Here is a 69,523-nt window from a genome sequence, read left to right on the forward strand (position 1 = left end):
ATGAAGCTTTCTCTTTTTCACGCTCTTCCCCCCCAGTAAGTGGGCTGGGGGTAGCCAAGAAGCTGGGACAGCTGACCCAAAATGACCAGAGGGATATTGCATACCATAGGATGTCGTGCTCATCAATAAATCTCAAGGCAAGGAGAAAGAAAAGAGGACATTTGTGGTCATGGTGTTTGTCTCCCCATGGCACTGATACCTGTGATGAAGCCCTGCTTTCCTGGAAATGGCAAAACCCCTGCCTGCCCATGGAAAGAAGGGAATGAATTCTTCATCTTGCTTTGCTTGCACACACAGCTTTTGCTTCACACCTTGAGCTGTCTCAGTTTTGACCCATGAGTTTTACTGATTTGTCACTTCTGATTCTCTCCCCCATCCAGCTGGAGGTGCAAGGGGGAAGTGAGAAACGGATTCTGCGTGTTTAGCTCTTGGCCAGGCTCAAACCATAAACTAATTCCTTCCACCGTGACCTCCTTTCTGGGCTCTCCTCTGACCTACACACAGCTCTCACCTACACTCTTGCCTGTCCAATCAAAGAGCTCAGGTATCTGAGCTGCCCTGACATCAAACAAGAGATCCCCTCCTCCTCATCTTCCCTGTTGGTCTCTCCTAAAGACCCTGCACCTCCCCCCACCACCAAAGCCGTGGGAGCTGTCCTTCCCCACCTCAGCCCTTCTTCCACTCCTGTCACAGCTCTGTGGTGGCACACGGGGCTCCTGCTCTCTGTGCCCCGGGCTGTGGGGCCCATTTGGGCTGCAGCACCTCAGACGTGGCACCAGGGCCAAGGGCGGCCTTGTCACATGGAAACGTGGTGGCAAGAGATGGGACGCCGTGTGTGGAAAGGCTTTGCTTGCCAGCAGAGGCACGCTGGAGGGGATGGCAGGTGGCAACGTGCTGATGGCTGAGGTTCTCACCACGAGAGCAAGAGCTGCAGTGCCCGAGGGCAGAGAGAAAGAGGCCTGGGCTGTGCAGCGCTGGCAGGAGAGGGGTTGGCTGTGCCAGGGCACTCTGCAGCACGGTGGGGCCTGTGCCAGAGGTGAAGGCCATCTCCAAGAAGGACCAGCTGATGCTGCTGGAATGTCCCTGGGGGAGGACAGCCTGTGATCCAGCCACACAGCGGACATCCTGCTGGGGCCAAGCAAGGAGACACAGCTCTGCAGAGCAGGATCTTGGGGTCCTGGAGGACAAGCTGAGCCTAAAGCCAACAGTGCACCCTCGTGGCAAAGGCCAAAAGCTCCTGGGCTGCATTAGGAAAGGTGTTGCTGGCAGGTGGAGGGAGGTGACCCTTCCCCTCGGCTCAGCACTGGTGAGGACACACCTGGAGTGCTGTGTCCAGTGCTGGGCTGCCCAGGGCAGGGAAGCTGTTGACCTACTAAAGCACGTCCAGCAAAGGGCCACAGAGCTGGTTTAAGGGACTGGAGCAGCTTTTGTAGGTGTTAAGGCTGAGAGATATGGGACTGTTCAGTCTGGAGAAGGAAGCTTGGAGGGATTGTATTAATGTGTAGGAATACCTGATGGGAGGGCATGAAGACCAGGGAGGCAAACTTTTCTCAGGAGTTCCCAATGACAAGACAGGGGGTGATGGACACACACTTAAACACATGAAATTACATCTGAAGCCAAGAAACACTTTTTGACTGTGAGGGTGGTCAACCACTGGAACAAGTTTCCCAGTGAGTTTGTGGAGTCTCCATCCACCCACCTAGGCCATGGTCCTGAGCAACCTGCTCCAGCTGCCCTTGCCTCAGCTGGGGGTTGGACTAAATGATTTCCAGACGTCCCTTCAAACCACAAATTTCCTGTGAGAACAAGTGAGAAAATTAAGACAGAAAGAACTGAACCAGAAATAGCCTTGAGCACAAATACAGTGGGATCCCATGGAGAAGACTCACACTGGAAGCAGGGAGAAGTGTGAGGAAGCAGGAGTGGCAGAGATGAACTGTTATGTACTGACGGATGCAAAGCTGTGGGATTTGGTGTGTAATGAGTGTCAGTAGGAAACTGGATCCCTTTTTTATTAATAATGAGAGGGGATTTGGGTATCACTGAGCCCCAGAAGAGGACAGAGTTTACCATGCAGCAAAGGTCCCTGTTCGGAGCTGGGCTGTAGGACCAGAGATGGAAATGGCTGGTGTATGGGACTGATGTGGGACAACTCTCCTGGGGCAGCTTCCCTGAAGTGTCCAGCGACCAAGGCAGAGACTGGGCCCCTCTCTTCTGTATCATTGCTGCCTGCTTCCTTCAGCACAAGGCCTGGCTCTGCCCTGGGAGCACCCTCTGGCTGCCCCCACCCTAAGCACATACCACTTAGCTCTACACTGATATTTTCCTCTCCTGGGCTCTTTCCAGTCCACCTCAGGCCCTCCCCAGTTCTCCCCAACTCTCCTGAGCTTTTCCCTGCCCTGTCCAGGCAATCAACCCAGTCTGGGCTGGCCCCATAAAATTGTCCACTGCAGGGTGCTGCAGAGCTCTGGGCACTCCCCCCACAGCCCCAGCCCCTCTGAAGTGCACAAAAGATTCTAGGAGACAGACAGGGTGGTTGAGGGACCCCCTCTAGGTCCGGGGTGAGCCAAGGCATGAGGAGATGGAGGCCAGCATCTCCCTGTGTCTGCTGCTCGTCTCCCCAACAGATCCTTATAGCCCACTGCCAGCAGCCCCTCTAGGCCAGCCCTTCTCCACAGCACAAGAATCCAAGCCCATACACTGCTCCGTGAGCCCATGGAGAACCCAAGCACAGCAGCACGGCCTCAGGGCGGGTATTTCTTCAGCCTGTCCCCAATTGCAGCTTTGGAAGAAGACCTCCAACCTTCAGACACGAGCACTGAGGAAATGCCCTTTTATTACAGAGATACAGCACAGCAGACCAGCTGTACCGTCGTGCCAAACACAAGTCCAAAGGCCTCTGGGTCAGATAGGCTGGGATCCTGCTTTTGGAGAAGTGGAGTGGCTTCAGACATTCCTGAGGAAAAAGAGTTCTCCTGGGTGAAATGTCCAAAGCCCAGGAGGTTGCTGAGAGAATGGGAAATCGCTTGTGATGAGCCATGGGCAACTCATTGCTGCTGAGAGACAAGTGATTGAAAATGTTTCTTCAGCGTGTCCTTGAGCTCCTGGTTCCTCATGCTGTAGATGAGGGGATTCACTGCTGGAGGCAACACCGAGTACAGAAATGACACGACAGCATCCAGGGTTGGGGAGGAGATAGAGGGAGGCTTCATGTAGGCAAACATGCCAGTGCTGATGAACAGGGAGACGACGGCCAGGTGAGGGAGGCAGGTGGAAAAGGCTTTGTGGCGTCCCTGCTCAGAGGGGATCCTCAGCACGGCCCTGAAGATCTGCACGTAGGACACAACAATGAACAGAAAACACCCAAATGCTAAACAGGCACTGACCACAAGAAGCCCAGCCTCCTTGAGGAAGCCCGAGTGTGAGCAGGAGAGCTTGAGGATCTGGGGGATTTCACAGAAGAACTGGTCCAGAGCATTGCCTTGGCAGAGGGGCAGTGAAAATGTATTGGCCGTGTGCAGCAGAGCATTGAGAAACCCACTGCCCCAGGCAGCTGCTGCCATGTGGACACAAGCTCTGCTGCCCAGGAGGGTCCCGTAGTGCAGGGGTTTGCAGATGGCAACGTAGCGGTCGTAGGCCATGACTGTGAGAAGAAAATACTCTGCCGGTATAAAAAAGAGAAATAGAAAAAACTGGGCAAAACATCCTGCGTAGGAGATGGCCCTGGTGTCCCACAGGGAATTGGCCATGGCTTTGGGGAGAGTGGTGGAGAGGGAGCCCAGATCAAGGAGGGAGAGGTTGAGGAGGAAGAAGTACATGGGTGTGTGGAGGTGGGGGTCACAGGCTACAGCGGTGATGATGAGTCCGTTGCCCAGGAGGGCAGCCAGGTAGATGCCCAGGAAGAGCCCAAAGGTCAAGAGCTGCAGCTCCCTTGTGTCTGCAAATGTCAGGAGGAGAAACTGGGTGATGGAGCTACTGTTGGACATTTGCTGCTGTCAGGTGTGGGGGACTGTTCTAGGAGGGAAAAAGAATAAATTAGGGGAGACTTTCTAAAACATGAAAGCCAGTTCCCATACCCCCTCACCCCTCTACACACACACACACACACATTTCTAGAAGCTCTTCCTTCAGCTCTGTGGCTGGAGCTCTCGTTGGTGTCTCATGAGGAGCAGGACCTGTGCCTGCTGGCAGCCAAGGCGTCAGCCCTGCTCTGCAGCAGGGGGTTCACGGGAACAGAGGGGGCAGAGACCAGTCCTGGGCTTCGACTTTGTCAGCAGAAACCACTCCTAATGCAAAAGGGCTGGTCAGCACCTGCACTCCCCATGCCAAGGAACCAGGAGGGCAGAAGGCAGTCAGAGAGGTTTGGGGGGGGGGGGTTACAGCTCTCCCATTTCCCCTGGCAATTTTCTTGGATGCCAGAAACCCTCAGCACTCCTGCTGCACTGGAAGGGAACGGCAGAGCCCTGTGAGGCAGGAGGATTGCCTGTGCTTAGTGCAGAGGGAGGGGAGCTGGTCTGTCCCTCCGCCTTGTGCCCAGCTGCCCTGGGCTTGCACCTTTCTCAGGTGCAGGAGGATCACAATCCCATGTTACCCTGAAAAGCAACTCGACCCTGCTGGGAGCAGAGGGATCCAGTGCACACCACTCAATGTCCCACCCTTTCTCAAGGTCCCAGCACCCCACTTCTATCCAAGGACACTCTTGCCTCATTTCACCAACTCAACAGTATTTCCACAGCTCTGAAGTCTTTCCGTTCTCCACATGGCATTCAGATAAAACGGAGGTTCTACTCGACAGTTTTGCATCCTGGAGGGCAGCTCAAAGCTGGCAAGGACACCTCAAGGAGACAACCAAGTGCCCTAGAGACGGCATCTCAAAAAGGAAGAGTCAGCTCCTACTCAGGCTCCACGGACTGCATGGACCAGACCCTAGGAGGTGACAGGACAGCTGGGACACTCGTTCCCACGGACACACCTGCATGGGAGCACACCCAAGGTCAGTGTGTGACTCTGCAGATGAAGCTCCCATCCCCACAGAGACTGACAGCAAGAACAAGAGGACAACGCAAATAAGAGAGAGAAGGGAAAATGCAGGGAGGGTCCAGCTGAGAGAGGCCAGGGCAGAGGCAGCCGCGCACTCAGGGCAGCATCCCCCTGCCCCAGCTGGGCACGCCACCTCCCAGACCCCTACATGGCCGGGCAGCTGCTCTCAGCCCCTGTGCTCTGCAGAGGGCCCTGGGCACGGGGCTGGAGAGCTGCAGCACGGCTCTGCTGGAGCTCTGGCTGCAGAGGAGCTGCTTCATGGCTTGGACCCCCGGAGCCCTGAGGGCAGAGGCTTTGGTGGGTGGGAGGGGAGGCAAGGGGGCTGGCTGAGAGGAAGGGCTCTGCATGGGAGGGGAGGATCAGGAGGTTTTTGAATTCTCCCTCCCACAACATTCCTGGTTTTAGTTTCCTCTCATTCCCAGATCATATCCCTGCTGCCTGGAGAGTTTTCTTCTGCGAGGTGTTTCCCTGCCCCTTGTCTTTTCCCTGCCAGCACTCACACATCCCATCCCAACCGCTGTGCACTCATCCCAGCCCTACACACGCACAACTGCTTGTAGGGGACTTGTTAGGGACATCTTCCTGTTTGCAGGTGGAAAAGGGCAGGTCAGACCAACACTGCTGGGTCCAGCAAAGGTGATGCTGGTGCTGTCCGTAGGCAGAGGAGTGGCTGGAGGCACTTTCGGAGGCTGCTGTCAGATCTACTGGGGACTCTCGCTTACAGCTCAGCAGGCTGAGTGACTTGTTCAAGCACGAGAGCTCCTTTGCCTTTTCTCCCCCCAAATCCCCAACAGTAAGAAACTGAGAACACAGACTCAGGAGAGCCCCTTACCTTTGTAGTGATCCCTACCTTGCCCTTGAAAAGTGCCCTCAGAAATGTCCTGGGGAGGTTGAGGAGCTGTGAGGAGATCTGAGCCACACAGCACCCTCGTGAAACCAGAAGGACCCTCTCCTGCCACCACCTGCTGCTTCCACCCACAGCTTCTCCCTGCGCTGCTGTTGGGAGCTCCCTGGGCAGGCTGAGTGCTGACCCTGGCAGGAGACAAAGTCCCTGGAATGGCACAGAGTCTGCTGGGATGCAGGGACCCTGCTCAGAACGAGAGCCCTGGGCACCCCTGGCTGCACACCCGGCTTCCCACTCTGCAGCCAACATGCCCTGTCCCTCTGACAGTGCAGCAGGGAAGCTGCAGGCTGTGGGGTGGGCCAGCTTCAGGAGATCGTTCCAGGCACTTGCACCGTCCTTCAGCCACAGACTTACCATGTCAAGGGCTCTGAAGATGTTTCTCCAAGCGAGCTCTCCTTTCTCCTCCCACCCCACACTGCCTTTAACCTCTCTCTGCCTGGCTCCTCTCCCCTCCCTGCCTGCAGGCAGCACCCCCAGCCCTGCTCCTGGGCAGAGCTGTCTCTCTGCAGCGCTGCCCGCTTGCCAGCAGCTCCCTCCACCCCAGGAGCCCAGCCCAGCTCAGCAGCAGGGGAGCAGCCCAAGGCAGCCCTTTCTCTGCCCCCTCTGGGCTCCCTCCAGCTGTCCCTGGGGCTCCAGGAGAACCTGCTCTCAAACAGGCTGAAGTCATCCTGAGGTTTTTCTTTCTCAGCTGGAGAGAGAAAAGATTTCAGAGACAAAGTTACACCTAAAAAATCACCTTTTTTTGTCTCATTATCAGACAGGACACCCAGGCAGTGACAGGCAGGGACCTCCTTTACCCCTGCTGAGGGAAGAGATTCAGCTGAATCAATGGAGACATCTCACCCTGCAGTTCTATTCCTGGCATTCGAAGGAGACTCAGTTCCCTCCCATGCCTGCCACAGACCCACAGGAGGTGGGATTCCTCTGGCCTCTCTTCAGCTCTGCATAAAATAAGCACCTGCATATGAGAAGTCTTTTCTCAGCTCCCCTGGGAATTCATGGAGGTGAAAGACAAGAGGGAGGTGTTCAGATGCAAAACCCTGGCCACATCTGAGTTGCCAGAGGTGATGTAAGAGGCACACAGGTAACTGCAGGCTCTAATGGAGAAGTTTATAGAGACAGGGCAACATCTCAAGGATCATTTATGAGCACAGGACAGCACAGGACCTACAGGAAAGCAATTCCCATTAGGGCAGGTCTGTCACAGAGGCCCCAGACAGCATCGATGAGAGCTTGACTTGGTGCCCGTGTGCCATTGACTGATACGATCGATGAGTCCTCAGATGCCAGGAGAGCGGCAAAGACTGTCCCTTCTCTGCCCACCAGCGTCAGGCATTGCATGAGCACAAAGCAGATCACACAGGGATCTTTACCGGCTCCTTGAGGATAAAATCCATGCAAAGACCAAGAATTTTAACCGTGTGCCTGGATACTGTGTCTTCCAGGACAGCGTCCTCCAAGCACAGGAAGGGTCCATATCATAACCCAACTGGAACTCAAAGAGGAATTCAAGGGCACCAAGATGAATTTTTGGTCCTTCAGAAACTGTTAAAGAAGAAAAAGCGATAATATAGGGCCACTGCTGAATTTAGTGAGAGCAGGTGTGGATAGATCTGAGATGGTCTGTGACCCCTTTGCCTCAGTTTCTACCAGCAAGGTCTCCAAGGCCTTTGAGCTTTGAGGCAGCCTTTGAAGGAGAGCAACATGGGATGGATGGGGGTCAAGGCAGGGGTTACTTGAGCAAACTGTACTCTTCCCAGTCCATGCGACTGGAGGGGCTGCATCCAAGATAGCTGAACCAGGAGGCACTGGTTCATCACTATGCCACTAAGAACAGCACTCAGAGTCGGTGAGGTATCTTTAAAACCCTATTGATTAGCACTGACATTATAAGGAGAGAATCATGCAGATAATCGTAGGTCCCTTTAACTGATGGGAACCCCAGGGCATGTGGCACTGAACGGGCCTTCGACCTGAATGCAGCAAACCATGCAGACCCCATCCATAGAGGACAGGCCCCAGTTTTGGTCATTCCAGCTGCTATAGGATTTTCTTACGAGGAAACAACTCTATTGATCATCTCTACAGTCAAATGAAAATGATTTTTGCGTGAGAACTATTTGGTGCTGTGTTAGGTAGAGGCAAGGCCACGCAGGAGGTGTAATGTCCGGTAGAGAGTGGGAGCTGCCTCCAGGCTCTTGTGTGACCACATGCTGCTGAGGTTGTCCTGCTCCCAAGGGATCTGGGCAGCACAGCGCGGGTTTGAAGGCCACGCTGTACGTGCAGCACAGCGCAGCACAGCACTAACTGCCCGAGGTACAATGGTGTTCTGGTCAGGATCAGTGCCCAGGTTTCCCTCTGAGAAGTCTGTGTTCCCCTACGGTGACACAGCTGAGGGGCTGTGGCCCAAATACTCATGGCCAGGAGGAGCCCCCATGGCTTGTCACAGCCCTGTGACATTTCTGCACTAAACAAGGCGTGGTGGGACAGCTTGCTGAGCACTGGTGCTGCGCTGGAAGGATACAGGCTGTGCCAGAGGCAGTGGCAAGGAGGATGAGGGTGGGGGCATGCCCCCAGTGTGAAGGAGCAGCTCAGATACATGAAGCTCCTCAACAAGATGGGCAACAGGTTGCGTTAACTTGTGTGAGTGAGGGTTAGAGGAGAAGACAGTGAGGGTGACACTGTCTTGGCAGTTATGAACTACTTGATGAGGGCGGGTAGGCAGAAAAGGTCTGGGAGTGTCCAGGTTGATGAGCAGGTTCCTGTTGGGAACGGGAAGGGCCCTGGCAGCCCCTGGCCATACAAAGCCACCCAGTGCCAACAGTGTGGAGGCTGCTGGGATGACTTCTGAGCAGAGATGCTACAAGGGCCACCAAGGGGAATGCTCCCCTGGACCTGGTCGTGGCAAACAAGGAAGAGCTGCTCAGGGACGCTATAATCCGTGTCAGCCTTGGCTGTTGTGACCAGGAAATAGGGGGGTCCCAGGCAGGAGAGGGGCGCGAGGAAGGCCAGCAGCAGAACACAGACCTGGGACTGCAGAGGAGAAGACTTTGATGTCCTCAGGAGACTGACACAAGTGGGGCCATGGGAAGCAGCTCTGAAGGGTGAAGATGCCCAGGCAACCTGCTAGGCCTTACAGGACAGCCTCCTCCAAGCAGGACGAGGAATCGGCCGGTGAGCAGACTGGACCTGACAGAAGATGCCAACTGGAACCTGGGAGCAGGGAGCAGCTTCATTCAAAATGGGAAAAGGATGGCTGGGTAGTGATAACTACAGAGGAACAGGTAGTTGAAGCTAAGTCTCTACCCAAAGAAACGTCAGCCCAGCCGGAGGAAATAAGAGCTCTGCTGAGAGCCCCAGAGCCAGGGAAAGATAAAAGGGTAACGATCCGGATAGACTTCAAGTGTGCTTTTGGAGTTCCACACGCCCATGGAGTTATTTGGAAGGAAAGAGGACTTTCAGCTGCAGAAGGAAAACATATTATACCTGGAGATGTTGTTTTGAGATTGTTAGATGCTGTGCCCTCACCAACTGCAGTAGCTATTATGCACTGCAGAGGACATCGGAAAGGGAATACTGCCCAAGAACTGGGAAATAAATTGGCAGCCCGAGGGGCAAAGGAGGCTGCAGAACCAAGCGAAGTATTAAATTAAATTCCTGAAAGAACTTTGCCACTACCAGAACAGGTAAAGGATGACGACAAGGATCCAAAATTAAGAAAAGACTTAGACACACAAACAGAACAACAAGGTTGCGTTAAAACTAAAGAGGGAGAATAGTAGTTCCCTTTCATATTCTATGACATTTGGTAAAGTCAGAACATGGTCAATCTCCTTGGGGAGCAGAGGCACTCTACACCTTTTTATCTCGACAATTTGTGGCCAGAACACGTTACAGAAATCAAGTCATTTACCGAGAGGTGTGAGCTCTGTTTAAGACATAACCCAAAGAGAGAGACTAGAGTTAAATTTGGGAACACAGGAAAAGGGAATGTACCAGGCTGAGGGTGGCAAATAGATTTTTCAGAACTCCCTAGAAAAGGAGGGTCCAGATACCTCTTAGTACCAACTGACACCTTTTCAGGATGGCCTGAAGCCTTTCCATGGAGAACTAATAAGGGCAGGGAAGTAACTAAGAACTTCCTAAGAGAAATTATTCCAAGATTGAGGGTACCTGAGACAATGTCCTTGGATCGAGGACCTCGTTTGGTATGTCAAGTAGTTCAACAGGCTAGTAAATATTCGGGAATAATGTGGGAACTCCACACGGCATCCCGACCCCAAGCTAGTGGACAGGTAGAAAAGATGAATCGCCTCATTAAGACACAATGAAGTAAAATCTACCAAGCAAACTTTCTAAGGTGGGACCAAGCTTTACTTTTAACAATAATAAGACGAAGAACAAAACCCAGAACCAAATAAAAGGTTAGCCCTTTTGAAATAATGTATGGTAGGTCATTTCCCACTCACTCTAAAGGTGAGAATATTCAACGAATAGGAGAGGATCAGATTAATCAGTATGTCATATCTTTGGGATTGGTATTGAAAGGTATTAATAAATTGGTGCTATCTAGTCATCCCGCAGGACTGGATGCGCCTGTTCACTCCTACAAACCAGGAGGGTGGGTGTACGTCAAGAGCATTTCCGGATCTGCCTTGGATGAGAAGTGGGTGGGACCATTTCAAGCGCTGCTAACTGCCTACACTGCTGTGAAGGTCCAGGAACTCACCGCGTGGATCCGCTTCTCCAGAGTTAAGAAAGCACCAACACTGTGAAGACCTGATGTCACTGGGCCAACTTCCGTGAGACTGTTGAAGAGATGAAGTTAACAGCTCTATGTGTCATTTTAGGGTGGGGAATGGAAAGAGTTGCCTTTTCCCCCGGTTGGCCCTTAACAGGAGGAGGTTATTTGAGTTGCCTGCGTGGATCGTGTGGATGGGTGAATGTGACCACAATTCAGAAAGGAGATGATTTTATGTGCCCAGCAAATCAGAACAGTAAGATTCTAAATATTACCCTAAGGGGTAATTGTTCAAGCTGGAGGCCAGCTCCTACCAACAGGAGCGTAACTGAATGGCAGAGGAGGGTCTTTCTTTCCTGTCCAAGGCTAGTCGAGACAAATATCCCAATTCTTAGTGAAGGAGCCATATCTTGCTGTAATATAATGGGCATATCAACCGATTTAACACAATGTCAATCAAGAAATGAAGCAATTAATGCTGCTCTGTCCCGTACCTGATCAACAAGGGAGTTAGAGACGTTATTTTGTATGAATGCTACTCCTATAGGAAACAGGAGTTGGTGGGGAGATATGCTTACCATGCTCAATCCTAGACCCAAAGTTAATAAGGATCAGCTAGTTAGAATCTCACCTACCTGTGCGGAAATGGCACCAAATCAGCAGAAACCTGTGTTATACTTCAACACTTCTCTCCCAGCTACCCCTCCCTGTAGGATAAAGCACACCTGGTAGGAGACATTATTCGGAGGAGCTGGGACCGTTATGGGGATTCTAAATGCTGTGGATTTGGAAACTCTGCAAAATAAAGTAGGAAGAGCAGGGTTCGATGTTTCTCAATCTGGACGACTTCGGGCAGAATAGTTACCAACCACTTTTAAATCGTAGATCCGGTCCCTAAATTGTGATCACAGGTTCTTACATTTATTTGAGGTGAGCATTCTGAACCAATTGGAAACCTCCAAAACCCGAACTCAATTCATGGGCTGGATGGTTTGTACTTTACAGACTATTTGGGGAATTACTCAAAAGGACCAGGTACAGGCAGGCTTAATGAGGAATAATGAATTCCGGTGGAGACAATGATTGAAACAGTGGATCAGTCCGCAGCATTGGGTGAAGTCCTATCCAATGGAGTGCAGGAAAAATGATGTATTTTAACATCCCTCAGAAAGATCTCCTGTGCAAGTTTCTGACATTACCAACTGTTCTGTGGGTCTGGGAAGAACGAATATCCGTTACCTGAAACGAAAGGTAAATACATAGGGACAGATAATCGAACATATGATTTGGACCAATGTCAAGATACCTTAAATGGGAAAGGATGTGGCCAACAGTCTCAGCTTTATGAGCTCTGCCTACGGGAAGAGTCTATCAATAACTGCAAATGGACAGTATTATCCCCTGAAGTATTTGAAATGTCGGTGGAAGTCAATGCGAGGTATGTTTGCTTCGTAACAAATAACAGAGCAGTAGTAGAGAAATCTGGTCTAGATACTGCATTTGTAGGGTGCCTGAGAAATCTCACTCATTTAAACTGGCATGGGCAAATGTGTACCTTAGGCCCATACCGAGCAGCAAACTAGTATGTCTTGGCGTTCTGAAAGCTTGAACCTAAGTCATACGAGCCTCTTCAGAAAAATAAAATAAGGTTTTAAAGGAATCTGTGGAATTAGAGGAACATTGGAGATGAAGAAAGAAGACCATGGATGAGGCCATGGTAGAGACAATAATCACCAAGGACAAATTAGTAAAACGATAAAGCCAGAGAGTAGGTGATACAGCTCATAATTAGTGGGACATTGTCTCAGGTTATTCACCTTCTGCCCAGAAAATTTTGGGGTTTATGATGCACCCCATCCTGATGCTGATCGCAGTAGTGACGCTAATGACCTTCTTTAGAATCATAGAACAGTTTTGGTAGGAAGAGACCTTCAAGATCATCAAGTCCAACCTTTGTCCTAGCTCTGCCAACAGCACTAACCCACATCCCTAAGTACAACATCTACCCATCTTTTCAACACCTCCAGGGATGGTGACTCCATCCCCTCCCTGGGCTGGCTGTTCCAATGCCTGACAACCCTTTCAGTAAAGAAATTCTTCCTAATCTCCAGCCTGAACCTCCCCTGGTGCAGCTTAAGGCCATTTCCCCTTGTTCCATCGCTTGTTACTAGGCAGAACAGACCGACCCCTGCCTCGCTACCAATTTAATTGTTATATGTGGTGTAAGCTTAGAACTCTTACTCGCAGAATATGGGCCTTAGCCCAAGTAATGAAGTATGAGAATTTAGAAGATCTGTAAAAGAGTTTGCAGAGATTAAATAAAAGGGGTTGAATGAGAGGGCTAAGATTTCCTTGTATTTACCATGTTAAGCCTGGCTGTTTTAAACTACGTAGTGTAGCCTTTGAGAAACAGTTGATCTTATACCCTCTGTCTGTAGTTTACACTGTTTGTTAGAGAATAATATTTTTACAAGTTAAGATATGGGGAACTTGATCATGTGTTTGTGTCAAGGAAAAACAGTTTGTGTGGCCTTTGGTGTCTGGAAGATACAGACCTATCGACGTGTGTAAATAACAAGAACTTGGAAAAACACCCAAGTACAGTACGAGACCAGGAGACACAAAAATATGTTGAAAGGACAACTTAAGCATGTGCACCGGTTGGGGTTAAAGAAGGACAACGTGAGGAAGACTACAGAAGACCACCAGAGGGAGAAGAGTCCTCTACCATAATTAACTGTGCAGGTTCCAAAAAATTAGCATATAGTAATGGATTCTAGGAAAATCCTGATTATTGTAATTACTTTTGAGAGATGTAATGAATAGGCACGAGTTAAACTGTGCTTAAGCTGCTTTGTGAGACCACTTGTGGCAGAGCGATCCCCAGTACTGACCAGTGCTGCAACAAAGAACGCTGCTTCATGACACCTGTTGTTACTGAGCGGTCATCTCGGAATGCTCACCCGGCTGCAGATGTCCTCCCACCTCGGTGAGGAGCGTTAGAAAGCAGGGGGGTTTGGAAGCTCCGAATTTGGTTTCAGCATAACGATTCGTTCCCATAGATAAGCAATGGCAACAGCCCGGCTTCTTTGCAGAAGGAAAAGCAGCCCTGCAGTTCCTTAAGCCCCAGGGCTCTGCATCAAGCACCAACGCAGCAGCAGATCCAACCAAAACCAAAAATAGCACAAGACGTTTTTCACATCCATCAGCAATTACTTCTAAAAAAAGATTTCGGTTCACTCTTCTAAAACCTGAAGCCACCTAAAGGACGTGGCCTCAAGAGGTCAGGGCAGACATGACACAGCTCTACCTGCTGCATCTCCTCCCCCAGACACGGAGCAGCAGATGAAGCCCTCTCCAGCCTGTCCCACCCAGCGCCCCAGGAAAGGGCTGTCAGGCCTCTTCATAAGGCTCTGCAAAGGCACTGGCCTCCAGGACCCCCGTGCTTTTCCCCAGCCTGTCCCAATGGTATCAAACAGCTATAAAAATTCATTGTATGTATAAAAATCAATTGTATATATTCTGTTAAGATACCCTGTAGAGTCCCAAGCTACCTAGACCAGAGGTGTTCATTAACCGATGGTCTGTTCATGGTTAAGGGCAAAGATAATATGTTCTTCTTTAGGGATGGCTGCTAGGTGGGATTTATTACTCTAACTTTTTGTTAACAGTCTTTGAATCGTGACCAAAGGACAGTTTGAGCCAAAGGCTTTGACTCAAGGACATTGGAGGGTGGCACATTTGAGTCTGGGGTCTGCGGGTGATCGCAGCGCAGCCCGTTGACTCGATTCAAGAACCTACTGCACACAACAGGATGAAGGTGGAGAGATGATAGTGAGTTACAAGAATTAACTTGTTTATGTAGGAGAACCTGTTTATTATGTATTATGTATCCAGTATAACCAGTAACTGAGACACTTCTTGTTAACCTCGTCGGATCCTGGGGATGGCAGGACCTCCAGCCGGCACCGAGGGATTCTCGGGGAGAACCACCGATCCCCAGACCGCACTGCTCAAGCAAGTTCCCCAGGAGAAGTTAAAGGCGTTGTGTCATTATTGGGTTGGGGGACTGGTAACTGCCTGTCCGTAAGGCGTGGTGGAAACCCCACAGACCCTGAACTGGTGGTGCTGCTCTGCAGAGCAAATGGGCTGTGGTGGAAAGGGCCATGCTGGTGAGGCTGAGAGGCAGACCCAGCTCAGGTTGGCCACTGTCCCCTCCACCCCAGCACGCATACGTTGCCCCAGCAGCTCCAGAGAAGGTCTTGGAGAAAGGAACTCAAACAAGTAGGTACAGGGTCCTTTATTTGGTTTCAACACACAGAGAGCACAGCTCCTTATTTACACAAGTCTGTGGGGCACACAAGGCAGGCAGACACTGACGTAGAAATACGATGAAGAATGACAGCATTTTGTGGACAGCATTAATACAACCAAGAAGAGCAAAAACCCAGAGAAATGAAAGCAAATAACCTGCGAAAGAGATGTTGGGCCTGTAATGAGTTCTATTACTAGTGATACGCAGAAAAAGATGGGCAGTTCATTGCTGCTTCTGAGAAGCAATCAGTCATCAGTTTCCTCAGGGCATCCTTGAGCTCCTGGTTCCTCATGCTGTAGATGAGGGGGTTCACTGCTGGAGGCACCACCGAGTACAGAACTGCCATCACCAGGTTCAGGAATGGGGAGGAGATGGAGGGGGGCTTCAGGTAGGAAAAAAAAACTGTGCTGAGAAACAGGGAGACCACGGCCAGGTGAGGGAGGCAGGTGGAAAAGGCTTTGTGGCGTCCCTGCTCCGAGGGGATCCTCAGCACGGCCCTGAAGATCTGCACGTAGGACACCACAATGAACACAAAACACCCAAAGCCTAAACAGACACTGACCACAAGCACCCCAGCCTCCCTGAGGTAGGTGTCTGAGCAGGAGAGCTTGAGGATCTGGGGGATTTCACAGAAGAACTGGTCCACAGCATTGCCCTGGCAGAGGGGCAGTGAAAATGTATTGGCCGTGTGCAGCAGAGCATAGGGAAAAGCAGTGCCCCAGGCAGCTGCTGCCATGTGGACACAAGCTCTGCTGCCCAGGAGGGTCCCGTAGTGCAGGGGTTTGCAGATGGCAACGTAGCGGTCGTAGGCCATGACGGTGAGAAGATAAAATTCTGCTGTACACAAAAAGGCAAAAACAAATACCTGGGCAACACATCCTGAGTAGGAGATGGTCCTGGTGTCCCACAGGGCATTGGCCAAGGCTTTGGGGAGAGTGGTGGAGAGGGAGCCCAGGTCGAGGAGGGAGAGGTTGAGGAGGAAGAAGTACATGGGGGTGTGGAGGTGGGGGTTGCGGCCTATGGCAGTGATGATGAGTCCATTGCCCAGGAGGGCAGCCAGGTAGATGCCCAGGAAGAGCCCGAAGGTCAAGAGCTGCAACTCCCGTGTGTCTGTGAATGTCAGAAGGAGGAACTCTGTGATGGAGCTGGCGTTGGACATTATTTCACTGCAGGAATGGGGAACTGTTGAAAGAGGAGAAGACATTGACAAGTGAGGACAGATTTCTCTGAGCCAGTCTTATGCCATTTCTCACAGATTAACCATAAAATGGCTTTCTTTTTGGGCGGGGACTTCAGTCAATTCCTATTTGTGAGTTCAGGATTGACGAGCGGGAGCTCTGACCTTGGGCTCCAGAGAAGTCAGACCTGTGTTACTGCAGTGGTGTCAAACAGCCCGTACAGTTGGTAGATATTCCTGGACATGGCTTCCTTCAGCTGAGTGAGAGTTATTTGCCTCAGTGACCGTGTGACAACTGTCCCTACTTATTACAGTGTGATAGAGTCAGCACCCAGACCGGCTTTGTCTGAGAGAAAAGAGCCCAGGGAGGGACCCAGCCCTTCCAACTCTGCTCTCCTGAACAGCAAAGTCTGGGTCGGAATCACCCACGGCCGACACAGAATGTTTCTCACCCCATTTTCCATCTCCAGGCTCTCTCCAGACATGATAACAGCAGCGTGCCTGTGGGGGAGAATGGGGCTGTCACGAGGTTCCCATCCTCCCCTGATGAGGTGTCCCCAGCACGGGGGAAGGGCACTTCAACATTTAACCCCAGGGAAGTTCTCAGGCGCATGATAGATAGTGCCCAGCATCTCCGGAAGGCAGACTCAACTTCTTTACTACATGTCTCACTTCTGCATTGCCCACAGGCCCCCAGGATCTGTGTCTCAAAATGCATTGGAGACATCCCCCACCCTCCCACACCCCACAACACAGAGCTTCCACAAACAAGAAAAGGAGCAGCAGGAACAGGAGAAAAAAAACCACAAAGCAATACCCTGATCGTTCTGCAAATTGGGAACAGGAGAGAAAGGCAGCTGGCACTCGGGAAACCTTTCTCCTCCCACAGCAGATCACAGCACCTCCATGCTGGTGACATCCCAGGCCGGTTGCTCTCAGTCACTTTTCTCTGCAGAAGGAAGAGGTCTATGTGTCAGGAGAGACGGATCTTTGCTCTTCTGCAGCTGTGGCTGCAAAGGAGTCAGCACCTGCCTTGGATGCCCAGACTTAAGGGCAGAGGGTCCACGGGGGGCGAGGGAAGACTAGGGAGCCTGCTCAGAAGAACCTCTCTGTATTTGACATTGCATATCTCCTCCCTGAGAGTGCTCACTCAGCCCATCCCACACACTGTGTGCACAGCTCTGCCCTTCAGACCCCTCCTGGCAGCCAAGCACTGCCCAGGGGCATCTCCGTGGCTGCAGACTCTGATGGGAACATGAGTTAGTTGCTGATGAGGCTGGAGGGGTTTATGCTGAGGAGGTTTGTAAGCCAAAGGTGGTTTATTTTTGATAATCCCAGATTTAGAAACGTCCAAGTGAAATACATCTAGAGTTTTGGGAGGGACTCCTCCCAAACTGAGAGAATAATTTCCATGTCCAAAGTCTCCCTCCAACCCAGAGGCCGCTCAGAGTAGAAGACTGAAAGCACAGGCTCCTTCCCATTCAGGTAAACCCTGCCTTGATGTGCTTCTTGAGAAGCTGCCACTGCCAATGTACTGGGGGGGGATCTGGAGCAGTGAGAAGTCCTGATCAGTGCATCACCCGTTGAACAGCAGAAAATCCCTGCCCTGCCCTGCCCTGCCCTGCCCTGCTGGGGATCTGTCCTTCTACCCAGAGCTTCTCCCCACAGCTCCGTGAGGAGCTCCAAGAGCAGGCTGAGTGCTGATGCTGGCTGGTGACAGAGTCCCTGCCCGAGGACGCAGCCTCCTGTGGTGAAGGCACCCTGCTTGGAAGGACAGCTCTGGGCACTGCTGGCTGCACACCCACCTTCACAACCTCAACCCTTCAACAGAGCTTGACACCCACAGCCATCCCCACCAGAAGGCAGCCGTCATGCCCTGTCCCTCTCACACTGCAGGAGGGAAGCCCTGCTCTGCAGCCCGGCTTCCTCTTCTCCATCACAGACAGATCCCAGAGGTTGGACACATTCAGGAGATCCTGCAAGGAGCCACCGACACATCACCCTGCACCCAGAGACTTACTGTGTCAGAGGCTGGGAAGAGTTCTCCTCCAGTGAGCTCTCAGCCATCCTCCCCCTCTCCCCTGCCTTCAACCTCTCTCTGCCCCGCTCCTTTCTCCTTGGTGCCCACAGGCAGCCCCCTCAGCCCTGCTGCGCTTGGCAGAGCAGCTGCTGCTGGGCAGAGCTGTCTCCCTGCAGCTCTGCCTGCTTGCTAGGAGCTCTCTCTGTCCCAGGAGCCCAGCCCAGATCAGCAGCAGAGCAACAGCCCAAGAACTTCTTAATCATCTCTCTGGTGGTTTTGGTGACAAGTCTGTGAAACTCAGACACTGAGATGAAGCTGAGGAAACCTCTGGAGGAATCAAAATCAGATGCAAACTCCAAAGTTCTTGGAGCATTTCTGGGTTCCACTGAGGGACGTTACTGACAAAGCCTCCGTGAGGGCTGGTTAAAAAAGAAAACTGAAGGCAGTGAGGACAGGTAGGCAAAGGCAAGGTGAAGGTGGCTCTGATGCTGAGTAAACCTTGCTGTGCTTTATGAAGCCAAAAGAAAGCCCTGACTCCCCAGCCCCTGCAAGGCAGACCCTGTCCCTCAGCCATTCCTCAGGGTTCTTCCTGGGGCAGGGTGATGTGGGGATGTGCAGTGCCAAGGGCAGGGCCAAGGTCCTCTGCTTCTGGGTTTGTCCTGGGTGGGTTGAGGAGGCACTGAGGTGCTGGTGCCGTAAGGTGAAGGGGTCTTCTGGTAGGCCTTGGGGGTTGAGACAACAGCCCTAGCCAAGGGGAGAAAGACCTCGGCTCTCTTGGGGGCTTTTTGTCTTGCCAGAGTCCTTGAGTGTCTCCACCACAGGATGTCCTACAGTGTCCCACACCCGCGCTTTCAACTGCACTGTGCAGATCAGACTGTCCCCAGGAGAGGCCTGAGCAACGCCTGAGGGACATGTTCTCCCTAACCAGAGGCTGGAGGTCAGGACCTGTAGCCTTCATGGAACACCCCCAGCTTTCCTCAGCATCAGAGCCACCTTGCCCTTGCCTTTGCCTGCCTTGGACGAAGGGAGATCCTGGCAAGAGGGCAGTGCTGCCGAGAGCTCTGGAGTGTCCCTCTCCTCCCACAATCCCAGAACCAAGGAGGCTGGAAGGCAGCCAGTTACCATCTTTTCTGGGCTTCCCCTTCATGCTTGGTTTTAGCCAGCAGCTCCTTTCTCAGCCATGCCAGCCTCCTGCTACTTTTGTTTGACCTCCAGCATGTCAAGGTGGACCATTCTGGATTGTGAAGAGGAGATCCTTGAGCATCAAACAGCTCTCTGCTCCCGTCTTCTCTGCCAGGCTGTATCCCATGGGATTCTTCCAAGGAGGTCCCTCAGCAATCCAAAGTCTGTTTTCTCTTTGCCTTCTTCCCTTTCCTTAGGATCCTCAACTCTACCTTCTCACTCTGGATTCCTCCATTCCTCACCAGTTCTTCCTTGTTTGTAAATATTGTGGTTAACCCCAGCAAAAAATTAGGCACCACCCTGCAGCTTGCTCACTACCCTCCCCCAACATTAGTGGACAAGGGAAGCGGAAAGGAAAAATAAAAGCAAGGAAGGTGGCTTGAGGGTGTGAAGCTTGGTGGGCACGACTTGAGGGTGTGCAGCCAGCAGTTCCCAAGGCTCTCCTTCTGAGTGGAGTCCCTTCACCACAAAAGGTTGTGAACTTGTACAGTGACTCTTACCAGGCAGCATCAGCACACGGCCTGCCCTGGGACATCCTCATGGAGCTGTGGGGAGAAGCTGTGGGTGGAAGGAGAGATCCCCAGCAGGGCAGGGCAGGGATCTTCTGCTTTTCAAAGGGTGATGCACTGATCAGGACTTCTCACAACTCCAGATCCCCCCCAGGACATTGGCAGAGGCAGCTTCTCAAGAAGCACATCAAGGCAGGGTTTACGTGTAATGGGAAGGGGCCTGTGCTTTCAGTCTTCTAGTCTGAGTGGCCTCAGGGGTGGAGGAAGGGTTTGGACATGGCAATTATCCTCTCAGTTTGGGAGGAGGCATTGAAAGTCCAGATGTGTTTCACTTGGAGGTTTCTAAATCTGGGATTATCAAAAATAAAAAACCTTTGGCTTACAGACATCCCCAGCGTCACCTCTCCAGGCTTATCAACAATGAATTCATGTTCCCATCAGAGCCTGCAGCCACGGAGGTGCCTCTGGGCAATGCTCTGCTGCCAGGAGTTGTATGCAAGGCAGATCTGAGCACACAGTTTGTGGGATGGGAAGTGTGAGTGCTGCCAGGGAGGAGATGTGGGGAGAAACAGCTCCAGGCAGCAGAGACATGTGCACAGAAAACTAGAAATGTCATGGCAGCGGGAATTCAGAAAGCTCCTGACCCAACACAGAGAGCTTCTTCTGAGCAAGCCTCCCTGGTCTCCCCTCCTCCCCAGCAGACCCTCTGCCCTCAAGGTGGGTGGTCCAGGGCAGGCGCTGCCTCCTCTGCAGCCAGAGCTGCAGTAGAGCAAAGGTACATCTCTCCTGACATATAAACCCCTTCCTTCTGCAGAGAAAAGGGACACAGAACAACCGGCCTGGGATGTCACCAACGTGGAGGTGCTGTGCTCTGCTGTGTAAGGAGAAGGCTTTCCCGAGTGCCAGCTGCCTTCCTCTCCTGTTCGCCATTTGCAGGGGGATCAGGGTATTACTTTGTGATTTTTTTTTCTCTTATACCTGCTGCTCTTTTTCTTGCATATGGAAGCTCCAGGCTCTGGGAGGGTTGGGGGTGTCTCAAATGCATTTTGAGACACTGACCCTGGGGGCTTTAGGCAATGCAGCACGTGGGAATTGGAAACAAGTTGAGTCTCCCTTCAAGAGATGCTGGGCACTGTCTTTCGGGCACCTGAGCATGTCCCTATGGTGAAGAGGTTGACGTGAACTTCTACCACGCTGAGGCGACTTCAGCAGGGGAGGATGGGAACTGAGTGACAACCCCATTCTCCCCCACAGGCACGCTGCTCTTATCATGTCTGGAGAGAGCCTGGAGACGGAAAATGGGGGGGGAGAAAAGTTCTGTTCTATTGGAGAGTGATTCTGACCCAGACTTTGCTGTTCAGGAGCGCAGAGTTGGAAGGGCTGGGTCGCTCCCTGGGCTCTTCCCTCTCAGACACAACTGGTCTGGGTGCTGACTCCATTGCACTGCAATAAATAGGGACAATTGTCACACGGTCACTGAGGCAAATACCTCTCACTGAACTGAAGGCACCCATTGCCAGGAACACCTACCGAATGCACGGGCTTTTTGACACCATTGCAATAGCACAGGCCTGACTTCTCTGAAAGTAAATCCTGAACTAACAAATGAAGTAAAGGAAGGCCTCCCTGAAAAAAAGAGAATTAATGGTAGTGGATACCTATGGGAAATAGTGTAAGACTTACTCAGATAAATCTGTCCTGACTTGTCAATATCTTCTCCTTTTTCAAGTCTCCCATTCCTGCTGTGAAATAATGTCCAATGCCAGCTCCATCAACCAGTTCCTCCTCATGGCATTTCCAGACACACGGGAGCTGCAGCTCTTGCACTTCTCGCTCTTCCTGGGCATCTACCTGGCTGCCCTCCTGGGCAACGGACTCATCATCACCACCGTATCCTGCGACCACCGCCTGCACACCCCCATGTACTTCTTCCTCTTCAACCTCTCCCTCCTCAATCTGGGCTCCCTCTCCACCACTCTCCCCAAAGCCATGGCCAATTCCCTCTGGAACACCAGGGCCATTTCCTACTCAGGATGTGTTGCACAGTTTTTTCTCTTTGTCTTCTTGCTCACAGCAGAATATTCTCTTCTCACCGTCATGGCCTACGACCGCTACGTTGCCATCTGCAAACCCCTGCACTACGGGACCCTCCTGGGCAGCAGAGCTTGTGTCCACATGGCAGCAGCTGCCTGGGGCACTGCTTTTCCCTATGCTCTGCTGCACACGGCCAATACATTTTCACTGCCCCTCTGCCAGGGCAATGCCGTGGACCAGTTCTTCTGTGAAATCCCCCAGATCCTCAAGCTCTCCTGCTCAGACACCTACCTCAGGGAGGCTGGGCTACTTGTGGTTGGTGTGTGTTTAGGCTTTGTTTGTTTTGTGTTCATTGTGGTGTCCTACGTGCAGATCTTCAGGGCCGTGCTGAGGATCCCCTGGGAGCAGGGACGCCACAAAGCCTTTTCCACCTGCCTCCCTCACCTGGCCGTGGTCTCCCTGTTTATCAGCACTGGCTTTTTTTCCTACCTGAAGCCCCCCTCCATCTTCTCTCCATCTCTGGACCTGGTGATGGCAGTTCTGTATTCTGTGGTGCCTCCAGCTGTGAACCCCCTCATCTACAGCATGAGGAACCAGGAGCTCAAGGATGCCCTGAGGAAACAGATTACTTGTTGTTTTTCAGAAGCAAAAAGGAACTGCCCATCTTCTGCATGTTACTCGTAATGGAATGTCATTACTGTCACAGCAGTAGTTTTGGGAGGTAGTTTTGTTCGGTTTCTTTGGTTTTAGATTTTTTGTTGTATTAATGTTTTCAACAAAAATGCTGTCATTTCACATTTTGTTTCTATGTCAGTATCTGCCTGTCTTGTGTGCCCCACAGACTTTGTGTAAATAAGGAGCTGTGCTCTCTGTGTGTTTAAACCAAAGAAAGGACCCTGCACTGACTTGTTTGTCTGAGTTCCTTTCTCCCAGATCTTCTCTGGAGCTGCAGGGGCAGCGTCTGTGTGCTGAGGTGAAGGGGGCAGTAGCCACCCTGAGCTGGGTCTGCCTCTCAGCCTCACCAGCACGACCCTGGCCACAACAGCCCACTTGCTCTGCAGAGCAGCACCACCAGTTCAGGGTCTGTGGGGAGCCTGGGGAGGGGGTGCAGGAATGGCCGTCCAGGTCAGCAGAGATGAGCTTTGTAGGGAAAAGTCTCTGTGGGGAGATGGGATGTCCCGGGAGAAGAGCAGGGCATCGTGTGTGTGCGCAGGGGGGACATGGAAAGAAAAACCCTTTGGTGTGGGTGTCAGCTCGGGTCAGGCTGCCCTTTCCCTGGGGCAAAAGGACCTTCCTGAGGATCCCCCGGGCCAGTTGTCTCTTGCTATCCCGGGGAGCAAGTTTGGCACGTGGGTCTGCAAGGTGCCTGAGGTGGGGATCTCCTCAGCATGCCGACTGGATGAACGTTCTCTGTTTGTGGCCTCTGTTTCTTGCTCTGGGACATGAAGGACACGCAGAGCGGGGTCTGGTCTGTGCCTGTGCTCCATGGACAACCTGGGGGAGCTGCCCGAGGCCCATCCTCACAGAGCAGCCAATAACAACCACCATTTCCAGCACTGGCCTCTCACCTCAGCTCACAGGGGTTGCTTGTCCCTCAACAGAGGGACACCAAAGGACTAGGTCAGGAGTCCGTGTTTGCATTGTACAGAGCAGACGTAAGCATGCACATTGTGTGCATGTGGGGAGGTGATCCTGAGCAAGCACAAGGGCCATCAGCTGTTCTTAGGGGTTCCGTGAAGGCCTGTGAGACAGACAGTGCCTTGAGGTCACTTCCCGTTGAGCGTAACGTCCCCTGGGAAACACCTGAATGCAGCCCTGGGATGGGCTTCCTTGAACCAAGATCAGAAGTAGCGCCCTGGCTTGTGAAGGTGCTTTTGAGGCAACTGCTGTCTGAGTATGGGATAGTGGATGAAAGGCCATGTGGCTTGTAGAGGTGCTTGTGTTGTCCTGTTTCCAGGCAGATGTGAGTGGGCAGGAGGCAGTAGCTGGGTTGTGCAGGTGCTTTGTGATGTCACTTGTGGCTGAGGAGCTCTTAAGATCCCTTCAGCTCTCATCAAGGTTGTTGTGATGTCACATGATCCCAAACAGGGTACACGGCCAGAGGTGTCCCCTGGCATGTGCATCTCCTTGTAATGACCCTGGTGGCACTGTAGCTAGTAGGGCAGGAGCAAGGTCATGGTTTGTGCAGGTGCCTGTGATGTCCTAGGTGGCTGAGTCCCGTCTCCTGCCAGGTTCTGGCCTGGCCGATGTGAACAGCTCCTGCCACGCTGCTCCTCCTGCCCAGGGCTGTGGCTGGAGAACAGACAGACCCGAATTTTGGGAAAGCCTTGGTGATCCAGAGCAAAGCCATGGCAGCTCCCCTACCCTCTCCTCCGCTCCTGTCCCTTCCCCTTCTTTCCCCCCTGCCTTCCACCCCTGAGCAGGCTCAGACCCCCGGTGCGGACCTGTGTGCTACATCAACTTATGTTTTGAACACCTCCACCACTTCCCTGGGCAGCCTGTTCCATGTTTGATCACTCTTTCAGGAAAGAAAATTTTCCTCACCTGTAAACTAAACCTCCCCTGGAGAAACTTGAGGCCATTTCCTCTTGTCCTACCGCTTGTTACTTGGGAGAAGATACCAACACCCAGTTCACTACTACCTCCCCTCAGGTAGTTGTAGAGAGCGATGAGGTCTCCCCTCAGCCTCCTCTTCTCCAGACTAAACCACCCCAATTCCCTCAGCTGCTCCTCATAAGACCTGTTCTCCAGACCCTTCACCACCTTCTCTGGACACGCTCCAGCACCTCAATGGCTTTCTTGCAGTAAAGGGCCCAAAATTGCACACAGGATTCTAGGGGCGGCCTCACCAGTGCAGAGTAAAGGTGCAGGATCACCTCCCCACTTCTGCCGGCCACCTTCTTTCTGATACAGGCCAGGATGCTATTGGCCTTCTTGGCCACCTGGGCACACTGCTGGCTCATGTTCAGCCGCCTGTCGACCAGCACCCCAAGAGCCTTTTCTGTCGGGCAGCTTTCCAGCCACTCATCCCCAGCCTGTAGCGCTGCGTGGGGTTGTTGTGACCCAAGAGCAGGACTTGGGCACTTGGCCTTGTTAATCCTCACGCAATTGATCTCAGCCCATTGATCCAGCCTGGCCAGATCCTTCTGCAGAGGTCTCTACCCTCCAGCAGATCAACACTCCCACCCAATTTAATGCCATCTGCAAACTCTCTGAGGGGGCACTCGATCCCCTCATCCAGCTCATCAATAAAGATGTTAAACAAGACCGGTCCCAATACAGGGGGACACTGCTTGTGACCAGTCACCATCTGGCTCGAACTCCATTCACAGAATCACAGAATCAAAGAATGTTTGGGGTTGGAAGGAACCTCAAAATATCATCTGGTCCAACCCCCCTGCCAGAGCAGGACCACCTAGAGTACCTCACACAGGAAGGTGTCCAGGCGCCTTTTGAATGTCTCCAGAGAAGGAGACTCCACCACTTTTCTGGGCAGCCTGTTCCACTGCTCTGTCACCCTCACAGTGAGAAATTTTTTCCTTATGTTTATTGGATTATTCTTTAGGGGTTTTATAGCTTATGCTACAAGGGTATGATATGAATCACCAAGCCTCCTGCTAATGCGTATTTCTAATTATTGAAACCTTAAACACAAGTCAGCATATTTTTGTTGCTCTTGCAGCATCACCAGCCAGCACCATTCTTGTGGTTTATCTCTTAATCCAGATGTTCCATCACTCACGTCTGCAAAGTCATCAGGAGTCAGCAATTCGTGTTTGTCTTTGATGTAGACACTGCTGTTAATTTTGGGAGAAGAGAGGTTTCCTTATCTTAGTTGAACACTTGTTCTTCTCGCTTAGAGTAGGTGATAAGTCTTGGGTCTGGAGGTAACGATGCAACAATTATATACTAATACTGTTCTTGGCTTCCCAAAGGTCTGTGTGGTCTCACTAATCTATATCATAGTTTGAAGAATTGCTCAGCCCTATCCACCCTATGGATCTTTACCAGAAGGAATGGAGGTACGTCATGTCAGGGTTGTCAATACACAGATGGCCACAGGGTCCTGAGGGTCCAACCTAGCCCATGGGACTGTACTCATGAAGATTTAAGGATGCCGAGAGGAGATATAGTGCTTGGGAGAGAGGTTTGTTTGTGGTTAGCCTGGCTCTCATAGAAGTAGGGAAAATCGCATGACAACAGCCAATCGTATTAAGAGGCCTGTTTAAAGTTATAAAACCAGTTACTACCGGGACCTGCCCCCGTGACGGGGTGGCCCAGAGAGCCTTGGTGTACGAAAGAGGTATGCCCAGATTGAACACTATTGTGACATTTTCTCAGTGACCGAAGTCACCTTCACTTCGAGCTTCCACCAGGATAACCCGTTTCCAGCGACTGTCACACTGGATTTTCTGCCACCTCTGACGTCACAGGCACCTTCACCGTGAGTTTCCACCACCATAAGCCTGCTTCCAGTGCCTTCCACAATGGATTTCCAACAACCTGTGCAATCACAATCACTGCCATGGCAAGATTCCATGAGCACAGGCCTGTGTCCAGAGCCTGCCACACCACATTATTAAACTGCCTGTGCCATCACAGGCACAATCACCACGAGCTTCCACCACCATAACCCTGCTTCCAGCAACTGCCACACAAGAGTTTCAACCACTGTGACATCACAGGCACCTTCACAGCAAACTTCCACCAGCAGAAGTCTGATTCCAGTGACTGCCACACCAGATTTTAACCCTCTGTGACATCACAGGCACTTTACAGTAGCTTTCCACAACAGTGGAACATTTTCAGTGTGTGTGACATCACAGGCACCTTCTCTACAAGCTTCCACCAGCAGAGCCCTGCTTGCAGCACCTGCCACAGCTCTGACATCACAGGCACACTCTCAGCAACCTTCCATCACCATAAGCCTGCTTCCAGCGACTGCCACACCATAAATTTGAATGTCTGTGAAATCACAGGCACCATAATGGCAAAATTCCACCAGCATAAGACTGGTTCTACCACCTGCCACACCAGAGTTTTCAACCTCCTGTGAGATCACAGGCACATTCCAAACATCTTCCACCAGGATCAGAATGGTTCTACTGCCTGCCACACCAGATTTTCAACCACTGTGACATCACAAACACCTTCATAGCAGGCTTTTAGCCGCATAAACCTGCTTCCAGTGCCTTCCACACCAGATCTTCAACCACCTCTGACATCACTGGCATATTCTCAGCAACTTTCCCCATCACTCACCTACTTCCAGCACCTGCCCCACAGGTGTTTCAACCACCTCTGACATCACAGGCACCTTCACAGCCACGTTCCAGCACCACAAGCCTGGTTCGAGTGACTGCCACACCAGATTTTCAAACTCTGTGACATCGCAGGCACTTTAGTCGCCTTCCACCAGCATAAGCCTGCTTTCAGTACCTGCCACACCACATTTTCAACCATATCTGACATCAGAGGCACCTTTACGGCAAGATTCCATCAGCATAGGCCTGTTTCTAGTGACTGCCACACCATGTTTTCAATCACTTCTGACATCACCTATTTCCCATCCTTTACCAAGTACATACAAAACCTGGGTATCCCACAGGCTGTCTCCTCACGGGATTGCACCTTTCAATATCAGTTGCCTTAGGCTTAGCCCAGTCCTGTGGGGTTTCACCACACCTTACAGACAGGCAGTTACCATTCCCCCAACCCAATAATGACAGAACACCTTTACCTGCTCCTGGGGAACTTGCTTGAGCAGTGTGGTCCGGGGATTGATGGTTATTCCCAAGAAGACCTCGGTGCCAGCTGGAGGTCCTGCGATCCCCAGGATCCGCTGAGATTAGCAAGAAGTGTCCCAGTTACTGGTTATACTGGATACATAATACATAATAAACAGGTTCTCATACATAAACATGTTAATTCCTGTAACTCACTATCATCTCACTCCCTTCATCCAGTTGTGCGCAGTAGGTTCTTGAATTGAGTCGAGAGGCTGTGCTGCGACCACCCGCAGACCCCAGACTCAAATGTGCGACCCTCCAATGTCCTTGAGTCAAAGCCTTTGGCTCAAACTCTCCTTTGGTCACGATTCAAAGACTGTTAACAAAAAGTTAGAGTAATAAATCCCACCCAGCAGACATCCCTAAACAAGAACATATTATCTTTGCCCTTAACCATGAACAGACCATCGGTTAACGAACACCTCTGGTCTATGTAGCTTGGGACTCTACAGGGTATCTTAACAGAGTATATACGATTGATTTTTATACATACAATTAATTTTTATACCTGTTTGATGCCACTGGGAGAGGCTGGGGGCGAGCAGGGGGGTCTTGGAGGCTAGCGCCTTTGCAGAGATGCAGCAGGTAGAGCTGTGTCATGTCTGCCCTGACCGCTTGAGGCCACATCCTTTAGGTGGCTTCAGGTTTTAGAAGAGTGAACTGAAATCTTTTTTTAGAAGTAATTGCTGATGGATGTGAAAAATGTCTTGTGCTATTTTTGGTTTTGGTTGGATCTGCTGCTGCGTTGGTGCTTGATGCAGAGCCCTGGGGCTTAAGGAACTGCAGGGCTGCTTTTCCTACTGCAAAGAAGCCGGGCTGTTGCCATTGCTTATCTAAGGGAATGAATTGTTACACTGAAAAAAAAGTCAGAGCTTCCAAACCCCCCAGCTTTCTAATGCTCCTCACCGAGGTGGGAGGACAACTGCGGCCGGGTGAGCATTCCGAGATGACCGCTCAGTAACAACAGGTGTCATGAAGCAGCGTTCTTTGTTGCAGCACTGGTCAGCACTGGGGATCGCTCCGCCACAAGCGGTCTCACAAAGCAGATTAAGGACAGTTTAACTCGTGCCTATTCGTTACATCTCTCAGAACTAATTAGAATAATCAGGATTTTCCTAGAACCCATTATTATACGCTAATTTTTTGGAACCTGCACAGTTAATTATGGTAGAGGACTCTTCTCCCTCTGGTGGTCTTCTGTAGTCTTCCTCACGTTGTCCTTCTTTAACCCCAACCGGTGCACATGCTTAAGTTGTCCTTTGAAAGTATTTTTGTGTCTCCTGGTCTCGTACTGTACTTGGGTATTTTTCCAAGGTCTTGTTATTTACACACGTCGATATGTCTGTATCTTCCAGACACCAAAGGCCACACAAACTGTTGTTCCTTGACACAAACACATGATCAAGTTCCCCATGCCTTAACTGGTAAAAATATCATTCTCTGACAAACAGTGTAAACTACAGACAGAGTATATAAGATCAAATGCTTCTGAAAGACAGTAGTTTAAAACAGCCAGGCTTAACACGGTAAATACAAGGAAATCTTAGCCCTCTCATTCAACCCCTTTTATTTAATCTCTGCAAACTCTTTTACAGATCTTCTAAATTCTCATACTTCATTACTTTGGCTAAGGCCCATATTCTGCGAGTAAGAGTTCTAAGCTTACACCACATATAACAATTAAATTGGTAGCGAGGCAGGGGTCGGTCTGTTCTGCCTAGTAACAGACGATGGAACAAGGGAAAATGGCCTTAAGCTGCACCAGGGGAGGTTCAGGCTGAAGATTAGGAAGAATTTCTTTACTGAAAGGGTTGTCAGGCACTGGAACAGCCAGCCCAGGGAGGGGGGTGGAGTCACCATCCCTGGAGGTGTTGAAGAGACACGCGGTGAATTCCTGGACCTTCACAGCAGTGTAGGCAGTTAGCAGCGCTTGAAATGGTCCCACCCACTTCTCATCCAAGGCAGATCCAGAAATGCTCTTGACATACACCCACCCTCCTGGTTTGTAGGAGTGAACAGGCGCATCCAGTCCTGCGGGATGACTAGATAGCACCAATTTATTAATACCTTTCAATACCAATCCCAAAGATATGACATACTGATTAATCTGAGCCTCTCCTACTCGTTGAATATTCTCACCTTTAGAGTGAGTTGGAAATGACCTGCCATACATTATTTCAAAAGGGCTAACCTTTTATTTGATTCTGGGTTTTGTTCTTCATCTTGTTATTGTTAAAAGTAAAGGTTAGTCCCACCTTAGAAAGTTTGCTTGGCAGATTTTACTCAATTGTGTCTTAATGAGGCGATTCATCTTTTCTACCTGTCCACTAGCTTGGGGTCGGGATGCCGTGTGGAGTTCCCACATTATTCCCAAATATTTACTAGCCTGTTGAACTACTTGACATACAAAATGAGGTCCTCGATTCGAGGACATTGTCTCAGGTACCCTCAATCTTGGAATAATTTCTCTTAGGAAGTTCTTAGTTACTTCCCTGCCCTTGTTAGTTCTCCATGGAAAGGCTTCAGGCCATCCTGAAAAGGTGTCAGTTGGTACTAAGAGGTATCTGGACCCTCCTTTTCTAGGGAGTTCTGAAAAATCTATTTGCCACCCTGAGCCTGGTACGTTCCCTTTTCCTGTGTTCCCAAATTTAACTCTAGTCTCTGTCTTTGGCTTATGTCTTAAACAGAGCTCACACCTCTCGGTAAATGACTTGATTTCTGTAACGTCTTTCTGGCCACAAATTGTCGAGATAAAAAGGTGTAGAGTGCCTCTGTTCCCCAAAGAGTTTGACCATGTTCTGACTTTACCAAATGCCATAGAATATGAAAGGGAACTACTATTCTCCCATCTTGAGTTTTAACCCACCCTTATAGTTTTGTTTGTGCATCTAAATCTTTTCTTAATTTTGGAACCTTGTCGTCATCCTTTACCTGTTCTGGTAGTGGCAAAGTTCTTTCAGGAATTACATTTAATACTTCGCTTGGTTCTGCAGCCTCCTTTGCCCCTCGGTCTGCCAATTTATTTCCCAGTTCTTGGGCAGTATTCCCTTTCCGATGTCCTCTGCAGTGCATAATAGCTACTGCAGTTGGTGAGGGCACAGCATCTAACAATCTCAAAATAACATCTGCAGGTTTAATATGTTTTCCTTCTGCAGATGAAAGTCCTCTTTCCTTCCAAATAGCTCCACGGGCCTCTGCAACTCCAAAAGCACACTTGAAGTCTGTCCGGATCGTTACCCTTTTATCTTTCCCTGGCTCTGGGGCTCTCAGCAGAGCTCTTATTTCCTCCGGCTGGGCTGACGTTTCTTTGGGTAGAGACTTAGCTTCAACTACCTGTTCCTCTGTAGTTACCGCTACCCAGCCATCCTTTTCCCATTTCGAATGAAGCTGCTCCCTGCTCCCAGGTTCCAGTTGGCATCTTCTTTCATGTCCAGTCTGCTCACCGGCCGATTCCTCGTCCTGCTTGGAGGAGGCTGTCCTGTAAGGCCTAGCAGGTTGCCTGAGCACCTTCACCCTTCAGAGCTGCTTCCCATGGCCCCACTTGTGTCAGTCTCCTGAGGACATCAAAGTCTTCTCCTCTGCAGTCCCAGGTCTGTGTTCTGCTGCTGGCCTTCCTCGCGCCCCTCTCCTGCCTGGGACACCCCTATTTCCTGGTCACAACAGCCAAGGCTGACACGGATTATAGCGTCCCTGAGCAGCTCTTCCTTGTTTGCCAGGACCAGGTCCAGGGGAGCATCCCCCTTGGTGGCCCTTGTAGCATCTCTGCTCAGAAGTCATCCCAGCAGCCTCCACACTGTTGGCACTGGGTGGCTTTGTATGGCCAGGGGCTGCCAGGGCCCTTCCCGTTCCCAACAGGAACCTGCTCATCAACCTGGACCCTCCCAGACCTTTTCTGCCTACCCGCCCTCATCAAGTAGTTCATAACTGCCAAGACAGTGTCACCCTCACTGTCTTCTCCTCTAACCCTCACTCACACAAGCTATCGCAACCTGTTGCCCGTCTTGTTGAGGAGCTTCATGTATCTGAGCTGCTCCTTCACACTGGGGGCATCCCCCCACCCTCATCCTCCTTGCCACTGCCTCTGGCACAGCCTGTATCCTTCCAGCGCAGCACCAGTGCTCAGCAAGCTGTCCCACCACGCCTTGTTTAGTGCAGAAATGTCACAGGGCTGTGACAAGCCATGGGGGCTCCTCCTGGCCATGTGTATTTGGGCCACAGCAGTGCCTCCTGGTTCAGCACCCTTGGATGCAGCCTCTCCAGTCCCGTGGCCTGGGAAGAGTGCAGTTTGCTCAAGTAACCCCTGCCTTGACCCCCATCCATCCCAGGTTGCTCTCCTTCAAAGGCTGCCTCAAAGCTCAAAGGCCTTGGAGACCTTACTGGTGGCAACTGAGGCAAAGGGGTCACAGACTATCTCAGATCTATCCACACCTGCTCTCACTAAATTCAGCAGAGGTCCTATATTATCGCTTTTTCTTCTTTAACAGTCCCTGAAGGACCAAAAATTCATTTTAGTGCCCTTGAATTCCTTTTTGAGTTCCAGTTGGGTTATGATATGGACCCTTCCTGTGCTTGGAGGACGCTGTCCTGGAAGACACAGTATCCAGGCACACGGTTAAAATTCTTGGTCTTTGCATGGATTTTATCCTCAAGGAGCCGGTAAAGATCCCTGTGTGATCTGCTTTGTGCTCATGCAATGCCTGACCCTGTTGGGCAGAGAAGGGATAGACCCTGTCACTCTCCTGGCATCTGAGGACTGATCGATCGTATCAGTCAATGTCACACGGGCACCAAGTCAAGCTCTCGTCGATGCTGTCTGGGGCCTCTGTGACAGACCTGCCATAATGGGAATTGCTTTCCTGTAGGTCCTGTACTGTCCCTGCCAGCCTCGCTACCTCATGTAGCTCTGGGGGCCTGGGCTTGAGCATTAAATGCAGTAGCTGCCCTGAATTCTGTCAGGCAACGTGGGGATGAACATGGGACAAATGCCATTGTAGTCACTGGTGATCTAGTAAATCCAGCTGGTGAAAAGAGAGAGACCTCGCTGTCCCTATGGCAGATGACCGAAATAGTCCATAGGATCACCTCTATAACCGGCCATGAGCGTGATGAGCAGGAAAAGATTATTTTGGCCTTTATAGGGCTGTCATTTCCCTGGGCCAAAGGAATTTCCATCACGCTCATACATGATCCTTGAGATGTTGTCCTGTCTCTATAAACTTCTCCATCAGAGCCTGCAGTTACCTGTGTGCCTCTTGCATCTCCTCTGGCAACTCAGATGTGGCCAGGGGTTTGCATCTGAACACCTCCCTCCTGCCTTTCACCTCCATGTATTCCCGGGGAAGCTGAGAAATGACTTCTCAAATGCAGGTGCTTATTTTATGCAGAGCTGAGGAGAGGCCAGAGGAATCCCACCTCCTGTGGGTCTGTGGCAGGCATGGGAGGGAACTGAGTCTCCTTCAAATGCCAGGAATAGAAATGCAGGGTGAGATGTCTCCATTGATTCAGCTGAATCTCTTCCCTCATCAGGGGTAAAGGAGGTCCCTGCCTGTCACTGCCTCTGTGTCCTGTCTGATAATAAGATAAAAAAAGGTGATTTTTAGATGTAACTTTGTCTCTGAAATCTTTTCTCTCTCCAGCTGAGAAAGAAAAACCTCAGGATGACTTCAGCCTGTTTGAGAGCAGGTTCTCCTGGAGCCCCAGGGACAGCTGGAGGGAGCCAGAGGGGGCAGAGAAAGGGCTGCCTTGGGCTGCTCCCCTGCTGCTGAGCTGGGCTGGGCTCCTGGGATGGAGGGAGCTGCTGGCAAGCGGGCAGCGCTGCAGAGAGACAGCTCTGCCCAGGAGCAGGGCTGGGGGTGCTGCCTGCAGGCAGGGAGGGGAGAGGAGCCAGGCAGAAAGAGGTTAAAGGCAGTGTGGGGTGGGAGGAGAGAGGAGAGCTCGCTTGGAGAAAAATCTTCAGAGCCCTTGACCTGGTAAGTCTGTGGCTGAAGGACTGTGCAAGTGCCTGGAACGATCTCCTGAAGCTGGCCCACCCCACAGCCTGCAGCTTCCCTGCTGCACTGTCAGAGGGACAGGGCATGTTGGCTGCAGAGTGTGAAGCCGGGTGTGCAGCCAGGGTGCCCAGGGCTCTCATTCTGAGCAGGGTCCCTGCATCCCAGCAGACTCTGTGCCATTCCAGGGACTTTGTCTCCTGCCAGGGTCAGCACTCAGCCTGCCCAGGGAGCTCCCAACAGCAGCGCAGGGAGAAGCTGTGGGTGGAAGCAGCAGGTGGTGGCAGGAGAGGGTCCTTCTGGTTTCACGAGGGTGCTGTGTGGCTCAGATCTCCTCACAGCTCCTCATCCCCCCCCAGGACATTTCTGAGGGCACTTTTCAAGGGCAAGGCAGGGATCACTACAAAGGTAAGGGGCTCTCCTGAGCCTGTGTTCTCAGTTTCTTACTGTTGGGGATTTGGGGGGAGAAAAGGCAAAGGAGCTCTCGTGCTTGAACAAGTCACTCAGCCTGCTGAGCTGTAAGTGAGAGTCCCCAGTAGGTCTGACAGCAGCCTCCGAAAGTGCCTCCAGCCACTCCTCTGCCTACGGACAGCACCAGCATCACCTTTGCTGGACCCAGCAGTGTTGGTCTGACCTGCCCTTTTCCACCTGCAAACAGGAACATGCATCCAGCCAGTGACCTGCAAGCAGTGTCTGTAGGGCCAAGGTGAGTGCACAGCGGTTGGGATGGGCTCTGTGAGCACTCACAGGGAAAAGGCATGGCACAGGGAAACACCTCCCAGAAGAAAACGCTCCAGGCAGCAGGGATATGATCTGGGAATGAGAGAAAACTAAAACCAGGAATGTTGTGGGAGGGAGAATTCAGAAACCTCCTGATCCTCCCCTCCCATGCAGAGCCCTTCCTCTCAGCCAGCCCCCTTGCCTCCCCTCCCACCCACCAAAGCCTCTGCCCTCAGGGCTCCGGGGGTCCAAGCCATGAAGCAGCTCCTCTGCAGCCAGAGCTCCAGCAGAGCCGTGCTGCAGCTCTCCAGCCCCGTGCCCAGTGCCCTCTGCAGAGCACAGGGGCTGAGAGCAGCTGCCCGGCCATGTTGGGGTCTGGGAGGTGGCGTGCCCAGCTGGGGCAGGGGGACGCTGCCCTGAGTGCGCGGGTGCCTCTGCCCTGGCCTCTCTCAGCTGGACCCTCCCTGCATTTTCCCTTCTCTCTCTTATTTGCATTGTCCTCTTGTTCTTGCTGTCAGTCTCTGTGGGGATGGGAGCTTCATCTGCAGAGTCACACACTGATCTTGGGTGTGCTCCCATGCAGGTGTGTCCGTGGGAACGAGTGTCCCAGCTGTCCTGTCACCTCCTAGGGTCTGGTCCATGCAGTCCGTGGAGCCAGAGTAGGAGCTGACTCTTCCTTTTTGAGATGCCGTCTCTAGGGCACTTGGTTGTCTCCTTGAGGTGCCCTTCCCAGCTTTGAGCTGCCCTCCAGGATGCAAACCTGTCCCGTAGAAACTCTGTTTTATCTGAATGCCATGTGGAGAACGGAAAGACTTCAGAGCTGTGGAAATACTGTTGGGTTGGTGAAATGAGGCAAGAGTGTCCTTGGATAGAAGTGGGGTGCTGGGACCTTGAGAAAGGGTGGGACATTGAGTGGTGTGCACTGGATCCCTCTGCTCCCAGCAGGGTCGAGTTGCTTTTCAGGGTAACACGGGATTGTGATCCTCCTGCACCTGAGAAAGGTGCAAGCCCAGGGCAGCTGGGCACAAGACGGAGTCACAGACCAGCTCCCCTCCCTCTGCACTAAGCACAGGCAATCCTCCTGCCTCACAGGGCTCTGCCGTTCCCTTCCAGTGCAGCAGGAGTGCTGAGGGTTTCTGAGATCCAGGAAAACTGCCAGGGGAAATGGGAGAGCTGTAACACCTCCCCAAACCTCTCCCACTGCCTTCTGCCCTCCTGGTTCCTTGGCACGGGGAGTGCAGGTGCTGACCAGCCCTTTTGCATTAGGAGTGGTTTCAGCTGACGAAGTCGAACCCCAGGACTGGTCTCTGCCCGCTCCGTTCCAGTGAACCCCCTGCTGCAGAGCAGGGCTGACTCCTTGGCTGCCAGCAGGCACAGGTCCTGCTTCTCATGAGACACCAACGAGAGCTCCAGCCACAGAGCTGAAGGAAGAGCTTCTAGAAAAGTGTCTGTGTGTGTGTGTAGATGGGAGAGGGGGTATGGGAACTGGCTTTCATGTTTTAGAAAGTCTCCCCTAACTTATTGTGTTTCCCTCCTAGAACAGTCCCCCACACCTGAGAGCAGCAAATGTCCAACAGCAGCTCCATCACCCAGTTCCTCCTCATGGCATTTGCAGACACACGGGAGCTGCAGCTCTTGACCTTCGGGCTCTTCCTGAGCATCTACCTGGCTGCCCTCCTGGGCAATGGACTCATCATCACCGCCATAGCCTGCGACCACCGCCTGCACACCCCCATGTACTTCTTCCTCCTCAACCTCTCCCTCCTTGACCTGGGCTCCCTCTCCACCACTCTCCCTAAAGCCATGGCCAATTCCCTCTGGAACACCAGGGCCATCTCCTACATGGGATGTGTTGCACAGGTTTTTCTATTTCTCTTTTTTATAGCAGCAGAGTATTTTCTTCTCACAGTCATGGCCTACGACCGCTACGTTGCCATCTGCAAACCCCTGCACTACGGGACCCTCCTGGGCAGCAGAGCTTGTGTCCACATGGCAGCAGCTGCCTGGGGCAGTGGCTTTCTCACTGCTCTCCTGCACACTTCCAGTACATTTTCTCTGCCCCTCTGCCAGGGAAATGCCCTAGACCAGTTCTTCTGTGAAGTTCCCCAGATCCTCAAGCTCTCCTGCTCATACTCAGGCTTCCTCAGGGAGGCTGGGTTTCTTGTGGTCACTGCCTGTTTAGCTTTTGGGTGTTTTGTGTTCATTGTGGTGTCCTACGTGCAGATCTTCAGGGCCGTGCTGAGGATCCCCTTGGAGCAGGGACGCCACAAAGCCTTTTCCACCTGCCTCCCTCACCTGGCCGTGGTCTCCCTCTTTATCAGCACTGCCATGTTTGCCTACCTGAAGCTCCCCTCCACCTCCTCTCCGTCTCTGGACCTGCTGATAACAGTTCTGTACTCGGTGGTGCCTCCAGCAGTGAACCCTCTCATCTACAGCATGAGGAACCAGGAGCTCAGGGATGCTGTGTCGAAAATCATGACTGGCTGTTATTAGGAAGCAGGAAACTGCCCATCTTCCTCTGCATAGCAGTTGTCATGTACCTCTGTAGAGGCCTAACCTCTCATCTGTATTTTCTGGTGCTGATGGTGGCGTTTTACCAGCCATGATGTTGTACCCCCCTTCTAATTCACTGCCTGATTTTCTTTCCAGATGGAGAGGATGTGTAGAGGAGGAGCTGTGCTCCTTGTGTGTTTAAACAAAACACACAACCAAGATGTCCTGCGGAGACATTTTTCCTGAGATCCTTGCTCCGATTTGGAGCTGCTGGGAGAATTCCTGTGTGCAGAGGTGGAGGGGAAGAGAGTTCCCAGCATGGCAGCGCTGCCAGGAGCACTTGGCCTTCCAGAGCTCTTCTCTTTCCACTTCCACTCTCTCCCTCTGAGCCCTTGGGTTGCTGTAAGGCCCGATTGCTCTGGCAGCTTGGTCACAGTCCTGCTGCGTGGTAGTCCTGTGACCGCAGGCAGGGACAGGCAATGGGCACTTCTCTAACAGAGCTGCCCTCCGTAAGAGCGCTTCCATCAGGAAAGGGGATCTCCTCAGGGCACTGCCTGAAAGCTTAGGTCTTCCTCCAAAGTTGCTCTCAAGAACATGCCCAAGAAACTGTCCCACAGATGACAACGCCGGTGAACAGAGGAAGAGTGTGAGTGTGCAGGGTGTGGGGTGTGGGGAAAACAGCAGTGTTGTCGCACAGCCGGGCCTCCTGGGAGAGACCTGAAGGACCAGCAGAGCAGGGTCTTGTCTGTGCCTGGGCTCACTGGACACCCTGGGGAAGCTGCCTGTGCTGGTTTGGGCTGGGATAGGGTTAATTGTCCTCATCATAGCTGGTAGGGAGCTGTGTTTTGGATTTGTGCTGGAAACAGTGTTGGTAATACAGGGATGATCTCTTTATTGCTGAGCAGTGCTTGCACAGAGTCAAGACCTTTTCTGCTCCTTACCCCACCCCACCAGCGAGTAGGCTGGGGGTGCACAAGGGGTTGGGAGGGGAAACAGCCGGGACAGCTGACCCCACCTGACCAAAGGGATATTCCATACCATGGGATGTCATGCTCAGCAATAAAACCCGGGGGAAGAAGAAGGAAGAGGGGGACATTCGGAGTGATGTCGTTTGTCTTCCCAAGTAACCATCATGCACGATGGAGCCCTGCTTTCCTGGGGATGGCTGAGCACCTGCCTGCTGGTGGGAAGCAGGGCCTGAATTCCTTCTTTTGCTTGGCTTGGGTGCGCTGCTTTTGCTTTACCTATTAAACCACTTTTATCTCAACCCATGAGTTTTCCTACTTTTACCCTTCCGATTCCCTCCCCCATCCCGCTGCAGGGGTAGCGAGGGAGGGAGCAGCTGTGTGGTGCTTAGTTGCCAGCCTGGGTTAAACCTCGTGCCCTGGCGCAATCGTCATGGAGGAGCCCCATCACAACCACCATTTCCAGCACTGCCCTCTCACCCCAGCTCAGAGAGGTTCTTGTCCCGGCACAGAGGGACACTGAATGACCAGGTCAGACGTCCATGTTCTCATTGTTCAGATGAGATGTAAGAATGCACATCACATCCACGAGGAGAGATGAGCCTGAAGGAGTACAAACGCCATCAGCTGTTCCTGGGGATGCCATGAAGGGCAGAGGGACAGGCAGTGTCTCAGGGTCACTTCACATTGATGGTAACGTCCCCTGGGAAACCACCGGAATGCAGCACTGGGGTGGGCTTCCTTGAACCCAAACGTCCCTGCATCCATTTCTCTTGCCATGGGACATCTCAGATGAGTGCAGGGCAACGTGACACACTGCAGGGTTGAGGTGCCTGCCAGCCTCTGGGAATGGCAGCAGGAGGCCAGAGAGGCACGACAACTCCTGCCCTGCACTGCCTGTGTGTGTGCGAGGGAAGGACTCGTGTCTCTGAGCAGCCCTGTGGGTAAGATGAGTGCACGAGACCAGCTCAGATGTGCTGAGGGAGCTGGCAGATGCTACTGCTAAGCTACTCTCCATCATCTTCGGCAGGTCACGGCAAACAGGAGAGGAGCCTGAGGACTGGAGGAAAGCCAATGTCACTGCAGTCTTCAAAAAGGGCAAGAAGGAGGATGTGGGGAACTACAGAGCAGTCAGCCTCCCCTCCATCCCTGGAAAGGTGATGGAACAGTTGATTCTGGGTGTCACCTCTAAACAGGGGGAGGAAAAGAGGATTGTCAGGAGTAGTCAGCATGGATTCACCAAGGGGAAATCATGCCTGACCCACCTGAGAGCCTTCTGTGACAGCATGACTGGCTGGGTGGATGAGGGGAAAGCAGAGGATGTTGGTGACCTTGACTTCAGCAAGGCTTTTGTCACTGTCTCCCACCACATCCTCACAGGGAAGCTTAGGAAGTGTGGGCTAGACGAGTGGAGAGTGAGGTGGATGGACAACTGGCTGAAGGAGAGAGCTCAGAGGGGTGTGCTCAGTGGTGCTGAGTCCAGCTGGAGGCCTGTGACTGGTGGTGTTCCCCAGGGGTCAGTACTGGGTCCCATCCTGTGTATCATATTCGTAAGTAACCTGGATGAAGGGACAGAGCACACCCTCAGCCAGTTTGGTGATGATACTAAACTGGAAGGAGGGGCTGACATGCCAGAAGACTGTGCTGCCATCCAGCAAGACCTGGACAGGCTGGAGAGCTGGGAAGGGGGGGAACCTCATGAGGTTCAACAAGGGCAAGTGTAGGGTCCTGCACCTGGGGAGGAATATCCCCCTGCACCAGTCCAGGCTGGGGGTGGACCCACTGGAGAGCAGCTCTGCAGAGAAGGACCTGGAAGCTCTGGTAGACAACAAGTGGACCATGAGCCAGCGATGTGTGCTTGTGGCCAAGAAGGCCAGAGGTATCGTGGGGTGTATCACAAAGAGTGTGGCAAGGAGTTCGAGGAAGGTTATTCTCCTGCTCTAGACTGCCCTGGTGAAGCCACATCTGGAGTGCTGTGTCCAGTTCTGGACCCTCCAGTTCAAGAGGGACAGGGAACTGTGGGAGAAAGTCCAATGGATGTTACTAAGATGATGAGGGGGCCGGAGCATTTCCCCTATATGGAAAGGCTGAGAGACCTGGGGCTCTTTAGCCTGGAGAAGACTGAGAAGGGACCTTACCATCACTTATGGATGTCTAAAGGGTGGATGTCAAGGGGACGGGGCCAGGCTCTTTTCAGAGGTGCTCAGTGACAGGACAAGGGGCAACGGGCACAAACTGGAGCACAGGAAGTTCCACCTCACCAGGAGGAAAAACTTCTCTACAGTAAAAGTGACAGAGCATTGGAACAGGGAATCTCCTTCCCTGGAGATATTCAAACCTGCCTGGACATGATCCTCCACGACCTGCTTTCGGCAAATCAGCTTTAACGGGGGGGTTGGAGTACATGATCCCTTCCAACCCCCACTGTTCTCTGATTCTGTGATTCTTTCTGCAGTAGCTGATAGATCAGCCCTTGACTCCTGGCTGGGATACGTGATTTTAGGCTCACCTCTGCCAGTGTCTCTAACAGGCCAGCAAAAGCACATTGATGGTGAGAATCCCCTTCCCTAAGAACCTGGTAGAGCCCTTCAGGAAGAGGGCATGGATAGGGGTTGTCACAGCTCTTCTGCTGTGGAGGGCAGCTTTGGTTGAAGTGTGGGTGAAGGTAGTAGGGTACAAAAACCATGAGGGAGGTGAGCAAGAGAAAGTGTAGCAGTGCTGAGAGGAAGGATCACTTCCACCAACCCTCTGGCAGTGCTCTTCCTACTGCTACCCAGGATGCTCTTGGCCACCTTTGCTGCCAAGGTGCAAAGCCAGGAGAGGACAAGGCTTTGGGGAGCCCTCACAGCCTTCCCAGATCTTCTTGGATATCAGCAAGAAAATGCAGTGAGGCTCTACTCTGTTGTGCATGATGGGAGGATGAGGGCCAACGGGCATCACCTGAAAGAAGGGAGGAAATACTCTGCTCACCAAGACACTCAAGCACCGCAGCAGATCTCCCAGAGAACTGGTGTTGTCTCTGTCCTTGGAGATTTTCAAGCCCCAAATGAATGAAGCCCTGAGCAACCTGCTCTGACCCCATAGCTGACCCTGCTGTGAGCAGCAGGTTGGCCTAGAGACCTCCTGAGGTCCCTTCCAGCAGGAATGATTCTGTGTTTCCATCCAACACAGATCTTGCCTTCCTGATGGAGGGAAATCATGCAGATGCCAGCTGACCATTGACGTCAAAGAGAAAGTTTGGTCAGATGACCTGTGGCTTTCTTGTCCCACTCCAGGCATTGTTGCAGAGATGCAGGGCTGCCTGGCAGGTACCCCCAAACAGCCCTCATCAGCTCCACGACATCACCTTTTCTTTTCTTTTTCCCTCACTTCCTGGTCACAATTTCTTCCCTTTGACCATCCTTGTACCCTCCCATGCAAACTGCCCATCTCTGTTCACCCTTCCCTCCCTAGTCCTACTCTGCCTTGCTTTGGACCTTCCTTTGGTGTTTCAGAGCTGAACACCATGGGAATGTGTCCCTTGGTCAGCACTATCACTGAACAAGTGCCTTCTGTTATGATCTGTAGTGCCCTGCAATTCCTCATGCTGTTGTCTTGTCAGAGGCACCACAGGTCAGGGTGAGCCATCTGCGGGTGCAGATGAAGAGCTGGTCCAATGGTGCTTCCCTGCTGGGGGACCTTGGAAATCTCTGGGATTTGGCACTAGAAACCCCAGGAAGCTTTGTGAGGAGAAGTGGTGAGTCCTTTACGGGGGCAGAGTGAAACCATAGCTGAGGGCAGGCTGGGAGCTGAGCAGCTCAGGAGTGACCCTGAGGAGAAGGGCCTGGGCACTACGAGGGATGCCAGAGGAGCCGGTGGTACACGCTCACCGTGTGGAAGGCCAGCTGCAGATGGGGCTGCAGAGACGGGGCTGCATTAGGGGGTGTGTGGCCACCCAGACAAGGGACCTCTCATCCCCCTCGACTCAGCACTGGTGTGGCCACATGTAGATGACCAGAGTCTGGCTTTGGAGCTCCGTTGTCTGGGGGAATGGGGAGGAAATGAAGGACTGCCGAGGAGATCTGCCAGGCTGGAGTTTGGAGCCTGTGCAGGAAGGATGAAGGTTCTGGGCTTCTTTAGCCTGCTGAAGTGGAGGCTCAGGGCACAAGAGCAGCGTGCACCTGCTTGAAGGGTGGTTTCAGAGCTGACGGAGATTTTCTTGGTAGTGGGAAGAGAAGGAAAGCTCCACCAAGTGCGGCTTGGAAGGTTCAGACTGGAGGTGAACGCAAAAGAGATGTCACTGCAAGGGTAGCCTTGTGGTGCAAGAGGTCACCGAGAGGGGGTCTGGATCAGCCTATGGCTTTGTGTTTCATGGAATGGCCAGCGAGAGTGGAGAGACATGAGGGAAGGTGTAGAAATGGTGGGGTGAGAGCTGGGTGGGAAAGCAAGCAGGGTGTCAATGGCCTGAAGGGAAAGAGGGGCAGGCTTGGGGCAGGGCAGGACAGCCTGCAGGAGAGATGGCCAAGGGCTGTAGCAAGGCTGAAAGGTCCAAGAGGCCTGAGGTCTTGGTCCTCTTGGCTAGAGCAGTTGCCTCTGCCAGCGAGGCTGGTGAGATGGAACTTGGAGGGTGTCAGGATGGGCCTTGGCAGGGCCTGAGGGTCAGGGCTTGGCCTTTCTGCTTCCTAAAGCAAAGCAAAGGGTTTTCTCAGCATTCCAGCCCCCTGCACAGGGCCTTGGCCTGCCTGCAAGCATGGCCTCCAGTGATCTGCTCTAAGGAGGCCCTGGGGAGGCTTTGTCAGTAAGGGCCCTCAGGGGGGGCCAGTCAGGGCTTCAAGGGACTTCTGGGCTTTGCTTCTGACTTTGACTTCTGGAGAGGTTTCTTCAGACTTCTCTCAGTACCTGAGGGTCATGGAATGAGCCCCAAATGCCCTAATGAGCTGTTTACCTTGTCATTTTCTTCAAGTCTTCAAAACTTGCACAGATAACTGGAGCTATTTCATAGTGTAGTTCAGGAGGAAGTTTTCAAAGTGCATCTAATAATTTTTTTTTTTTAAGGGTTACACCTTCTGCCTTTTCTTTCAGAGAAGGGGTTAGAGCAGCATTCTCCAAGTGCTAACGATCCCGAGGGTCTCCTCAGGAGTTCTGGACTGGTCAGAAAGGCATTTGTTTGAGGTCTGACACTGTATGGACAACCTTACTCCTCACCTCCCCAACCCCACCGTTTTCCTCATTGTCCCCTGGAACCTGCATCACTTTTTGTGACATCAGCCTTCTCCCCTGCAGTCTGCAGCTGGATGTTACAGCTCCATTGCATCATCTCCCGCCTGCTCTCCTGACAGACCTGGCTGCACACGGGCACAGAAGAACTTTCCTGATGTGCAAACAGAGAACAGTGAGGCATGATGAAGTTTCATGAACAATAAAACACACTCCCAAGCACATGTTCTGTCCAAGCTGTCTCTGATGAGGTTGAACTTTGTACAAGCGATAATCTGAGGAGAAATATTTGAGGCAGGTAGATACAAAATGAGAGCTATAAACACAATGAAAGTGTTGTCTAAATAGACAATTAGACTGTTGAAAGACATGTAAGATTTTACTCCCTGAAGCTCAAACAGCAACATAGGTGAGAGGCATCTGAATGAGCAAAGATTAAGGGAGGAGGAAGCTGGAGAATAATGGGAAGGGCCTTTGTCTGGCCAGTCGGCACCTGAAAAGGTGACTTCAGAAATGGCCATTGGATCCTGGGCAGGTGCAAATATCTGAAAGATTAAAGAAAGTAAATACACCGTTGGACAGGCAGAATAGTGGTAGTGAAGTTACAGGGGAAGATGGATATTTCTTTATTGCCGTCCTAAACATTTATTAAGGCATTTATTGTCCTCATAAGTTGCTCATTTCTCTTGTCCAGGCTCTTGTCACTGCCCCCAGAGAGCCTTTCCACAGAGAACTGTGTCCCTGCTGGCCTGGCTGGTTCTCCCGCGCCCTCCACATGCTCCCCACATGGCCCCAAGTTTGTGGTGCTGCTTTGTGGGCTGAGGGGATTCAAGGGCCCGTAAGCCATGGGAAGGCAGTCCCAGGCAGATCCCTATGGATCATGGACCATCTTCAGGGTCACTGGACACCCACAGGTGAACTCTCAGCACTGGCCCTTTCCTGACACATCACCCCGTACACTCCTCCCCTGAGCCCATGGAGAACCCAAGCACAGCAGCACAGCCTCATGCCGGGTATTTCTTCAGCCTGTTCCTAATTGCAGCTTTGGAAGAAGACCTCCAACCTCCAGACAGGAGCACTGAGGAAATGCCCTTTTATTACAGAGATACAGCACAGCAGACCAGCTGTACCATCGTGCCAGCCACATGTCCAAAGGCCTCTGGGTCAGACAGGCTGGGTTCCTGCCTTTGGAGAAGTGGAGTGGCTTCAGACATTCCTGAGCAAAGAGAGTGCTCCTGGGTGAAATGCCCAAATCCCAGGAGGTTGCTGAGAGAACGGGAAATCACTTGTGAAGAGCCATGGGCAGTTCATTGCTGCTGACAGACAAGGGATTGAAAATGTTTCTTCAGCGTGTCCTTGAGCTCCTGGTTCCTCATGCTGTAGATGAGGGGGTTCGCTGCTGGAGGCACCACTGAGTACAGAAATGACACCACAACATCCAGGCATGGGGAGGAGATAGAAGGAGGCTTCAGGTAGGCAAACATGGCAGTGCTGACGAACAGGGAGACCACGGCCAGGTGAGGGAGGCAGGTGGAAAAAATTTTGTGGCGTCCCTGCTCAGAGGGGATCCTCAGCACGGCCCTGAAGATCTGCACGTAGGACACCACAATGAACACAAAACAAACAAAGCCTAAACAGGCACTGACCACAAGAAGCCCAGCCTCCCTGAGGAAGCCTGAGTGGGAGCAGGAGAGCTTGAGGATCTGGGGAACTTCACAGAAGAACTGGTCTAGGGCATTTCCATGGCAGAGGGGCAGTGAAAATGTACTGGAAGTGTGCAGGAGAGCATTGAGAAAGCCACTGCCCCAGGCAGCTGCTGCCATGTGGACACAAGCTCTGCTGCCCAGGAGGGTCCCGTAGTGCAGGGGTTTGCAGATGGCAACGTAGCGGTCGTAGGCCATGACTGTGAGGAGACAATACTCTGCTGTGAGCAAGAAGGCAAACAGAAAGACCTGTGCAGCACACCCGGGGAAGGAGATGGCCCTGGTGTTGCAGAAGGCATTGGCCATGGCTTTGGGGAGAGTGGTGGAGAGGGAGCCCAGGTCAAGGAGGGAAAGGTTGAGGAGGAAGAAGTACATGGGGGTGTGGAGGTGGGGGTCACAGGCTATGGTGGTGATGATGAGTCCGTTGGCCAGGAGGGCAGCCAGGTAGATGCCCAGGAAGAGCCCGAACGTCAAGAGCTGCAGCTCCCGTGTGTCTGCAAATGTCAGGAGGAGGAACTGGGTGATGGAGCTGCTGTTGGACATTTGCTGCTGTCAGGTGTGGGGGACTGTTCTAGGAGGGAAACAAGCTAGGGGAGACTTTTTATAACATGAAAGCCAGTTCCCATACCCCCTCTCCCATCTACACACACACACAGACACTTTTCTAGAAGCTCTTCCTTCAGCTCTGTGGCTGGAGCTCTCGTTGGTGTCTCATGAGGAGCAGGACCTGTGCCTGCTGGCAGCCAAGGAGTCAGCCCTGCTCTGCAGCAGGGGGTTCATGGGAACGGAGGGGGCAGAGACCAGTCCTGGGGTTCGACTTTGTCAGCAGAAACCACTCCTAATGCAAAAGGGCTGGTCAGCACCTGCACTCCCCATGCCAAGGAACCAGGAGGGCAGAAGGCCGTCGGAGAGGTTTGGGGGGGGGGGTTACAGCTCTCCCATTTCCCCTGGGTAGTTTTCCTGGATGCCAGAAACCCTCAGCACTCCTGCTGCACTGGAAGGGAACGGCAGAGCCCTGTGAGGCAGGAGGATTGCCTGTGCTTAGTGCAGAGGGAGGGGAGCTGGTCTGTCCCTCCGCCTTGTGCCCAGCTGCCCTGGGCTTGCACCTTTCTCAGGTGCAGGAGGATCACAATCCCATGTTACCCTGAAAAGCAACTCGACCCTGCTGGGAGCAGAGGGATCCAGTGCACACCACTCAATGTCCCACCCTTTCTCAAGGTCCCAGCACCCCACTTCTATCCAAGGACACTCTTGCCTCATTTCACCAACCCAACAGTATTTCCACAGCTCTGAAGTCTTTCCGTTCTCCACATGGCATTCAGATATAACAGAGGTTCTACTCGACAGGTTTGCATCCTGGAGGGCAGCTCAAAGCTGGCAAGGACACCTCAAGGAGACAGCCAAGTGCCCTAGAGACGGCATCTCAAAAAGGAAGAGTCAGCTCCTACTCTGGCTCCACGGACTGCATGGACCAGACCCTAGGAGGTGACAGGACAGCTGGGACACTCGTTCCCACGGACACACCTGCATGGGAGCACACCCAAGATCAGTGTGTGACTCTGCAGATGAAGCTCCCATCCCCACAGAGACTGACAGCAAGAACAAGAGGACAACGCAAATAAGAGAGAGAAGGGAAAATGCAGGGAGGGTCCAGCTGAGAGAGGCCAGGGCAGAGGCAGCCGCGCACTCAGGGCAGCGTCCCCCTGCCCCAGCTGGGCACGCCACCTCCCAGACCCCAACATGGCCGGGCCGCTGCTCTCAGCCCCTGTGCTCTGCAGAGGGCCCTGGGCACGGGGCTGGAGAGCTGCAGCACGGCTCTGCTGGAGCTCTGGCTGCAGAGGAGCTGCTTCATGGCTTGGACCCCGGAGCCCTGAGGGCAGAGGCTTTGGTGGGTGGGAGGGGAGGCAAGGGGGCTGGCTGAGAGGAAGGGCTCTGCATGGGAGGGGAGGATCGGGAGTTTTCTGAATTCTCCCTCCCACAACATTCCTGGTTTTAGTTTCCTCTCATTCCCATATCATATCCCTGCTGCCTGGAGATTTTTCTTCTGGGAGGTGTTTCCCTGTGCCATCCCTTTTCCCTGTGAGTGCTCACAGAGCCCATCCCAACTGCTGTGCACTCACCTTGGCCCTACAGACACTGCTTGCAGGTCACTGGCTGGATGCATGTTCCTGTTTGCAGGTGGAAAAGGGCAGGTCAGACCAACACTGCTGGGTCCAGCAAAGGTGATGCTGGTGCTGTCCGTAGGCAGAGGAGTGGCTGGAGGCACTTTCGGAGGCTGCTGTCAGACCTACTGGGGACTCTCACTTACAGCTCAGCAGGCTGAGTGACTTGTTCAAGCACGAGAGCTCCTTTGCTTTTTCTCCCCCCAAATCCCCAACAGTAAGAAACTGAGAACACAGACTCAGGAGAGCCCCTTACCTTTGTAGTGATCCCTGCCTTGCCCTTGAAAAGTGCCCTCAGAAATGTCCTGAGGTGATAAGGAACTTTGAGGAGATCTGAGCCACACAGCACCCTCGTGAAACCAGAAGGACCCTCTCCTGCCACCACCTGCTGCTTCCACCCACAGCTTCTCCCTGCACTGCTGTTGGGAGCTCCCTGGGCAGGTTGAGTGCTGACCCTGGCAGGAGACAAAGTCCCTGGAATGGCACAGAGTCTGCTGGGATGCAGGGACCCTGCTCAGAACGAGAGCCCTGGGCACCCCTGGCTGCACACCCGGCTTCACACTCTGCAGCCAACATGCCCTGTCCCTCTGACAGTGCAGCAGGGAAGCTGCAGGCTGTGGGGTGGGCCAGCTTCAGGAGATCGTTCCAGGCACTTGCACCGTCCTTCAGCCACAGACTTACCATGTCAAGGGCTCTGAAGATTTTTCCCCAAGCAAGCTCTCCTCTCTCCTCCCACCCCACACTGCCTTTAACCTCTCTCTGCCTGGCTCCTCTCCCCTCCCTGCCTGCAGGCAGCACCCCCAGCCCTGCTCCTGGGCAGAGCTGTCTCTCTGCAGCGCTGCCCACTTGCCAGCAGCTCCCTCCATCCCAGGAGCCCAGCCCAGCTCAGCAGCAGGGGAGCAGCCCAAGGCAGCCCTTTCTCTGCCCCCTCTGGCTCCCTCCAGCTGTCCCTGGGGCTCCAGGAGAACCTGCTCTCAAACAGGCTGAAGTCATCCTGAGGTTTTTCTTTCTCAGCTGGAGAGAGAAAAGATTTCAGAGACAAAGTTACATCTAAAAATCACCTTTTTTTGTCTCATTATCAGACAGGACACGGAGGCAGTGACAGGCAGGGATCTCCTTTATTCCTACTGAGGGAAGAGATTCAGCTGAATCAATGGAGACATCTCACCCTGCATTTCTATTCCTGGCATTTGAAGGAGACTCAGCTCCCTCCCATGCCTGCCACAGACCCACAGGAGGTGGGATTCCTCTGGCCTCTCTTCAGCTCTGCATAAAATAAGCACCTGCATTTGAGCGTCTTTTCTCAGCTCCCCTGGGAATTCCTGGAGGTGAAAGGCAGGAGGGAGGTGTTCAGATGCAAACCCCTGGCCACATCTGAGTTGCCAGAGGAGATGCAAGAGGCACACAGGTAACTGCAGGCTCTGATGGAGAAGTTTATAGAGACAGGGCAACATCTCAAGGATCATATATGAGCGTGGTGGAAATTCCTTTGGCCTAGGGAAATGACAGCCCTATAAAGGCCAAAATAATCTTTTCCTGCTCATCACACTCATGGCCGTTTTTGGAAGTGATCCTATGAACAATTTCGATCATCTGCTATAGGACAGCGAGATCTCTCTCTCTTTTCACCAGCTGGATTTACTAGATCACCAGTGACTACAATGGCACCTGTCCCATGTTCATCCCCACGTTGCCTGACAGAATTCAGGGCAGCTACTGCATTTAATGCTCAAGCCCAGGCCCCCAGAGCTACATGAGGTGCCGAGGCTGGCAGGGACAGCACAGGACCTACAGGAAAGCAATTCCCATTAGGGCAGGTGTGTCACAGAGGCCCCAGACAGCATCGATGAGAGCTTGACTTGGTGCCCGTGTGCCATTGACTGATACGATCGATGAGTCCTCAGATGCCAGGAGAGCGGCAAGGTCTGCCCCTTCTCTGCCCACCAGCGTCAGGCATTGCATGAGCACAAAGCAGATCACACAGGGATCTTTACCGGCTCCTTGAGGATAAAATCCATGCAAAGACCAAGAATTTTAACAATGCGCCTGGATACTGTGTCTTCCAGGACAGCGTCCTCCAAGCACAGTAGGGGTCCATATCATAACCCAAGTGGAACTCAAAAAGGAATTCAAGGGCACCAAGAAGACTTTTTAGTACTTTAGGAACTGTTAAAGAAGAAAAAGCGATAACATAGGACCTCTGCTGAATTTAGGGAGAGCAGGTGTGGATAGATCTGAGATAGTCTATGTCCCCTTTGCCTCAGTTGCCACCAGCAAGGTCTCCAAGGCCTTTGAGCTTTGAGGCAGCCTTTGACAGAGAGCAACCTGGGATGGATGGGGGTCAAGGCAGGGGTTACTTGAGCAAACTGCACTCTTCCCAGTCCATGCGACTGGAGGGGCTGCATCCAAGATGGCTGAACCAGGAGGCACTGGTTGATCACAATGCCACTAAGAACAGCACTCAGCCTCGGTGAGGTATCTTTAAAACCCTATTGATTAGCACTGACATTATAAGGAAAGAATCATGCAGATAATCGTAGGTCCCTTTAACTGATGGGAATCCCAGGGGGATTAGCAGTCAACCTGAATGCAGCAAACCATGCAGACCCCAACCACAGCAGACAGTCCCCGGTTTTGGTCATTCCAGCTGCTATAGGATTTTCTTACAAGGAAACAACTCTATTGATCATCTCTACAGTCAAACAGAAATGATGTTTGCGTGACAACTCGTTGCTGCAGCGTTAGATAGAGGCAAGGACACGCAGGAGGCGTAATGTCTGGTAGAGAGTGGGAGCTGCCTCCAGGCTCTTGTGTGACCACATGCTGCTGAGGTTGTCCTGCTTCCAAGGGATCTGGACAGCACAGCGCGGGTTTGAAGGCCACGCTGTACGTGCAGCACAGCGCAGCACAGCACTAACTGCCCGAGGTACAATGGTGTTCTGGTCAGGATCAGTGCCCAGGTTTCCCTCTGAGAAGTCTGTGTTCCCCTACGGTGACACAGCTGAGGGGCTGTGGCCCAAATACACACGGCCAGGAGGAGCCCCCAAGGCTTGTCACAGCCCTGTGACATTTCTGCACTAAACAAGGCGTGGTGGGACAGCTTGCTGAGCACTGGTGCTGCGCTGGAAGGATACAGGCTGTGCCAGAGGCAGTGACATAGAGGATGAGGGTGGGGGGATGCCCCCAGTGTGAAGGATCAGATCAGATACATGAAGCTCCTTTACAAGACGGGCAACAGGTTGCGTTAACTTGTGTGAGTGAGGGTTAGAGGAGAAGACAGTGAGGGTGACACTGTCTTGGCAGTTATGAGCTACTTGATGAGGGCGGGTAGGCAGAAAAGGTCTGGGAGTGTCCAGGTTGATGAGCAGGTTCCTGTTGGGAACGGGAAGGGCCCTGGCAGCCCCTGGCCATACAAAGCCACCCAGTGCCAACAGTGTGGAGGCTGCTGGGATGACTTCTGAGCAGAGATGCTACAAGGGCCACCAAGGGGGATGCTCCCCTGGACCTGGTCCTGGCAAACAAGGAAGAGCTGCTCAGGGACACTATAATCTGTGTCAGCCTTGGCTGTTGTGACCAGGAAATAGGGGGGTCCCAGGCAGGAGAGGGGCGCGAGGAAGGCCAGCAGCAGAACACAGACCTGGGACTGCAGAGGAGGAGACATTGGTGTCCTCAGGAGACTGACACAAGTGGGGCCATGGGAAGCAGCTCTGAAGGGTGAAGGTGCTCAGAGCCCTAGAGCCAGGGAAAGACAAAAGGATAATGATCCAGACAGACTTCAAATGTGCTTTTGGAGTTGCACACGCCCATGGAGCTATTTGGAAGGGAAGAGGACTTTCAGCTGCAGAAGGAAAACATATTATACCTGCAGATGCCCTTTTGAAATAATGTATGGGAGGTCATTTCCGACTCACTCTAAAGATGAGAATCTTCAACAAGAAGGAGAGGCTCAGATTAATCAGTACTTCTTTCTTTGGGATCAGTATTGAAAGGTATTAATAAATTGGTGCTATCTAGTCATCCCGCAGGACTGGATGCGCCTGTTCACTCCTACAAACCAGGAGGTTGGCTGTACGTCAAGAGCATTTCCGGATCTGCCTTGGATGAGAAGTGGGTGGGACCATTTCAAGTGCTGCTAACTGCCTACACTGCTGTGAAGGTCCAGGAACTCACCGCGTGGATCCGCTTCTCCAGAGTTAAGAAAGCACCAACACTGTGAAGACCTGATGTCACCGGGCCAACTTCCACGAGACTGTTGAAGAGGAGAAGTTAACATCTGTATGTGTCGTTTTAGGGTGGGGAATGGAAAGAGTTGCCTTTTCTCCCGGTTGGCCCTTAACAGGAGGAGGTTATTCGAGTTGCCTGAGTGGGTCGTGTGGATGGGTGAATGTGACCACAATTCAGAAAGGAGATGATTTTATGTGCCCAGCAAATCAGAACAGTAAGATTCTAAATATTACCCTAAGTGGTAATTGTTCAAGCTGGAGGCCAGCTCCTACCAACAGGAGCGTAACTGAAAGGCAGGGGAGGGTCTTTATTTCATGTCCAAGGCTAGTCGAGACGAATATCCCAATTCTTAGTGAAGGAGCCATATCTTACTGTAATATAATGGGCATATCAACCGACTTAACACAATGTCAATCAAGAAATGAAGCAATTAATGCTGCTCTGTCCCGCACCTGATCAACAAGGGAGTTAGAGACGTTATTTTGTATGAATGCTACTCCTATAGAAAACAGGAGTTGGTGGGGAGATATGCTTACCATGCTCAATCCTAGACCCAAAGTTAATAAGGATCAGCTAGTTAGAATCTCACCTACCTGTGCGGAAATGGCGCCAAACCAGCAGAAACCTGTGTTATACTTCAACATTTCTCTCCCAGCTACCCCTCCCTGTAGGATAAAGCACACCTGGTAGGAGATATTATTCGGACGAGCTGGGACAATTATGGGGATTCTAAATGCTGTGGATTTGGAAACTCTGCAAAATAAACTAGGAAGAGCAGGGTTCGATGTTTCTCAATCTGGACGACTTCAGGCAGAATAGTTACCAACCACTTTTAAATCGTAGATCCGGTCCCTAAATTCTGATCACAGGTTCTTACATTTATTTGAGGTGAGCATTCTGAACCAATTGGAAACCTCCAAAACCCGAACTCAATTTATGGGCTGGATGGTTTGTACTTTACAGACTATTTGGGGAATTACTCAAAAGGACCAGGTACAGGCAGGCTTAATGAGGAATAATGAATTCCGGTGGAGACAATGACTGAAACAGTGGATCAGTCCGCAGCATTGGGTGAAGTCCTATCCAATGGAGTGCAGGAAAAATGTTGTATTTTAACATCCATCAGAAAGATCTCCTGTGCAGGTTTTTGACATCACCAACTTTGTTCTGTGGGTCTGGGAAAAATGAATATCGGTTACCTGAAATGAAAGGTAAATACATAGGGACAGATAATTGAATATATGATTTGGACCAATGTCAAGATACCTTAAATGGGAAAGGATGTGGCCAACAGTCTCAGCTTTATGAGCTCTGCCTATGGGAAGACTCTATCAATAACTGCAAATGGACAGTATTATCCCCTGAAGTATTTGAAATGTCGGTGGAAGTCAATGCAAGGTATGTTTGCTTTGTAACAAATAACAGAGCAGTAGTAGAGAAATCTGGTCTAGATACTGCATTTGTAGGGTGCCTGAGAAATCTCACTCATTTAAACTGTCATGGGCAAATGTGTACCTTAGGCCCATACCGAGCAGCAAACTAGTATGTCTTGGCGTTCTGAAAGGTTGAACCTAAGTCATACGAGCCTCTTCAGAAAAATTAAATAAGGTTTTAAAGGAATCTGTGGAATTAGAGGAACATTGGAGAAAAAGAAATAAGACCCTGAGAAAAAGAAAGAAGACCCTGTCTGAGGCCATAGTAGAGACAATAATCACCAGGGACTAATTAGTAAAACGATAAAGCCAGAGAGCAGGTGATACAGCTCATATTTAGTGGGACATTGTCTCAGGTAATTCACCTTCTGCCCAGAAAATTTTGGGCAGATGCACCCTATCCTAATCCTGATCAAAGTAGTGACTCTAAAGACCTTCTTTAGAATCATAGGACAGTTTTGGTTGGAAGAGACGTGCGAGGTCATCGAGTCCAACCTTTGTCCTTGCTCTACAAACCCCACTAACCCACGTCCCTAAGTACAACATCTACCCGTCTCTTCAACACCTCCAGGGATGGTGACTCCACCCCCTCCCTGGGCTGGCTGTTCCAATGCCTGACAACCCTTTCAGTAAAGAAATTCTTCCTAATCTCCAGCCTGAACCTCCCCTGGTGCAGCTTAAGGCCATTTCCCCTTGTTCCATCGCTTGTTACTAGGCAGAACAGACCGACCCCTGCCTCGCTACCAATTTAATTGTTATATGTGGTGTAAGCTTAGAACTCTTACTCGCAGAATATGAGCATTACCCAAAGTAATGAAGTATGAGAATTTAGAAGATCTGTAAAAGAGTTTTCAGAGATTAAATAAAAGGGGTTGAATGAGAGGGCTAAGATTTCCTTGTATTTACCATGTTAAGCCTGGTTGTTTTAAACTACGCAGTGTAGTCTTTGAGAAACATTTGATCTTATATACTCTGTCTGTAGTTTACACTGTTTGTCAGAGAATGATATTTTTACTAGTTAAGGCATGAGGAATTTGATCATGTGTTTGTGTCAAGGAAGAACAGTTTGTGTGGCCTTTGGTGTCTGGAAGATACAGACATATCAATGTATGTAAATAACAAGAACTTGGAAAAAACACCCAAGTACAGTACGAGACCAGGAGACATAAAAATACGTTCAAAGGACAACTTAAGCATGTGCACCAGTTGGGGTTAAAGAAGGACAACGTGAGGAAGACTACAGAAGACCACCAGAGGGAGAAGAGTCCTCTACCATAATTAACTGTGCAGGTTCCAAAAAATTAGCATATAGTAATGGATTCTAGGAAAATCCTGATTATTGTAATTACTTTTGAGAGATGTAATGAATAGGCACGAGTTAAACTGTCCTTAAGCTGTTTTGTGAGACCACTCCGGTGGAGCACTTGTGGCGGAGCAATCCCCAGTGCTGCCCAGTGCTGCAACAAAGAATGCTGCTTCACAACACCCTGTTGTTACTGAGCGGTCATCTCGGAACACTCACCCGGCTGCAGCTGTCCTCCCACCTCGGTGAGGAGCATTAGAAAACAGGGGGGTTTGGAAGCTCTGACTTTTTTTTCAGTGTAACGGTTCATTCCCATAGATAACAAATGGCAACAGCCCGGCTTCTTTGCAGAAGGAAAAGCAGCCCTGCAGTTCCTTAAGCCCCAGGGCTCTGCATCAAGCACCAACGCAGCAGCAGATCCAACCAAAACCAAAAATAGCACAAGACTTTTTTCACATCCATCAGCAATTACTTCTAAAAAAAGATTTCAGTTCACTCTTCTAAAACCTAAAGCCACCTAAAGGACGTGGCCTCAAGAGGTCAGGGCAGACACAACGCAGCTCTACCTGCTGCATCTCCTCCCCCAGACACCGAGCAGCAGCTGAAGCCCTCTCCAGCCTGTCCCACCCAGCGCCCCAGGAAAGGGCTGTCAGGCCTCTTCACAAGGCTCTGCAAAGGCACTGGCCTCCAAGACCCCCCTGCTGGCCCCCGACCTCTCCCAGTAGCATCAAACAGGTATAAAAATTAATTGTATGTATAAAAATCAATTGTATATATTCTGTTAAGATACCCTGTAGAGTCCCAACCTACGTAGACCAGAGGTGTTCATTAATTGATGGTCTGTTCATGGTTAAGGGCAAAGGTAATATGTTCTTCTTTAGGGATGTCTGCTAGGTGGGATTTATTACTCTAACTTTTTGTTAACAGTCTTTGAATCGTGACCAAAGGAGAGTTTGAGCCAAAGGCTTTGACTCAAGGACGTTGGAGGGTCGCACATTTGAGTCTGGGGTCTGCGGGTGGTCGCAGCGCAGCCCGTTGACTCGATTCAAGAACCTACTGCACACAACAGGATGAAGGTGGAGAGATGATAGTGAGTTACAAGAATTAACTTGTTTATGTACGAGAACCTGTTTATTATGTATTATGTATCCAGTATAACCAGTAACTGGGACACTTCTTGTTAACCTCGTCGGATCCTGGGGATGGCAGGACCTCCAGCCGGCACCAAGGGATTCTCGGGGAGAACCACCGATCCCCAGACCGCACTGCTCAAGCAAGTTCCCCAGGAGAAGTTAAAGGCGTTGTGTCATTATTGGGTTGGGGGACTGGTAACTGCCTGTCCGTAAGGCGTGGTGGAAACCCCACAGACATTGAACTGGTGGTGCTGCTCTGCAGAGCATATGGGCTGTGGTGGAAAGGGCCATGCTGGTGAGGCTGAGAGACAGACCCAGCTCAGGTTTTCCACTGCCCCCTTCACCCCAGCACGCATACGTTGCCCCAGCAGCTCCAGAGAAGGTCTTGGAGAAAGGAACTCAAACAAGTTGGTACAGGGTCCTTTATTTGGTTTCAACACACAGAGAGCACAGCTCCTTATTTACACAAAATCTGTGGGGCACACAAGGCAGGCAGACACTGGCATAGAAATACGATGAAGAATGACAGCATTTTGTGGACAGCATTAATACAACCAAGAAGAGCAAAAACCCAGAGAAATGAAAGCAAATAACCTGCAAGAGAGATGCTGGGCCTGTAATGAGTTCTATTACTAGTGATACGCAGAAAAAATGGGCAGTTCATTGCTGCTTCTGAGAAGCAATCAGTCATAAGTTTCCTCAGGGCATCCTTGAGCTCCTGGTTCCTCATGCTGTAGATGAGGGGGTTCACTGCTGGAGGCACCACCGAGTACAGAACTGCCATCACCAGGTTCAGGAATGGGGAGGAGACAGAGGGGCGCTTCAGGTAGGCAAACATGGCAGTGCTGACTAACAGGGAGACCACGGCCAGGTGAGGGAGGCAGGTGGAAAAGGCTTTGTGGCGTCCCTGCTCCGAGGGGATCCTCAGCACGGCCCTGAAGATCTGCACGTAGGACACCACAATGAACACAAAACACCCAAAGGATAAACAGACACTGACCACAACCACCCCAGCCTCCCTGAGGTAGGTGTCTGAGCAGGAGAGCTTGAGGATCTGGGGGATTTCACAGAAGAACTGGTCCACAGCATTGCCCTGGCAGAGGGGCAGTGAAAATGTATTGGCCGTGTGCAGCAGAGCATAGGGAAAAGCAGTGCCCCAGGCAGCTGCTGCCATGTGGACACAAGCTCTGCTGCCCAGGAGGGTCCCGTAGTGCAGGGGTTTGCAGATGGCAACGTAGCGGTCGTAGGCCATGACGGTGAGAAGATAAAATTCTGCTGTACACAAAAAGGCAAAACCAAATACCTGGGCAACACATCCTGAGTAGGAGATGGTCCTGGTGTCCCACAGGGAATTGGCCATGGCTTTGGGGAGAGTGGTGGAGAGGGAGCCCAGGTCGAGGAGGGAGAGGTTGAGGAGGAAGAAGTACATGGGGGTGTGGAGGTGGGGGTTGCAGCCTATGGCAGCGATGATGAGTCCGTTGCCCAGGAGGGCAGCCAGGTAGATGCCCAGGTAGAGCCAGAAGGTCAAGAGCTGCAGCTCCCGTGTGTCTGTGAATGTCAGAAGGAGGAACTGGGTGATGGAGCTGGCGTTGGACATTATTTCACTGCAGGAATGGGGAACTGTTGAAAGAGGAGAAGACATTGACAAGTGAGGACAGATTTCTCTGAACCAGTCTTATGCCATTTCTCACAGATTAACCTCAAAATGGCTTTCTTTTTGGGCGGGGATTTCAGTCAATTCCTATTTGTGAGTTCAGGATTGACGAGCGGGAGCTCTGACCTTGGGCTCCAGAGAAGTCAGACCTTTGTTACTGCAGTGGTGTCAAACAGCCCGTACAGTTGGTAGATGCTCCTGGACATGGCTTCCTTCAGCTGAGTGAGAGGTATTTGCCTCAGTGACCGTGTGACAACTGTCCCTACTTATTACAGTGTGATAGAGTCAGCACCCAGACCGGCTTTGTCTGAGAGAAAAGAGCCCAGGGAGGGACCCAGACCTTCCAACTGTGCTCTCCTGAACAGCAAGCTCTGGGTCGGTATCACCCACGGCCGACACAGAACGTTTCTCACCCCCATTTTCCATCTCCAGTCTCTCTCCAGACATGATAACAGCAGCGTGCCTGTGGGGGAGAATGGGGCTGTCACGAGGTTCCCATCCTCCCCTGATGAGGTGCCCCCAGCACGGGGGAAGGACACTTCAACATTTAACCCCAGGGAAGTTCTCAGGCACATGATAGACAGTGCCCAGCATCTCCGGAAGGCAGACTCAACTTCTTTACTACATGTCTCACTTCTGCATTGCCCACAGGCCCCCAGGATCTGTGTCTCAAAATGCATTGGAGACATCCCCCACCCTCCCACACCCCACAACACAGAGCTTCCACAAACAAGAAAAGGAGCAGCAGGAACAGGAGAAAAAAAAACGCAAAGCAATCCCCTGATCGTTCTGCAAATTGGGAACAGGAGAGAAAGGTAGCTGGCACTCGGGAAAGCTTTCTCCTCCCACAGCAGATCACAGCACCTCCACGCTGGCGACATCCCAGGCCGGTTGCTCTCAGTCACTTTTCTCTGCAGAAAGAAGAGGTCTATGTGTCAGGAGAGACGGATCTTTGCTCTACTGCAGCTGTGGCTGCAAAGGAGTCAACACCTGCCTTGGATGCCCAGACTTAAGGGCAGAGGTTCCACGGGGGGCGAGGGAAGACTAGGGAGCCTGCTCAGAAGAACCTCTCTGTATTTGACATTGCATATCTCCTCCCTGAGAGTGCTCACGCAGCCCATCCCACACACTGTGTGCACAGCTCTGCCCTTCAGACCCCTCCTGGCAGCCAAGCACTGCCCAGGGGCATCTCCGTGGCTGCAGACTCTGATGGGAACATGAGTTAGTTGCTGATGAGGCTGGAGGGGTTTATGCTGAGGAGGTTTGTAAGCCAAAGGTGGTTTATTTTTGATAATCCCAGATTTAGAAACGTCCAAGTGAAATACATCTAGAGTTTTGGGAGGGCCTCCAACCAAACTGAGAGAATAATTTCCATGTCCAAAGTCTCCCTCCAACCCAGAGGCCACTCAGAGTAGAAGACTGAAAGCACAGGCTCCTTCCCATTCAGGTAAAACCTGCCTTGATGTGCTTCTTGAGAAGCTGCCACTGCCAATGTACTGGGGGGGGATCTGGAGCAGTGAGAAGTCCTGATCAGTGCATCACCCTTTGAACAGCAGAAAATCCCTGCCCTGCCCTGCCCTGCCCTGCTGGGGATCTGTCCTTCTACCCAGAGCTTCTCCCCACAGCTCCGTGAGGAGCTCCAAGAGCAGGCTGAGTGCTGATGCTGGCTGGTGACAGAGTCCCTGCCCGAGGACGCAGCCTCCTGTGGTGAAGGCACCCTGCTTGGAAGGACAGCCCTGGGCACTGCTGGCTGCACACCCACCTTCACACCCTCAACCCTTCAACAGAGCTTGACACCCACTACCATCCCCACCAGAAGGCAGCCGTCATGCCCTGTCCCTTTCACACTGCAGGAGGGAAGCCCTGCTCTGCAGCCCGTCTTCCTCTTCTCCATCACAGACAGATCCCAGAGGTTGGACACATTCAGGAGATCCTGCAAGGAGCCACCGACACATCACCCTGCACCCAGAGACTTACTGTGTCAGAGGCTGGGAAGAGTTCTCCTCCAGAGAGCTCTCAGCCATCCTCCCCCTCTCCCCTGCCTTCAACCTCTCTCTGCCCCGCTCCTTTCTCCTTGGTGCCCACAGGCAGCCCCCTCAGCCCTGCTGCGCTTGGCAGAGCAGCTGCTGCTGGGCAGAGCTGTCTCCCTGCAGCTCTGCCTGCTTGCTAGGAGCTCTCTCTGTCCCAGGAGCCCAGCCCAGATCAGCAGCAGAGGAACAGCCCAAGATCTTCTTAATCATCTCTCTGGTGGTTTTGGTGACAAGTCTGTGAAACTCAGACACTGAGATGAAGCTGAGGAAACCTCTGGAGGAATCAAAATCAGATGCAAACTCCAAAGTTCTTGGAGCATTTCTGGGTTCCACTGAGGGACGTTACTGACAAAGCCTCCGTGAGGGCTGGTTAAAAAAGAAAACTGAAGGCAGTGAGGACAGGTAGGCAAAGGCAAGGTGAAGGTGGCTCTGATGCTGAGTAAACCTTCGTGTGCTTTATGAAGCCAAAAGAAAGCCCTGACTCCCCAGCCCCTGCAAGACAGACCCTGTCCCTCAGCCATTCCTCAGGGTTCTTCCTGGGGCAGGGTGACGTGGGGATGTGCAGTGCCAAGGGCAGGGCCAAGGTCCTCTGCTTCTGGGTTTGTCCTGGGTGGGTTGAGGAGGCACTGAGGTGCTGGTGCCGTAAGGTGAAGGGGTCTTCTGGTAGGCCTTGGGGGTTGAGACAACAGCCCTAGCCAAGGGGAGAAAGACCTCGGCTCTCTTGGGGGCTTTTTGTCTTGCCAGAGTCCTTGAGTGTCTCCACCACAGGATGTCCTACAGTGTCCCACACCCGCGCTTTCAACTGCACTGTGCAGATCAGACTGTCCCCAGGAGAGGCCTGAGCAACGCCTGAGGGACATGTTCTCCCTAACCAGAGGCTGGAGGTCAGGACCTGTAGCCTTCATGGAACACCCCCAGCTTTCCTCAGCATCAGAGCCACCTTGCCCTTGCCTTTGCCTGCCTGGGACGAAGGGAGATCCTGGCAAGAGGGCAGTGCTGCCGAGAGCTCTGGAGTGTCCCTCTCCTCCCACAATCACAGAACCAAGGAGGCTGGAAGGCAGCCAGTTACCATCTTTTCTGGGCTTCCCCTTCATGCTTGGTTTTAGCCAGCAGCTCCTTTCTCAGCCATGCCAGCCTCCTGCCACCTTGATGTGACTTCCAGCATGTCAAGGTGGACCATTCTGGATTGTGAAGAGGAGATCCTTGAGCATCAAACAGCTCTCTGCTCCCGTCTTCTCTGCCAGGCTGTATCCCATGGGATTCTTCCAAGGAGATCCCTCAGCAATCCAAAGTCTGTTTTCTCTTTGCCTTCTTCCCTTTCCTTAGGATACTCAACTCTACCTTCTCACTCTGGATTCCTCCATTCCTCACCAGTTCTTCCTTGTTTGTAAATATTGTGGTTAACCCCAGCAAAAAATTAGGCACCACCCTGCAGCTTGCTCACTACCCTCCCCCAACATTAGTGGACAATGGAAGCGGAAAGGAAAAGTAAAAGCAAGGAAACTTCAGGGATAAGATGGTCATTTTGGGTCCTTGGCCTGGTTATGTCCCCTCCAAACCTCTTGTACCCGCAGCCCCCCAGTCTATTCACTGGTGGGGCACAGTCAGAAACAGAGCAGGCCTTGAAGCTGTGCAAACACTCTTCAGCAACAGCCACAACATGAGTGTGTTCTCTGCATTGTTTTGGTCACAAATCTTGAGCACAGCACCATGGGAACTTCCGCGAAGAAAAGTAAGTCAAGCTCAGGAAGACCCAGTCCAATCACCACCCATTTATTCCATCCTATTTCTGTCATCCTCAGGTCCCAGACTGTCCAAAACCACCTCTATTAACACTACACCTTCCCACCACGTGACTGACAGACAGCTATCATTGCCTTATCTATAGGTAACCCCCTCACGTGTCCATAAAATTGTCCATAAATTTTGCACTGTGTTCATGTATTCCATGACTCTGGTTCCATTTGGTATGGTGGTTACTCAGCACAAAGGAGGTGTGTTGTGTGCAGTTACTGGTCATGAAACCAGCTCAGGCTGGGCCATTGCTGCACATTGCCAGCTTTTTGCAAGGTCCATTTAGGTGATAACTGCTGCGGTACTTCCTAAAATATACAACTCAAATCGTGAGTTATTATCCAACCAAGGTTAAATCTACTGCAGGTACATGTCAGATTCCATCATCATCCAACCAGTGCACCCGTGTCCTTGAGCAAAAGCAATCCCACAATCAGGTTGGCCTTTTCCTGAGGGAGGAGCAACCCGTGCCATCTTTCCAAGCCTGCTCCCTACGTGCACTATGGGGTCTTTGTCTTCGGTTTTTGTCTGGGCAGGGCCAGGTCGGTCAGTCGAGCCTCTGGTATTAACTACTCAGGTGGCTTCTGCCCAGGCTGCATCCCACCGCTTGTATTTCCCAGCCCCCTTTGCTCTCACTCTTGTCCTTAACAGTCCCTTCTGTCCGTCAATCATTCCGGAGGCTGGTGTGTGACAGGGGATGTGGCACACCCAATCATTGCCACGTTCCCTGGCCCAGGGGCTTCTGAGGGTCTTTCAGAAAGGAATCCTGCTGTCTGCCTCAGGTCTTTCTGGGGTGCCAGAGCACTTGCTGTTCAAGGCCCAGGATGGTGTTTTGGGGGGTGGGTCATGGTTGTCACGGGCCATGTTGCCAACCATCTGGTTGTCACTTCTAGCACAGTAAGCACATGGTGCCTGCCTGGGCAGGTTCGTGGCAGTGTCACATAATCCATCTGTGAGGCCTCTCTCATGGGGCACGTGGCTGGCTCATAGTTAACTTGCTCTCCACCACAGCTCACAGGTCCTTCTCCGCAGAGCTGCTCTCCAGCAGGTGGACCCTCAGGCTGTACTGGTGCATGAGCTTATTCCTCCCCAGGTGAAAGACCTTACACTTGCCCTTGTTGAACCTCAGGTTCCTCCCCACCCAGTTCTCCAGCCTGTCCAGGTCTCACTGAATGGCAGCACAGCCTTCTGGCGTGTCAGCCACTTCTCCCATTTTAGTATCGACAGCAAGTTTTAGTTGTATGTTTTAGCAAGTACTGAAGCAGGTATCACCTAAATGAGCTTTGCAAACATCTGGACAAGTGCAACAATCATAGAATCATGGAACTGTGTTTTTCGAACACCTCCGAGGATGGTGACACCACCACTTCCCTGGGCAGCCTGTTCCAGTACTTCACCACTCTTTCAGTAAAGAAATGCTACATCATGTCCATCCTAAACTTCCCCTGGTGCAACTTGAGGCCATTTCCTCTTGTCCTGTCACTTCTTTCTAGGGAAAAGAGACTGACCCCCACTTCACTACAACCTTCTCTCAGTTTTAGAGAGCGATGAGGTCTCCCCTCAGCCTCCTCCAGACTAAAGAATCCCAGTTCCCTCAGCCGCTCCTTGCAAGACCTGTTCTCCAGACCCTTCACCACCTTCATTGCCCTTCTCTGCACACGCTCCAGCTCCTCAATGTCTTTCTTGCAGCGAGGAGCCCAAAACTGCACACAGGATTCGAGGTGCGGCCTCACCAGTGCTGAGTACAGGGGTACGATCACCTCCTTGCTCCTGCTGGCCACACCATTGCTGATACAGGCCAGGATACTGTTGGCCTTCTTGGCCACCTTGGCACACTGCAGGCTCATGTTCACCAGCTGTTGACCAGCACCCCCAGGGCCTTTTCTGTCGGGCAGCTTTCCAGCTGCTCATCCCCAAGCCTGTAGCGCTGTGTGGGGTTGTTGTGACCCAGATGCAGGACTCGGGCTGCTGGACTGGTTGAACCTCATACAATTGGCCTCAACCCATTAATCCAGTCTGTCCAGATCCCTCTGCAGACAAGCAGTTCAATACTCCCACCAAATTTGGTGCCATCTCCAAACTCCCTGAGGGAGCACTCGATCCCCTCACCGAACACATCGATAAAGATGTTAAACAAGACCGGCCCAACACTGAGCCCTGGGGTACACTGCTTGTGACCAGTCACCATCTGGATTGAACTCTGTTCACCACCAGCCTGTGCTCGGCCATCCAGCCAGTTACCCTGACCTAACCTGAGCCAGTTGTAATGACCAGTAACTCCACACAACACACCTTTCCTCTCCTGAGTAACCACCATACAAAACGGAAGCCAAGCCATGGACGACATGGACTCAGTGGACACTTCACGGACAATTTCATGGATATTTTTGAAGGGTGGCACATATTTAAAGCAATGATAGCTGTCTGTAAATACCATGATTGAAAGGGGACAGTTGTATAAGAAGGTTTTTTTGCACAGTTTGGGACCTGAGTATGACAGAAATGGTATGGAATAACAGGTGGAGATTGGACTGTGTCTGGCTGGGCTAGACTGACTTCTGTTCATAAAGCTCCTGTGGTGCTACATCTCAGTTTTTTGACCAAAACAATGCTGAGAACACACGAATGTTCTAGCTGTTTCTGAATGTTGTTTGAAAAGCGTCAAGGCCTTCTCTGTTTTGACTGTGTCCCACCAGTGAATAGAGGGGTGAGGGTGCAAGAGGTTGGGGGCAGACACAACCAGGCCAATACCCCAAATCACCATCTTAAATTTTCTAGCTTTTAGTCTACCTTTCCTCTTCCCCTGTCCCACTGAGGTTGGGGGAGAAAGGTGAACAAGGTGCAGGGTGGTGCCTAATATCTTGTGGGGGTTAAACCACAACATTTATAAACAAGGGAAGGCCAGTTAGGAATGGAAAAGTCTGAGGTGAGAAGGTAGGTTGGAGGATGTGGAGAAAAGGGAAGAAGGCAAAGATCAGGGTTTCAAGAGAGCAGATTCTGGGCTGCTGAGGGACCTCCTTGGAAAAATCCCATGGGCTGCATCTAGCAGAGAAGACAGGTGCAGAGAGGTGTTTGATGCTCAAGGATCTCCTTCACAGTATACAATGGCTTACCTTGACATGATGGAAGTCAGACAAAAGTGGCAGGAGGCTGGCATGGCTGAGAAAGTAGATGCTGGCTAAAACCAAGCATGAAGGAGAAGCCCAAAAAAGGTGGAAGCTGGCTGCCTTCCAGCCTCCTTGGTTCTGTGACTCTGGGAGGAGAGGGACACTCCAGAGTTCTTAGCAGCACTGCCCTCTTGCCAGGAGCTCCCTTCGTCCCAGGCAGGCAAAGGCAAGGGCAAGGTCGCTCTGATGCTGAGGAAACCTGGGGGTGTTCCATGAAGGCTACAGGTCCTGACCTCCAGCCTCTGGGAAGGGAGAACATGTCCCTCAGGCGTTGCTCAGGCCTCTCCTGGGGACAGTCTGATCTCACGGTGCAATGGCAAGCACAGGTGTGGGACACTGTAGGACATCCTGCGGTGGAGACGCTCAAGGGCTCTGGCAAGACGAAAAGCCCCCAAGAGAGCCGAGGGCTTTCTGCCCTTGGCTAGGGCTGTTGTCTCAACCCCCAAGGCCTACTGGAAGACCCCTTCACCTTACGGCACCAGCACCTCAGTGCCCACCCAGGACAAACTCAGAAGCAGAGGATCTTGGCCCTGCCCTTGGCACTGCACATCCCCACATCACCCTGCCCCAGGAAGAACCCTGAGGAATGGCTGAGGGACAGGGTCTGCCCTGCAGGGGCTGGGGAGTCAGGGCTTGGTCTTTTGGCTTGATAAAGCACAGCAAGGGTTACTCAGCATCAGAGCCACCTTCACCTTACCTTTTCCTACCTGTCCTCACTGCCTCCAGGTTTCTTTTTCAACCAGCCCCCAGTGAGGCTTTGTCAGTAACGTCCCTCAGGGGAACCCGTTAGTGCTCCAAGAAACTTTGGAATATGCATCTGAATTTGACTCCTTGAGTAGTTTCCTCAACTTCCCCTCAGTGTCTGAGTTTCAAGGACTCAACATCAAAAGCACCAGAGAGATGATTAAAAAGTTGTTGGGCTGTTGCTGTGCTGCTGAGCTGGGCTGGGCTCCTGGGACAGAGAGAGCTCCTAGCAAGCAGGCAGAGCTGCAGGGAGACAGCTCTGCCCAGCAGCAGCTGCTCTGCAAAGCGCAGCAGGGCTGAGGGGGCTGCCTGTGGGCACCAAGGAGAAAGGAGCGGGGCAGAGAGAGGTTGAAGGCAGGGGAGAGGGGGAGGATGGCTGAGAGCTCACTGGAGGAGAACTCTTCCCAGCCTCTGACACAGTAAGTCTCTGGGTGCAGGGTGATGTGTCGGTGGCTCCTTGCAGGATCTGCTGAATGTGTCCAACCTCTGGGATCTGTCTGTGATGGAGAAGAGGAAGCCGGGCTGCAGAGCAGGGCTTCCCTCCTGCAGTGTGAGAGGGACAGGGCATGGCGGCTGCCTTCTGGTGGGGATGGCTGTGGGGTGTGAAGCCCGTTAGGGATGGCTTGAGGATGTGAAGGTGGGTGTGCAGCCAGGGGTGCCCAGGGCTGTCCCTCCGTGCGGATTGTCATCACCATGGGAGGCTGTGACCTTGGGCATGGACTCTGTCACCAGACTACATCAGCACTCAACCTGCCCCGGGAGCTCCTCATGAAGTTACGGGGAGTAGCTGTGTGTGGAAGGACAGATCCCCCGCAAAGATGCATCTCTCCTGACATGTAAAACTCTTCCTTCTGCAGAGAAAAGGGACTGAGAGCAACCGGCCTGGGATGCCACCAACATGGAGGTGCTGTGTGTGCTGTGTAAGGAGAAGGGTTTCCCGAGTGCCAGCTGCCTTCCTCTCCTGTTCCCCATTTGCAGAAGGATCAAGGTATTGCTCTGCATTTTTTCTCCAATTCCTGCTGCTCCTTTTTCTTACTTGTGGAAGATCTGGGTTGTGGGGGGAGTGTTATGCATCTCAGATGCATTTGAGTCACTGATCCTGGGGGGCTGTGGGCAATACAGTGTGTGGGACTTGGAAACAAGTTGAGCCTCCCTTCAGGAGATGCTGGGCACTGTCTTTCAGGCACCTGAGCATCTCCATGAGGTGAAGAGGTTGAAGTGCCTTTCCCCCGTGCTGCGTGCAACTCAGCAGAGGAGGATGGGAACCTAGTGACAGCCCCATTCTCCCCCACAGGCACGCTGCTGTTATCATGTCTGGAGAAAGCCAAGAGATGGAAAATGGGGGTGAGAAAAGTTCTGTGTTGGCCGTGAGTGACTCCGACTCAGACTTTGCTGTTCAGGAGAGCAGAGTTGGAAGGGCTGGGTCCCTCCCTGGGCTCTTCCCTCTCAGACACAGCAGGTCTGGGTGCTGACTCCATCACACTGGAATAAATAGGGACAAATGTCACACGGTCACTGAGGGAAATACCTCTTACTCAAGTGAAGTACCCATTGCCAGGAAGAGCTACTGAATGCACAGGCTGTTTGACACCTCTGCAATAGCACAGGTCAGACTTCTCTGGAGCCCCTGGTCAGAGCCCCTGCTCGTCAATCCTGAACTCACAAAAAGGAACTGATCGTGGTTCCTAGAAAAAAAAAAAAAAAAAAAAAAAAAAAGCCATTTTGGGTGTTTTGTCTTAGAAATGGTATAAAAGAGGTTCAGAGAAATCTATCCTCAATTGTCAATGTCTTCTCCTCTTACAGCAGTTCCCCATTCCTGCAGTGAAATAATGTCCAATGCCAGCTCCATCACAGAGTTCCTCCTCTTGAGATTTGGAGACACCCGGGAGCTGCGGCTCTTGACCTTCGGGCTCTTCCTGGGCATCTACCTGGCTGCCCTCCTGGCCAACGGACTCATCATCACCACTGTAGCCTGCTACCCCCACCTCCACACACCCATGTACTTCTTCCTCCTCAACCTCTCCCTCCTTGATCTGGGCTCCCTCTCCACCACTCTCCCCAAAGCCATGACCAATTCCCTCTGGAACACCAGGGCCATCTCCTACTCAGGATGTGTTGCACAGTTTTTTCTCTTTGTCTTCTTGCTCACAGCAGAGTATTGTCTTCTCACCGTCATGGCCTACGACCGCTACGTGGCCATCTGCAAACCCCTGCACTACGGGACCCTCCTGGGCAGCAGAGCTTGTGTCCACATGGCAGCAGCTGCCTGGGGCACTGCTTTTCCCTATGCTGTGCTGCACACGGCCAATACATTTTCACTGCCCCTCTGCCAGGGCAATGCTGTGGACCAGTTCTTCTGTGAAATCCCCCAGATCCTCAAGCTCTCCTGCTCAGACACCTACCTCAGGGAGGCTGGGCTACTTGTGGTCAGTGTCTGTTTATCCTTTGGGTGTTTTGTGTTCATTGTGGTGTCCTACGTGCAGATCTTCAGGGCCGTGCTGAGGATCCCCTCGGAGCAGGGACGCCACAAAGCCTTTTCCACCTGCCTCCCTCACCTGGCCGTGGTCTCCCTGTTTCTCAGCACAATTTTTTTTGCCTACCTGAAGCCCCCCTCCATCTCCTCCCCATCCCTGAACCTGCTGATGGCATTTCTGTACTCGTTGTTGCCTCCAGCAGTGAACCCCCTCATCTACAGCATGAGGAACCAGGAGCTCAAGGACGCCCTGAGGAAACTGATGACTGCTTGCTGTTCAGAAGCAACAATGAACTGCCCATCTCCTGCGTATCACTCGTAAGGGAATGTTGTTAGTGTCACAGCCCGCAGTATTGGGAGGTTGATTGTTTTGGCTTCTTTGGCTTTAGCTTTCATTTGTTTTATTACCGCTGTCCACAAATCCTTCCTTTATTCTCCATCCTATTTCTACGTCAGTGTTTGCCTATTTTGTGTGCTCTAGAGACTTTGTGGAAATAAGGAGCTCTGCTCTCTGTGTGTTTAATCCACATAAAGGATCCTGCACCGACTTGTTTGTCTGAGTTCCTTTCTCTAAGACCTTCTGTGGAGCTGCTGGGGCAGCGTCTGTGTGCTGAGGTGGAGGGGACAGTAGCCACCCTGAGCTGGGTCTGCCTCTCAGCCTCACCAGCATGGCCCTGGCCACCACAGCCCACTTGCTCTGCAGAGCAGCACCACCAGTTCAGGGTCTGTGGGGAGCCTGGGGAGGGGGTGCAGGAATGGCCGTCCAGGTCAGCAGAGATGAGCTCTGTAGGGAAAAGTCTCTGTGGGGAGATGGGATGTCCTGGGAGAAGAGCAGGGCACCGTGTGTGTGTGTGCAGGGGGGACATGGAAAGAGAAACCCTTTGGTGTGGGTGTCAGCTCAGGTCAGGCTGCCCTTTCCCTGGGGCAAAAGGACCTTCCTGAGGATCCCCCGGGCCACTTGTCTCCTGCTGTCCTGGGGAGCAAGTTTGGCACATGGGGCTGCAAAGTGCCCGCGGTGGGGATCTCCTCAGCATGCCGGCTGGATGAACGTTCTCACTGGCCTGTTTCTTGCTCTGGGTCGTGAAGGATGCGCAGAGCGGTGTGGAGATTGAGGGCACAGACTCCGATTGGGGATAAACCAAAGACCTTTATTGTGTGTTACAGCATCAGTATATACTTTTCTCTACTAACACACGCACCAGTAAGCAAGCTGTGATTGGTTCACGGGCATTGTCCATGCGCCACTACCACTAGCACCATTGGGTGCTGTCGTGCAGGCTTGAGTTCCTCTCCTATCTAACGGTGAGGATCTCTTTACTTTTGTATTATCTTTACTCTTGTTCAAGGCTCAGGGCAGGAGCTGCCTGAATCCTGTTAATTCTTTCCATCCCTTCTCTCCTTGTTCCTCCTCAGTGCAACAGTGCCTGGCCAGCTTCCAAAGGTCGCCTCTGACTTGCTCCTACATCTCCCCCTCCTTTGCTTACAACCAAGACAGCTGTGACAGTCATATGTTAAACGCTTAATACATTGCAGGAGACATGGTATACAGAGAAGGATATGTAGGAAGAGAAGCAGACAGACTAACAACAACTTAATAAGTGATTTAAACCAGCTAACAAAACCCCATCCCTCTAAAAGCTCATTCAGCCATTTCCATGTTTCATCAACCCATAGCTTGAGAACTCCAACCTTCAGCATCTGGATACTTTTATGGATTGACTCGGAGTGATCTGATAAATTCATGCAACACATTCCTTCAAAATCCTCACATCCATGACTTGTGCTAAAAGCAAAACACCAATAGCTGTACGATTTTGCAGCGTGACATGCCCAACTATTACACAGGCTTCTGTAGAACAACTGCACTGGTGCTCGCTCTGAGTGACCAGTTACAGATCAAAGGAAACACACGTGACCAAGGCAAAGTAAAGCAAACACAGGAAAACAAGCTCAGCCCCTGTAACTCAGACTATTCCTAGCTAGCAGGAATCCACTTCTAGAAATCTGTCAAAGGCTTTTATATCTTTCCTTTTATTTTTTTTTTTCGTTTTTTACCCTTTTTCTCCCTTTTTTCTTTTTTTTCCCTCTCTTTTTTTCTGTTTTTTTTCTTTTTTTTTTCCTTCTTTTTTTTTTTCCCAATTTTCTTAGCAACAGACTTCCCTCCCGCCCCCCGAAAATTGACCAGGGTGGGAGGGGCAGGTCCATACTGCAGTGTTTTTGGAGGGGAGGGGGGAGCTCGTTTTTTGGGGGGTGGGGGGATGAGAAGAGGAGGGCAGCTGAAGAGGAGGACGCTCTCACTGGGCGCATCTCTCTCTGCCACACCAGGCAGACACTGTGGGAGCCGGCGCTGCCACCAGCACCAGCTGAGCCACCTTCAGCCGTGACAGCGTCCCATGGAACCAGGGGTACTCGGAGAGGGGGTACTCCAGGGGGCCCATCTGGCGCCTGTACTTAACCGGCAAGGCACGCAACATTTCCAAGTCCCCCTCTTCCCGAGCCTTGGGGCGAAATTCGTCCCATATCTCACGGGAATAGATAGTACATGAGTCCACTCCGGGGCCTGCGATCCTGACCCACTTCAAGATACACTTAAGTTGGGACTCAATTTTGGCCTCTCTCTCCTGCACA

At 52.0% G+C, this 69,523-nt stretch overlaps 5 protein-coding genes and 1 pseudogene across 5 annotated transcripts; 2 read left to right on the top strand and 4 right to left on the bottom strand.

Moving 5' to 3' along the window:
• Window positions 1-3,050: 3,050 nt before the first annotated feature.
• Window positions 3,051-4,004, bottom strand: LOC147412975 (olfactory receptor 14C36-like). Its single transcript, XM_086480842.1, has one exon. It carries the CDS (start codon window positions 3,987-3,989, stop codon window positions 3,051-3,053), a length of 939 nt encoding a protein of 312 aa, XP_086336968.1. The 5' UTR covers window positions 3,990-4,004.
• An 11,192-nt stretch (window positions 4,005-15,196) lies between these two features.
• Window positions 15,197-16,162, bottom strand: LOC147412976 (olfactory receptor 14C36-like). Its single transcript, XM_086480843.1, has one exon. The coding sequence runs from the start codon at window positions 16,160-16,162 to the stop codon at window positions 15,197-15,199; it is 966 nt and encodes a 321-aa protein (XP_086336969.1).
• Window positions 16,163-21,643: 5,481 nt separating this feature from the next.
• LOC147412977 (olfactory receptor 14A16-like) lies at window positions 21,644-22,609 on the top strand. The gene has a single exon (XM_086480844.1). The coding sequence runs from the start codon at window positions 21,644-21,646 to the stop codon at window positions 22,607-22,609; it is 966 nt and encodes a 321-aa protein (XP_086336970.1).
• A 13,354-nt stretch (window positions 22,610-35,963) lies between these two features.
• Window positions 35,964-36,947, top strand: LOC147412978 (olfactory receptor 14J1-like; annotated as a pseudogene).
• A 7,435-nt stretch (window positions 36,948-44,382) lies between these two features.
• Window positions 44,383-45,321, bottom strand: LOC147412979 (olfactory receptor 14J1-like). Its single transcript, XM_086480845.1, has one exon. The coding sequence runs from the start codon at window positions 45,319-45,321 to the stop codon at window positions 44,383-44,385; it is 939 nt and encodes a 312-aa protein (XP_086336971.1).
• Window positions 45,322-49,681: 4,360 nt separating this feature from the next.
• On the bottom strand, window positions 49,682-56,630 carry LOC147412980 (olfactory receptor 14C36-like). The gene is made up of 7 exons (XM_086480846.1): window positions 55,667-56,630; window positions 55,060-55,165; window positions 54,843-54,953; window positions 51,111-51,189; window positions 50,852-50,866; window positions 50,446-50,583; window positions 49,682-49,927 (listed from the first exon to the last, which is right to left on the bottom strand). The coding sequence occupies exons 1-7, from the start codon at window positions 56,628-56,630 to the stop codon at window positions 49,682-49,684; spliced, it is 1,659 nt and encodes a 552-aa protein (XP_086336972.1).
• Window positions 56,631-69,523: the final 12,893 nt, after the last annotated feature.

The sequence above is a fragment of the Leptosomus discolor genome, unplaced genomic scaffold (assembly GCF_034619465.1).
Source record: "Leptosomus discolor isolate bLepDis1 unplaced genomic scaffold, bLepDis1.hap2 HAP2_SCAFFOLD_35, whole genome shotgun sequence".
Classification (NCBI taxonomy): Eukaryota; Metazoa; Chordata; class Aves; order Leptosomiformes; family Leptosomidae; genus Leptosomus; species Leptosomus discolor.

Coding starts and splice junctions, on each gene's coding strand:
- LOC147412979 (XM_086480845.1), bottom strand. CDS start 45,321: ATGTCCAACAGCAGCTCCATCACCCAGTTCCTCCTCCTGACATTTGCA.
- LOC147412975 (XM_086480842.1), bottom strand. CDS start 3,989: ATGTCCAACAGTAGCTCCATCACCCAGTTTCTCCTCCTGACATTTGCA.
- LOC147412976 (XM_086480843.1), bottom strand. CDS start 16,162: ATGTCCAACGCCAGCTCCATCACAGAGTTCCTCCTTCTGACATTCACA.
- LOC147412977 (XM_086480844.1), top strand. CDS start 21,644: ATGTCCAATGCCAGCTCCATCAACCAGTTCCTCCTCATGGCATTTCCA.
- LOC147412980 (XM_086480846.1), bottom strand. CDS start 56,630: ATGTCCAACGCCAGCTCCATCACCCAGTTCCTCCTTCTGACATTCACA. Junction 54,954..55,059: donor AAGAAGTGTCCCAGTTACTG/GTTATACTGGAT, acceptor TGTGTGCAGTAG/GTTCTTGAATCGAGTCAACG. Junction 51,190..54,842: donor TTGGCTCAAACTCTCCTTTG/GTCACGATTCAA, acceptor CCTCTTCAACAG/TCTCGTGGAAGTTGGCCCGG.